Source organism: Anolis sagrei, chromosome 5 (genome assembly GCF_037176765.1).
Source record: "Anolis sagrei isolate rAnoSag1 chromosome 5, rAnoSag1.mat, whole genome shotgun sequence".
Classification (NCBI taxonomy): Eukaryota; Metazoa; Chordata; class Lepidosauria; order Squamata; family Dactyloidae; genus Anolis; species Anolis sagrei.
Window position 1 is genome coordinate 44,576,532 of NC_090025.1, and position 58,415 is coordinate 44,634,946.

At 40.5% G+C, this 58,415-nt stretch overlaps 1 protein-coding gene across 3 annotated transcripts; it reads right to left on the bottom strand.

Annotated features, from left to right (window-relative positions):
• Window positions 1-5,592: 5,592 nt before the first annotated feature.
• Window positions 5,593-57,885, bottom strand: ELF2 (E74 like ETS transcription factor 2). 3 transcript variants are annotated; one of them, XM_060778929.2, is made up of 9 exons: window positions 57,705-57,885; window positions 38,818-39,042; window positions 37,386-37,551; window positions 14,551-14,664; window positions 13,135-13,308; window positions 12,010-12,096; window positions 9,653-9,845; window positions 8,276-8,620; window positions 5,593-7,331 (listed from the first exon to the last, which is right to left on the bottom strand). In XM_060778929.2, the coding sequence occupies exons 2-9, from the start codon at window positions 38,890-38,892 to the stop codon at window positions 6,701-6,703; spliced, it is 1,785 nt and encodes a 594-aa protein (XP_060634912.2). In that variant the 5' UTR covers window positions 38,893-39,042; window positions 57,705-57,885; the 3' UTR covers window positions 5,593-6,700. The 3 variants fall into 3 exon arrangements, with proteins under 3 accessions (XP_060634912.2, XP_060634911.2, XP_060634913.2); XM_060778928.2 differs by having other exon boundaries at window positions 12,010-12,099; window positions 57,705-57,884; XM_060778930.2 differs by lacking the exons at window positions 37,386-37,551; window positions 38,818-39,042; window positions 57,705-57,885 and adding an exon at window positions 27,158-27,327 and having other exon boundaries at window positions 12,010-12,099.
• Between the last annotated feature and the right edge of the window lie 530 nt (window positions 57,886-58,415).

A 58,415-nucleotide genomic window follows, 5' to 3' on the forward strand; every position in this document is an offset into this window, starting at 1 on the left:
CATGTGGTCTTCCTCTTTTCATACTTAAACCTTCCCAAGTATTAGTATTATTCTTCTCATTATATTAACGAAGTTCCTCAATTTCAGATTATAGTTATCTTCGCTTCTAGGAATAGTTCAAGCTTGGTCTGCCCTAGGACTCATTTAGTTAGCTGTCTGACATCCACATTTCAAATGTTTTCTTCCCATCAGCTTTCTTTACTGTACAACTTGCCCAACTTTATGTAGAAATTGGGATTATGACAGCATGGGCAATCCTAATTTTAGCATTCACGTCACGTCGCTTCAGAATCTTGTCTAGTTCCTTGTCCAGTGCTAGGCAAACTTTGAACTAGAGCTCTCCCATGGGACATGCTGGCACCACATTTCTTATCTCCACTGCAGACACATATGTGAAATTCACACTGAACTAAACAGATATGCCATTGCTCAACAAATCATGTGAATCTTGGCCTTCCTGCCCTCTGCATCACCTCATCCTGAGCTGCTCTCCAGTCTAGAGGCTGGATGGCCATCTGTCAGGGGTGCTTTGAATGCGATTTTCCTGCTTCTTGGACTGGATGGCCCACGAGGTCTCTTCCAACTGATTTCTTTTCCTTTCAAGAATCCTTGTTTCCTTAATTTTCTTTCAAGGCTCCCTTTTTCAAACATGCTTTCCTTCACCTTAGACTTCTATTATCTTGTCTGTGATCTGAGTAACTTCATAGCAGTTAAGGCTAGTGCAGAACATCACTGCTTTCCAAGCACCTCCATCACTGACAGGCCATTAAAATGCTTGTTGTCAACACTGACAGCATATCAACATTAACTATATCAACATTAGCAGGGACGGGCTGCTGTGGAGGGTCTGGATGGCAACTGTCATCAGATACTTAGCCCCCTAGGCTGAACCCAGTCATTATCCCACCACAGAAAATGTTCAGTCACTTTTGGTTTCTTACATTTGCTGTTTGGTGCTTTTAGGGTTGCCAGACAGAAAACTGGCGATAGCTCTTTGCACCCTTAAAAGTGATTTGCAAGCAGATTTTTCAGCTGTCATTGCTTGTCCCATAACCAACTGCAATCCCCGTCTGCACATCCATTAAAGGCACAGGAGCCATTTACAGGTTTCTCTCTGGCAACCCTAGTCAGGAACTAAAAGAGGTGGATTAACAATTAAATGGAGAATCATGTTCCTGATGGGAAAACAAGTTGTTAATCCTTAGGTCCAAGGATCATCTGAAAGGCTGCCTATGACCCATGACCTATAAAGCAGCAGCAAAAGACTTTACCACATCTGACCACCACTGGATGCAGCTGGGAGCCTACAACCTTGTTTTTCAAGTTGCTTCCTAACACAAGTATGGGGTGTACAAAGGGCTGGTGAGGACAGTGCATTGCTGGCTGTAAACCAATGGTTCTCAACCTTCCTAAAGCTGCGACCCCTTAATACCATTTCTCATGTTGTGGTGACCCCGAACCATAACATTATTTTCATTGCTACTTCATAACTGTAGTTTTGATACTGTTATGAATAGTAATGTATACATCTGATATGCAGGATGTATTTTCATTCACTGGACCAAATTTAACACAAATATCCAATACACCCAAATTTGGATACTGGTGGTGTTTGGGGGGAGGGATATTTATTTTGTCATTTGGGAATTCGAGCTGCTGGGATTTATAGCTTACCTACAATCAAAAAGCATTCTGAACTCCACCAATGATGGAATTGAACCACATTTGACATACAGAACTCCCATGACCAACAAAAAATACTGGAAAGGTTTGGTGGGCATTGGCCTTGAGTTTTGTTGTTCACCTACATCCAGGGAGCACTGTGGTCTCAAACAATTATGGATTTGGACCAAACTTGGCACGAATACTCAATATGCCCAAATGTGAACACTGGTGGAGTTTGGGGAAAATAGACCTTAACATTTGGGAGTTGTAGTTCCTGGGATTTATATTTCACCTACAATCAAACAGCATTCTGACCCCCACCGACGATAGAATTGGCCCAAACTTCGCACACAGAGTCCCTATGACCAACAGAAAATACTGTTTTCTTATGGTCTTTGGTGACCCCTGTGATACCCTCGCGCTATCCCCCCAGGGGTCCCAACCCCCAAGTTGAGAAACACTTTTGTAAACAGATCCAGACTGCATATGTGTGCCTTGATTCAAATACCTTTACTTAGTTTGAATATAAGAGTTGTGCTTAAAAATAGAATGCCTTTAACAAAGACAACTTGAATTTTAATGAATAAGAGAGGGATTTGACTTCAAATCAAAGGACATGAGGCTCTGCCTTGCCTTGGGCTTTGCTAAATGGATGGCAGCCTGCCAAGCAGTTGTTCCGATGTTTTACTTGGTTAACAGCGACAACCAGGGGGTGGGGAGAAGACTCCATTAATGACATACTGCACCAATGTATTCATTTCCAAGGAAGATTACTTACTCAAGATTAGTACAAATCTTAATCTGTATACTGGGTTTCGAAATCACTTGAATTAAGTTCACAAAGAGAAAATCTGTCCTTGGTAAAACATCACCTAATATATTTAGAACTACTCAAATTCTTACACACCGATTAAAAATAAGGTATCCTGCTTCTTTTGACTCAGTGCTATAGAATTCTGCGAGTTGTAGTTTGGTGAGGCACCAGCATTATTTAAGAGACAATACTAAGGACCTTGTGAAACTACAACTCCAGGATTCCATAGCATTGAGCCATAGCAGTTAGAGTGGAATCAAAGTGCATTAATTCTACAGTGTAAATGCATCTTGAGTGGCAAGATAAGACTCAGGCTGATAAATAACACCTGTGAAATAATCCGTGCCTCAATCCCAGTGCTGTTGGGAGTAAACAACACCCCTGCTTTTTGAAGCTGAAAGTGCTTCTTTTAGGCTTCAATAACTTTTTATTTTGAAGTTTCTTGTTGCACGGAAATGCGACACACATACTCTTCAGTTTCATTTAGCACTTGTAGGCAGCAATGAGATGGGGAGTTTTGGGCAAGAACGTTTTCCTGTTAACATGTTTAGCTGGCAGACTTTCGTAATGCCTGAATTGATTCACAAGCAAACAAGACCATATTGCTCATATCACACCACCATTTCAACAAAAATATGCGAAGTAGTAGAAGAACATGGTTTGGTATCTCACCAGGAGAAAATGTGTGGCTGATTATGGCAATCTCACTGTGTTGTAATGTATGTGATCATTGCATGGCCAGTGCTAGTTAGGAAAATGTATTGCCAAACAGAATTTTCTTCATCAGTGTAGACAAGCCACAGACAATACATTGCAGACTCTTTCCAAAGACTGGCTAATTTATGAAACTAGTTAATAAAGTTAGCTTTATGAACTAGTTTCAAGAATCTGCCAAGTAGCAGAGATATTGGATATGTCAGCTGTGAAAGCTGGCAGCTCTACTCCATACTTTTTCTAAAGCTCTGTTTCAATAATCCAACATAATCCTCTTCCTTTTCTGCCAAAGAGGGAGACCCTGATATGAACTATACTATGGCATCACTGCAATGACTTCCAATAAATTGCAATTATTGTTTCAAAGGTAGTGATCTGAATGTGCAACTTCACCTACCTTAACCAACAAACGACAATAACATGAGTCTTATCAGTTCCTTTCCAAGCAGTATTGCTTAAACTGTCTGGCAGCAGCCCTTCAGGGACTTAGGAAGTCTTAACATTGACAAATAACTTACCTGGCCTTCTGAAATTGAAGTGCTCGGGATTAACTATACACAAAACATGTCTAAACATAAATTCATTCCCAAATTATTATATTCTTCGTAACTATATGACTTTCTTACATGAAAAGCATTTCCGGGCAGGAAAGAGCACAAAATCCTCATATAAATGCTTATTAATCATCCCACATTAGTTTATTGTCCTGCAGACCTGTGAAACTAGTGTTACCGAAGCATGTTTGCTCAACCCATAGATGGGGTTTGTACATCTCCTTGAACACAGAACTAAATTTCCCTTCTAAAATATATGTAAATATGCAATGTCAGGAAAACCTTTATGTGTGGATTCAATGCAAAATCATAAAGATTACATCACATTTCCTTGCATCAGGGAAGAGTGGAATCCCAGATTTGAAATGCATCAACCTCAATCATTCAAAGCCAACCAGTTAGCAGTGCTATTCCACCCCTGCCAGTACAATGCCTTCTACATGTCAGTATGAAAAGATCACGTTTTCTGTATTTATCCTACTCAAAACATTGACGAACCAGACCTGGAGTACAAAGACATATGGCCCTTGCACACAGCCATATAACCTAGAAAATCAAGGCAGAAAAATCCCACAATATCTTCTTTGAACTGTGTTATCTGAGTCCACACTGCCATATATTCCAGTTCAAAGCAGATAATGTGGGTTTTGATTCAGCTGTGTAGTAGGAGGCATTTACCTCCAACAACAGCCAGTATGACATAGTGGTTTGAGTGTTTGACTGGGACACTAGAAGACTAGGGTTGGAAACTACTTGGCCATGGAAACCCCCTCGGACAAGTCACACGCTCTCCACCTCAGAGGAAAACAAGGGGAAACTGGGTTATCTGAAGAAATTCTGCCAAAAAAAATACCATAACAGGTTTGCCTTAGGGCCACCTTAAGTCAGAAATGACTTTAAGGCACACAACAAAATTTGCTTCCACTGAAGCTGGCTGCAAGAGAGAGATAAAAAAATCAAAACACCTTTGTTACCTTTGAAAGTGGTTAACATAGCCCTCTCCACTCTTAAGAAGCTGGCTTAGGGCCTTTCCACACAAGCATATAGCCCAGAATATCAAGGCAGGAAATCCCACAATAGCTGCTTTGACATGGAATATATGACATTGTAGACTCCGATAACCCAATTCAAACCAGATATTGTAGAGTATTCTGCCTTGATATTCTGGGTTATATGACTGTGCGGAAGAGCCCTCGGTTACTATTAACTGGTGGAAAGGGAAGAAATTGATTCAATTGGTTTGTGGTGAGTTTTCTGGGCTGTATGGCCATGTTCCAGAAGCATTCTCTCCTGACATTTCACCCACATCTATGGCAGGCATCCATAGTTGTTGTGAGGTCTGTTGGAAACCAGGCAAATAAAGTTTGCACATTTATGGAATGTCCAAGGTGGGAGGAGAAAGAACCCTTGTCTGCTTGAGGCAAGTGTGAATGCTGCAACTGGCCACCCTGATTAGCATTTAATTGTCTTGTAGCTTCAAAGCCTGGCTGCTTCCTGCCTGGGGGAACCCCTTGCTGGGACGTGCCAACTGTCCCTGATTGTTTCCTGTCAGGAATTCCCCTGTTCTTTAATACTGGTCAATTGGTCAAGCGAAAGGATCTAAGCCCCAGTTGGCAGAATAAACATTGCAGAAACAAGACACTGATCTCTATTGCCTTTCCTACTAGTTTCAACAGCCTAATAAGCAAAGAAAACATTTTGTTCTTCATAACATTTGAAACTCTGTCCTATTTCTCTGCCTGAAACAAGATTTCCACAATAGTGAAAAATGAATCTACAATGTATTGCACCTGGATCAACAGCAGGGGGCATAGTAAGACCTTAAAGAAGAGAAAGAGACTAAGCTTAAATTTCAGGTTTGTATTTCAGTAAAACCTACTTGAATACACTTTGAAACAAGAGTACAACAAAATAGAATATACTTTAAATGTTGAATATACAAACTATTATAGTTCATTCTGAACACTGGTACTTCCCTCTAACTTCAACTAAAAAAAAATGTACAGGCTTTTTAAACTACCTGACATGAGTTCATGCCAAGCGTGACCTTTCAAGTGACAGAGTAGAAGCTGAAGCTGAAATGTATGCACAGATGTCGGGGCTCCGTGGGCAACCCAAGCCTGGTGTAGCAAAAGGCCAAAACAGCCCGATGGCCATTTTGCCCACAATTAAGAAACTGACAGACCTGACTACTGTACAAAATATGTTACATGTAATTCTATAACAATACTGTGCTAGGTATAAGATTTTTAAAAAATTGTTTTAATAAAAAAATGTTTTACACAAACAAGCCATTAGCTTATTTCAAGAAAGGTAACTGAAAATCAGTCTAAGGCTTTCATTTTAAAAATCTGCTTATGCTGTATGATACAAAAAAATCCTTCTAGATCTTCATCTTCTTATGGAAACTCTTTTAATCCTTTCCTTTTATTCACATTCTAGAATACTAAGTAGCAGAGTTTTTTTTCACATAGCACCAGTTGGATCCTGTGAGGACACAGTGGTAATTGCTGCTGGTATGCACACTAAAATGCATCAGATTTGTCATTTGTAACAGTGAGCCTCTTCCTTCCGCCCAAATCATGTACAACCAAGTGACCCGCACAGAACCTGCTTAGTGTTCTATGTCTTAGTGTACCTTGCTCATGCAAGAAGCCTCTTGAGCCCTCTCTCTTTTCAGTCCTTTCCAATTTCCCAACTTCAACAGCTTTGTTAGCTGCCCAGTTTGCAAGAGGCAATTGTGTCAGTATGTGGATGTGGTTCAGTTCCCATTGAAACATGGGACATTATTGAATTTCCAGTAAATTTCTAATATATGCATAACTATTAACAATTTTTCAAAATCGTTTATATCTTCTTGATTGTGTGTTCATTTCCCTGTCTCCCTAAATATGTCAGTTTGCTTCTTTCCCACAAGAGTCTATGCAAATGAATGTTCATAGCTGCTGCTTCTTCATTTCTCGCACGTTACTATTCCCTCTGCTTTCATAGTAACCGGGAGGGCAATGCCGGAGGGCGTACTGACGACAACCACGTGAGTAACTGTCTTGGTTCCATCAGCCGGCTTTTCTTCTTGCACAAGTTGCAGCGTCTTATACTCGCTGCCTTCCTGCTTTAAAGCCATGGTTTCAGATTTGACCTCTGGGCCTTTTATGACAGCACTAATAACTCTGGGAGGAGTATGGCTACCTGCCTGCTGGGCAGGCATGGAGAGTCTCATCATTGGAGTCCCATGGGCTATGGATACTGGGGTAAGTGCTCTCACAGCCAGTGGCGTTCCAACTATGTTAATGCTGCCTGTCCCAGGCAAACCAGTCTTTGCTTGCAACTGGCACTGTGCAAGTTGTGTGGCAGGGATAGTGATTATTTTTGTCGGCTGCATTGTGATCTTCTCTCCATTTTCAGCAGATGCTGGCATCATCGTAGGGATTGTCTGGATTACTACCTTTGGGGTTGCTGCTGTTGTTGGGCTTGTGCTGGTCATCAATGGTGACCCTGTATTTACAGACTGCACTGCAACTGTGGATATTTTCTGTCCCAGAGACGTCATGACAACAGGCACTTGCATGGCCACACGAACAGTCCTATCAAATAGGTGAAGATGAAGACTGTATTAAAACCCAATGAGTAACACATTATAATATTTATTTATATCCCATTTTTATCCCTATAAAAGAGACTCAAAGCGGCTCACAATGAAGCCAAGACAATACAATTAAAACCTTAAAATATACAAACATTAAACATTAAACTAAACATTAACAGTATTAAAAATAATCAGTTAAAACCATTTAAAAGCCTATCCATATATCGTATGTACTCAAGTATAAGCCAACCTGAATAGAAGCCTAGGCACCTAATTTTACCACAAAAATATAATAATGGCAATAATAATAGAATAAAATAATAAATGTAATAATAATAAATAAAGTAACATAACAAATGTAATAACAATAACAAACAGAGAAAAATAAATGTAATAATAATAGAGTAAAATAATTTAAATGTAATAATAATAATTCATAGAGCAAAATAATAAATATAATAAAAATATTAATACAATATTAAATAATCTTGACGAGTATAAGCCGGGGGGGGGGGACATTTTCAGCCTTTAAAAGGGCTGAAAACTCAGCTTATACTCAAGTATATACAGTAGTTAAAATCACTAAAATCACAGCACCCCCTGACTTGATCTTAAAAACTTCCTTCTTTCACAAAGCCCTAGTTAAAACTAAAAGTAATGTCAGCCTTAGAAACTGGAAAGTAATAAGCAACAATACAAGGGAGGACACTCTCCTTTTTTTACAGAGAAGTTGAGAGAATGACATCTGACACAACTCACTTCAAACTCCTGTCTATGCATAATCTGATTCATGGGTTTTACTGAGAACAGTTTATTTGTCTCTGTAACCTAAGTCTGAGCAACTAATTTCAAGAAGACAGAAGCAGCTCCATTAAATGATGCTACCCTGATTCATTCCCCTAATTCAATCAATTCAAGCAGGCAAATTAAGAGAGCACTAACCTGGGAGCAGGTGTTGCTGGGACTGTGGTGGTGGGAGGAGAACAAGATGTGATTTCGTGCCCTGATGACGAGATATTCACCACTCTGGTAACAGGCTTCTCTATTCGGGTGCAGTTCAACTGAGAAGCGTTTTTTCCTGCGCGAGCGGAGGCTGCTGCTTTCAAGAGGTTTTCTGCAGAGAGAGACACTCGTTCCAATGACTTCTCATCCGTGGGGATTGATAACTCCTCAGTGCTGCATTCACTTTTGTCATCAATAACCACAATGTTTTTAGGCATTTCTTTAAACTGGTATACAAGCCTTTGGCCTTCAACCTTTGCCAAAATTCCTCTTTGATAGTAATATCTGCAAGAAAAAAACAAAATGTATTTTATTTATTAATTTAATATATCTATATACCGCCTTACTCATCCCTGTGGGGACTCAGGGGAGTTTAAAACATATTAATGGCAAACATTCAATATCAACATACATGTAGAAAGGGTAAAAATCATAATAAATAAACATTAACAACTATAAATTAAAATCATTAAAACCATTAAACATAAGACATAAACAGCATTTAAACATTAAGGCAAAGCATTAAAACATCTAGTATAAACATTAAAATCACATGATCCAAAAATCGTACACTGTAGCCATTCCAATTGTCATTACACATATTTCCTAATTATTCTTTCCACTGCATTATTTTACTGTTCAAATGCTTGGTCCCACAACCACGTCTTTGTTTTCTTTCTAAAGACCAGGAGGCCTTTTTAACTGTCTATCTTTACTGTCACGAACTGTCTTTGACATTAGTTCTTGTTATGTGCCTTCAAAGTTGGCTCTTATAACAACCATGTTATAGGGTTTTCTTGGCAAGATTTATTCAGAGGTTTACTGTAATAACAACGACAACGAAGGGACGCAGGGAGGATTCCAAATACAAATGGCAAACATTCAGTACCCGAACACAACAACAATACACCCATAGTTACAAAATTTGGCAACCCAACATATAAAAAAGATTATGACTTACGAACTAAAATTAAATAACGCAACCTGTTACATCTGACATAAGACAAAACATCGAACAGAAGCATCAATTTCCCAGTTCCTTGGGGGCAAACAGTTTGATCATTGCTCAAGATTTATATTGAGACTGTTGTCTTAGGCTGAGAATGTGTGACATACTAAAGATAAAACTCCAGCAATAAATTAAATTTCTGAAAAGAATGAGGAAAGTGGCACACCACTGGCTTAGAAAAGTAAGACCGCTTCATCAGATAAAACTCTCTGGAAATGCTGCAATGAAACTGCCCAGCAAGCCTAACATCACAATTATTTTATAAGAAACACACCCATAATTTCCATAATGTCCCCACTACTTTTTACCTCAGCGCTCTTCCCATTGTTTCATAGTTCATGTCAGGTTTGTTCTTGTGCTTTCCCCATAGTTTGGAAACAGCTTTTGAGTCCACAAGTTTAAAGATGCCCTTCTCCCGCTGAGTCCACTTGATATATCGTGGACAAGTGTTTTTGTCCTGAAGGAGATCTAGAAGGAATTCCCATAAGTAGGTGGTATTTCCTGCAAGAAAAACATACCTTTCAGAAAATTCACATACAGGCCTTTAACAAAAAAGTAAAAGATCTCCTTATATGAAAATAATACTGAATTATTATCTTACATAACACTGGGGTTTTTTTATTATAGAAATACAAAAAACAAAAACAAAAACGATTTAATCAAAAGAACCCAAAGTATGCTATGCCAAGGTTTTATATGAACTATAAATTCTTTTCCCCCAGTGTTGGCATTTATTATTGAAATTTCTGAGTTTCAATGTATCTCTCAGTGAGTCCTATATGTAATTCTCTACAGCCCATGGTGAATGGCATGGCAAATACTGAATATTCTTTCAATTTTCTAGTGCATACATAGCAATCTTAATTGATGATTTCAACTAAAAATAAGCTAAAAGTATGCTTGAAAATACAAGCAAAAATTTCAGCAAGAGACTTCTAGAAAGTGCTAGAAATCTTCAGGAAGACACATATTTTTACAGAATCAAACAGAAGTATTGTATTCTCACAGCAAAACATAAGCCACATTCTTATATTAGCAAAAATGAAACTATCCACCTCACTTCAACCAAGACTTCTAATCTCAAAAAAATAAATATTAAAAGCCCAATTTATATTTCAGATTTAAAATTAAATACAGTGTTCCCTCGCTGTTTCGCAGTTCGCTTTCCGCGAACTTGCTGTTTCACGGTTAGGGTTGAAAATTAATATTTTAAATATATTTTTACACATGTTGTGAAATTCAGTAGGGGGCAATCTATCACAAGAATTAGTAACAAAGACAGACTTTTGCTCCCATGATTTGAAATCACATTCTGCAAAGGCATTATAAAGGTCACCTTAAAGAAATCTCAGGTGTACATCCTGAGGTGTACATTCAGGATTAAATAAAACCAGAAACATGTACTTTCAGCAAAAAGATATTACTGGTAAAAAGCTGGTTCCATCTTAGTGTCCCAACTTTAAAATAGTTTGGCATTACTTGAACAGTGGCTATTCATAAATGGGCAACATATTTTTGGGATTTCAAATCCCACGAGTCCTAAATAGCATAGCCAACTGCTTATGAACAGGTAAAATTTAAGAGTTATGGATGGCAAAATACTGGTCAGGCCATAGATACTATCTCAAAAATACCAACTCCTTCAAGTGATACACCATTTTAGCAGCACAAAATGGGGAAAGAACCCTCAATAGGAGGATCAAAATCCTTCCAATTACTGTTTTGTGTATTGCAAATTTCATAAGTGCCCCTCAGTCTACTTTTGCTTTCTGCTTAGAAGTTTCAAGTCAAATATTTCCCAAGATATTATATTCAATGTTACTTGAAAATATGATTCCAAAGCAACACCTGCAGTGGAAACAATTGTTACACATTTTCTTTTAGTATGCTAAGTAGAGGTACCTCCATATAATTAACAGAAGATACCTATGAAAGTGGCCCCCTGGTGGTGAAGCGGGTTAAACCTTTGCATTTACTACCTATGAAAGCAGATTATCTCTTATTTATTTATTTACTATATTTCTACCGTGCTATTCTCACCCAAAGGGAACTCAGAGCAGCTTACAGACACGGCAAAATCCAATGTTGCATTACAATAAGAAAGGTAAAGTGGTGCTCATTTTCATTTCTAAGCCTAAGAACTTTCATTTCTAAGCCGTGGCCTTGGAGGTTGTCCGTAGACACCTCCAAGGTCATGTGGCCACCATGACTGCATGGAGTGCCATTATCCCCCCCCCCCAGAAGCAGTACCTATTAATCTACTCACATTAGCATGTTTTTGAACTGCTAGGTTGGCAGAAGCTGGGGCTAACAGCAGGAGCTCATCCCGTCCCCAGATTCAAATCGCCAACCTGCCAGTCAGCAAGTTCAGCTGCTTGGTGGTGTAACCCACTGCGCCACTGGGGGCTCCACCCACATTACAATATAAATAAACAAATAGACACATAGAGTAATAAAACAGGAAAAGCCTACAAATACAATTAAAACAATTAAAAAACAGATTAAAAATAGTGCCTATGCTAGTACCCAGACAAGTGTTTACATTCAAGTCAGGTCAATGTCCTATACACTGGAAGTTCCAAGAAGACATGTAGTAACTGCCCTTAATATTTAATCACTCAAGTATTAATTATTTATAGTCTTTTAATAATATTATTACTATTACCTTTGCCTTCTCTTGGTTTCTTTTTCATACCCAAGTCTGGAGATGCACTGGAAATAGCTGGTGGCACTTGGGTCTTTGGTTTACGGCCTGCTACAAATAAAGATTTGAAAAATTGAAAAATGTGTAAAGAAATACTACTTTACAACTGAAGTTGTTCTTCAGCTTAGGTTTTCGTCCAACTCCAAAAAGAAACAGGCAATCTCTGATGTATAACTAAGAGGGTGTGATATTATAAATATCTTGTATAAAGTCAGCATTTCATCAAACTATTTAATCCTCAGGAAAATAATGCAATTGCCTAGTTCTATTATTTTCCTGGCAATGACTATAATATAATAATTACTTCCACTGTGTAAACTCACTGTTTGTATAGAGCCCGCATGGACCATATAATTATTTCTATGAAATCCCTTTCATAGAACTAAGTGTGCAAAAAGCAATCCACAATTGAGTTCATCAATCCTATAGTGAAGTCTGTATTATTCCATTTAGAAGTTTATACAACAACTGTCTTCACTTTTTATTAAATCAAAACAGTAAACTATGCCATACTTATAACTAATGATACAGTGTAGTACTTTATCTTTGACGTGTGTGTGTGTGTGTGTGTGTGTGTGTACGTTTGTATGTGCATGTATAGACAGATAGACAAGCAGAGAGAGAAACATACAAATATATGAAAGTGGGTCAAAAAGTAATGCCTCAACCGCGCTTTTATTTCTTTCACAGCTGCTGGACTATCTGTGCATGATATGATAGAGGTAACCTTACTCTACTGATACAACCTTTTTTTTCCGATTCACTGATTAGAACCATGAACCTGAAGCCAAATCATGGGTCACGAAGCAAAACCCTCAATTTTTCCAAAATGGTTTTGATGCCTGGATTAAAAGATGGCACAAATGTGTACAAATTGATTGTGACTATATTGAATGGTAGTTTTGCGTAGAGGACAGTTCAGGCTATGATCGGGAGCAACCTCTGCTTTTATATGTTCATTCATAACATTTTTATGATGAAGGAGGTTACACTTTTTGACCCACCCACATACCTAGTTTTCTCAAAGATGTGCCCTGACAATTATATGTTGTCATTTTATTGGTCTTGAGTGTCTATCTACATTACCTTTCTTTTTTTTCATTGGCTCGTGAATTTCTGGAGAAGTAGAGATAGGCGATGTGTCCATTGGTTCAGACTCCTCTGTAGATATCTCCACTTCTGTTTCCGCAATCACATCAGGTCTCATTGCAGCATGAATGAATTCCGGAGTTGACATACAAGGTGGGACAAGAACTTCCACTAAAAGAAGGAAACAAATAAAGCAAGATTTTAAAAAAAAAAATCAGTTGTGGCAAAAAAAATATCTGGAAATATTACAAAGGGGGTTCAAAACAAACATAAAAGTGTATGTTTTCTAAACAATTATATTTTATATGCATTCCATCCCTTTTGGATTATCAAATCTATCATAGTACAGGAAAACTGATAAGACTATATTTGGGTCTGAAAAAAGGTTTGCTTCCAGAAATTGAATATCTGTATACATCCAACTGGAGCTTGTAATTTTGCACATGACATTCAATACACTTTTTATAACCTTTCTAAATTGAGTATACTAATAAGACACAATTTCAGAATGAAACATTATTTCATTACATGGTTTCAGAGTCAGTTAACCAATCTGAAGTACATTCACATTTCTAGGAGCTGGATTCTACTCTAAAACATGACACACACTCTCTCCTGGGACCTTGGTTTAAAGCAAAGTTCTTTTCTAAATGTTCTGTGTTGCAGAATTTGGCAGCAAATATGGCATGGTGGAATAAACAGAAAAATAAGGGAGATATACACATGGCCACATTTGATTCCCACAAGTTTTACACTGTGTAATTTCTTTGTATTTTGGAATGATACAAAAGTGGAAAGTTGAAACCATGATATCTGAAATACTTGGTGTTATCCATAGCCTTCAACAGGTTTTGCACACCAAGCGATTCAAAAGACTGGAGAGAAACAATGTTAATTACAAATAATTTTGTGAAACAAATTTACAAACTAACAGTATTAGAAAAATAAAACTGTTGATACAGAAAAAATACATCACAACCTTGTAGGTGATTTTATACTGAACTACTCGAGTTATTTATTCAATTCTAAGGCACCATCCATTGTAAGACACACAATAATTTCAGTACCACCAACAGAAGAAAGAAAAAACGTTATTTATATATATAAACACCACCCACGATTCTGTTTTAGAGATGTTTATATGGTGGAAAATGTGCATCTTAAGAGTTAAAGAAATACAGCAGATATATTTTTCACTTGTGGGTAATACAGTGGCAATGAAAATTTCTTGAGCAGCCTTTCTGCACTTGTTTGCTCAAAGAGCAACTGTTATTCATACAGTAACTGTCTATTTGGAACAATGCTTAGAAAGCTATCGTCCCTAAATAAAATGTATTGTTAAAGCTCTAGTCCAGATAAAACATATACACCGTCCCCGAAGACCCTTACAATTTATTTTAAGTATTGACATACCGGGAGTTCGAACATCTCTTAAGCAGGTTGGAGACTCCATATGAAGTAAGGCTTCTGCTGCCTCAATGGTCTTATCTGAACAGTGCACATTGCTGCCATGGACAGAAGCCTCCACTGTACAAAAAATGTAAACATAAATTAATCTATCACACAATCCCATTTCCTGGACACATACAAACCAATACTTTTAACATGACTCAAAACATGCAAGTCAAAAACTGGAACAACGCGTACTACTAGGAGAAATGTCTTTTAACGGGAAAATTAATAGGTGTATATCAGGAGACAAAAAGTCAATGTTTCCCCCTTTTAAACACATCTGTTTATCTAATCAAGTACTACCAAAAATGTAGTCAAGAGATCAGTGTTGGTTTGCAACATATTTATTTATTTATCGTGTCAGAAGCAACCAGACATATGTGTTACATTTTTAACAAAACAAACAAACAAACAGACAAAACACAAAGTTTGCAAGCTTGGTAGTTGATTAAATGTCCTTTGACCAGTATCTAGCCACTTGGAGTGCCTCTGGTGTTGCCGCAAGGAGGTCCTCCATTGTGCATGTAGCAGGGCTCAGGTTGCATTGTAGCAGGTGGTCAGTGGTTTGCCCTTCTCCACACTCGCATGTCGTGGATTCCACTTTGTAGCCCCATTTCTTAAGGTTGGCTCTGCATCTCGAGGTGCCAGAGCGCAGTCTGTTCAGCACCTTCCAAGTTGCCCAGTTTTCTGTGTGCCCAGGGGGGAGTCTCTCATTTGGTATCAGCCATTGGTTGAGGTTCTGGGTTTGAGCCTGCCACTTTTGGACTCTCGCTTGCTGGGGTGTTCCAGCAAGTGTCTCTGTAGATCTTAGAAAACTATTTCTTGATTTAAGTCGTTGACATGCTGGCTGATACCCAAACAAGGGATGAGCTGAAGATGTCACTGCCTTGGTCCTTTCACTATTGGTTGCTACTTCCCGGCGGATGTCAGGTGGTGCAATACGGTTTGCAACAAGCACTCAGGAAAGAAAGACACACTTGTAGACATTGGACTCAAATACAGTAATGGTCCGAGGGGCATGACACTATTTTAAAACAGACATTAGTATCAACGTGTGTGTAGAAACAAGCACCAAAGAGGTAAGAGGTTTACTGCCCCCCTTCTTCATATGCTGTTACATATGCTGGACTAACAACCATCAGGGTTCCTGCTAACTGGGGAAAAGGAGATAAGTGTTCTAAGGTTTGAGGAGTTGCCAAGGGGACACCTGTGGGGGAATTCCATCAGTTAACATATCCTTCTTCTCATTAATCATAAACTGTCTTCTTTTGCAGCAAACAAAATGTTTGGTCATGCAACAACCTAATAGTGAATATAGATCCTAGATACAGTTCTTCATTCCATTCTAGCCATTACCAGTAAAACAAATCTGATAGAAACAGATGATTCTCTTATGATGATGGAGGAGCTTAAATTTAAAAATACATCATGGTCTTAGCTAATGATCAAACAGTGTGGGGCATAATGGTGCCAAACTACAAAATGAGGCAAGATAGTCCAAGATTACAGTACACCCTACTGGGAAAATTAGTTATTTAATTCATGCCAAAAGCATTGCATAGGAATGGTTTTGGGTTGGAAAGATTAGCCGTATACGTTGCCCAGGGAATGCCCAACTGCATTTACTCAGTCTTTGACCCTGACCCCCCTCCCCCCCCTCCCCACCACACACACACACACAAATAGGGCTTTAAAACTGCATGAAATATTACATCTCAAAAGTGAAGTTTGGCCCATCCTGTAGCCATATATGATATGGCTTAAAGAGTCATTAGAAGTATTCTTGAATTTCTGACCATGTATTCAATAACAATTTCAAATGGCCCATGTGAAACATAATCTGTGGAAGCTTAATACCTAACCCATACCTGGTAACAAATATGCATATTAGTAATTAACCAGACTACGTTGGATTTTAAACCTTAAGTTCTTGATTCTAAACACATCACTTTTAGTAATTCTTAATAAAAGACAGCATTTAATAATATAAATACCATGTGTGTATGTGTGACTCCTCATGCATCTTCAAGTCACTTGTCGACCCCCATTAATTTCATATGGTTTTCTTAGGCAAGGATCAGGAAAAGTGCTTCTTGACCCTTCCTATGAAATACACCTAATATTTGTTGGCAGTCTCCCACCCAGGTACTAAGAAGGGCTGATCTTGCAAGATTTAAAAGGATCTGGTGCTTTTAGGACAGGGGTCCTCAAACTTTTTAAGCAGAAGGTCTGGTTCACGGTCCCTCGGACTGTTGTGGGCTGGACTACAGTTTGGGGAGGGGGGGAAATGAATGAATACCTATGCACACTGCATGTATATTATTTCTAGTGAAAAAACTTGAAAGAGCAATGGAATATTTAAAATGAAGAACAATTGTGACCAACATAAACTTATCAGATAGTTAATTAGGATTGTTGTTGTTCTGTGTCTTCAAATCTTTTTACTCAGGGCAACCCTAGGTCTAAAGCTTAAGGTGGGAAAATGGCCTTGAGAGGCCACATTCGGTCCACGGGCCTTAGTTTGGGACCCCTGCTTTAGAGTAAATATGACTGGTCCAAGGTTGAATGAGAACAGCAGAATATGTCAAAGGAAGAGAGAAACAACAGAGAAAAGGAGCTTATTTTCAGAGTGAAAGGAAAACCAGAATTTCAGGGGAAGCACCACTGCACAAATATTTTAGCTTTGATATATGATTTTATTGCTAATTCTTTTAATACGCACAGCTTAACAGGTGGCCAAGTAATAGCTTTTTAAAACTAAGCTCAAACAGGCCCATACGTCCTGTATGACTTTTCCCCATCTTCGTTTCCTTATTTCCCTCTCTCTTTCATCTTCTGCTACCTATACTTTCTCCATCTACTTTTATGACACTTTGGTTTTCCTTTCAATGGGGTGCCTGAATTTCTAAGATGGGATTTTTTTTCTAAGTGAAAATAATTCTAAATTCTGAAAAATACACTTCGCTTGAGATTTTGAAATATACAAATACAAATAGCTTTTTGGCCAATTTAAAAGAGATACAACTGTTTACTTAAGCAACATTAATATGCTAATATTTCTACCGGTTACAAATTGACTCCAGAAATGCGAATAAATTCTGCTGCACAGCCAATTATTACCCTGCTGTTAGCTATTGACAGAGTGTTCATCAGTAATTTCCAGGCTAAATACTCTAATACTATTTTTTTCCATCATTTATCTCTAGTGTTATGCTTAATACATGCGTTTAAGGTTCTTTTGTTAAAAATATGGACTGCTTGACAATAGGAGTTTTTTTTTATTTCCTATTCCAATTAATAGTAGGCCCTGTTACATTTGTAGTAGGATCTTATCCAGGAAACACATTAAGAAAAACATTAGTTTTGGAAACAGACATTAAGACTTTAAGAACAGCTTATCCCTGAATTCATATGCATGTGTGTGTGTGTGTTTATTTATACAGCATGGCCATTTCTCTCTTATTTGAGCTGTGAACATTTTTTTTAAACTTAACATTTAACTAGCTGCTCATTCCATTCAAATCCATTCTCTTGTTCTCTTCCTTCCGCTGTCTGTCAGTCATTCCTTCCTTCCCTCTCTCTCTCCAATAGCTCTTGCCATTTATGGAAATCCACTCAAAGCTAAACCATTCCAGCTAGGCTGCCAGCATCTAAATCTATCTTTAGAATAAGCAGGGTCACCTATCTGCAGTGCCAGGAAGTTAATGAAGATTCAACTGGTGATTATTTGCAGGATCTTATAAAGATCTATCTTGTTACTTCAATACTCTAAACTAAACATGATAAAAATAATAACCTTTTTAAAAAGCTTCTGATGCATAGATCTGATTCATATGTGAGGTTGGCCATCTGACATGTAATAATGTGAAGACCTGTTCACAACAATTCAGTATATGTAGCAGTATGTTTAAACCTACACATTAGTTCGACGACTGAACGAATGAACAACAACAGCAGTATGTTTAAACCTACACATTTCAAACGCCAACCACCAAAACAGATGAAATAATCCCACCCATTTTGTCATTCACAAATGGGGCAGTAAAAGAGTGTATCAGCTCAGTCCTATTTTCTTCCAAACATTTTGGTTTAAGAGCCAAACCATCACCTTGTCCTGGAAAGCAAGTGGGGCCCAGGACACATCTTTCAGTATCAGAGTAATATGATCTCCATAATATGCATTAGTGAGCAGTCAGATTTTACACTAACTGAAATCCACATACTCTTCAATGTCCTGAAAACACACTCAAGTCAAGACAGTATAAGTAAGGCAATGAAAACTGTGCCTTACAAAAGCACTACATTAGCAGCTCTGGGAATTACATGGATTATAAAACATATTATTTTTCCTGCATATAAAAGTGCAGCATCTAAAAATAACACAAATACCAGGAAGATAAATTTGCTTCTATAGGAACAATAAAAAGAATAAAAGAAAATTCAGTTCCATTGAGAATACAAGGTTGAATCTTCTCAGATGTCACCTATTTATTTATTTATTTCATATCAAAAGCATTGCAGACATGAGTATAAAACTGATAAAAATAGAAGGAGCACAAGCAGCTGGATACTTTTTGACCAAAACTGGGCAATGGCAAATGTACTATAGCTTTAAACAATTCTTCCTCTGTACATGAGGCAGGGTATTGTGGTCAAGCATACAGGTGCTGAGTTGTTTGTTGTGCTCCCCAGTTGGACAAGGTGTGGGATTCTTTAAGGTAGTGCCATTTTGCCAAGTTGTTTTTTGATCTCCCCACTCCACTTCTGAGTCTGTTCAGGGACTTCCAAGTTGACCATTCTTGGTTTGCCCATGGAGGAAGACCCTTTTGGGAGACCATCCAATTGGGATTTTCTGGTTTATCTGCTCAGAGGGATGCTATTGCTGTGGCTAGGAAAACATTAAGAGGAGTGGTGATTCTCATGAAGCTTTTCCTTGATTTGAGTCTACTGGGAGGAGGTTGATAGCCATACAGTGGATGGCATTCACAGTGTTCAACCTTGCTTCTCTTAATTAGCAGCAACTACCCATCTCACATCGGGGGTGGGGAATGCCAGCTAGCTAGTAGAGTCTATCAACAGGTGTAGGTTTGAGACATCCTGTGATTATTCTGCATATTTCGTTCAGAGCTTTGTTCACCTGCTTTGCGTGAACAAACTTATGCCAAACAGAGCAGGCATGCTCAGCAGTTGAGTAAGACAATGCCAGGTGTCACTGAGCTAATATGCAACCGAATACATTTATTTCAATAGGAAATAAAGTCCACTAACTTTATTTCAATCTAGGTCAGCTTGTTCATTTTTAAATCCCCCATACTATTTGTTAGCACTTTCTATAAAAGTTCCTAGAGGTCATTTTGGGGCAAAAAAATGCCACAAAAAGATGTTGATTCTTTCAAGAGCCTTGGTAAGAACATGCAACCTAGGAGCCACAGTTTTCCCACCCCTGTTATATAGATAAAAGGGTGGGTAGAACTCTACTTTCAAGAGGTTTTCCATTCCATTCCTCACCACAGGCTATACTGGCTAGTATTAGTAGAAGTTATATTGTTGTCCTACTGGGATAGATACCTTTATCAAAATTTACTAAATGACAAACAGTATCCTTGTCATAACATCAGCAAGTCCGAAAAATGAGTAAATAAAGGGAAGCACAACTTTTAATCTAGAACAACTGTACAGTTCCCTACGAATTACAGATCACCAATGTATATCCAATCAACTATTTATTACATATCAATGGCAGACGTATGCATTGTAAAAAGATCAATGCATCCACTACATTCATAACTAGTTAGAGTTGCAGTAATAAAAAAGAACAGCTGTCGTTTCTTTGATAAATTCCATGCCGTAACATAGCTCAATTGATAGTCAGGAGGCCTGTTCAAATTCTGCTCTCCAGCAGATGGCACTCTTCCCTGTTCTCAGCTGTAACACCTGTCCAGCTATAAAGTGTGTGTACAATTTACAAGCATGGCCATCTACCTTACAGTAATAATCATCTTGCTGCGGCAAAATCTTGAGACAGAAGGAGGAATGGTTAATGAAAACAGAAAAGTGTAACATAAAGAAATTCACATTCTGTTCCCAATATAAGATAAGCCAATTGTCTTAAATGTAGCCACATTCCAGACTATATGGCTGGAAAGGAAAAAACTAAATTTAAGATCATACAACAGAATAAACTAATAAATCCCGTTAGCAATGGGACAAGAAACCAAAACAGAAATACCATGCTTTTCAATTACCTAGACTGAACTTCTGTCTCAACTATGAAATTTAGTAGATGCAACTAAAGCACCTGGATGAATTCTGACAGATGTACTGCCTTTTTTTATGAGATTATGTCTCTAGTCTTCAATTATTGTCATTACTTATGCTTCTTTCTGCCAGTATACAGTGCTTTGGGGCCCTTTCGTGTAGTTGGTATAGAAGCAATTTGTTTAGTCCATGCCACTTTGTACTATTAGTACATTCTTGAACTTTCAAATAAGAACTAATAAAAATTAAAGTTGAACCTACAAATACTTGTACTTTTAAAAGCCCCCTGTATATTTTTTAGATAAATTAACTTTTTCACAGTCATATTTCTATCAGAACTTCAAAGTCCTAAAACAAAATAAGTTTTGAAACCGTTATTATATTAAATGTTTGCTTGCCTGTCTTAAATTACTACAGGAAATTCAGTTCTACTGATCTTCTTTCCTAGGTTGGTAGAACTAGCCTTTGTTCCCTAGCCTACATCCGCTGCCAACAACACCCAGCTTCCTCCAACAATACACAGGTCTTTCCTTTCTATATAATTTTTTACCTCAGGCCCTTTTTCTTAATGATCCCTCATTTCCTCAGCTCTTAACATCCTCTCTCCATTTCCTTCACTTTTTCTTTGAGATTCTATATTCTATCATTTTGTTCTCACATCCTTGCTTCTTTTCCTTCAATAGTATATTGACAGTCTAATGCCCCCTTGATAAGCGTTCTCCAGTCAAAATTAACTATTGCTTTCCTCAATGAAATCTCAGATTTAATTCTGTACACATACATTTTCCCCTCACCAATTAGGGAAGTCTTCCCCAACTTGGGTGACCTCCAGATGTGAGACTAACTGGCTGGAGATGCTGGGGGTAAAAACCAATGTATCTGAAAGGCAACAGGTTAAACTATTTTATCAACTTGAGTGGGTCTTTCTTAGGCAGAAATACTTGGAGGTGTTTTTTGCCACTTCTCCAATGTATATCCTTCAGTACCTTGATGATCTCTCATCAAAGTACTAACCAGGCCTGGCACTACTTAACTTCCAATCTGATTTATTTTGTGTATTTAGACCATGACATCACAGTAATTCAATCAATAGACAGAGTTCACAGGTCAACATAGAATAAATTAAGAGGTACTTAATACATTAAGCATATCATAAGCATATTGATTTTGGTTATATTTTTATCTTAAAAGGACAGAGACACTGTTGGAAGAACATCCTTCCAAACTGCAAAGAATAGGAGATGCAAGAGCTGTGTTTACACTATGTCCTTGTCTTTCCCAAAAATATGGTACCAAAACTAAAAGGGAGCAGACACAAAGTCCCAAAGATCAATGTAAGATGTGCTGAAAGGAAGCCAACACCTTGCTACATACATTTCTCCACTGAGGATCTAAAGCAGGGGTCCTCAAACTAAGGCCCGGGGGCCGAATGCGGCCCTCCAAGGTCATTTACCTGGCCCTTGCTTAAGGTCAACGTAAGTCTGTAACGACTTGAAAGCACACAACAACAACAACAACAACAACAACAACAACAATCATATCTCATCAGCCAAAAGCAGGCCCACACTTCCCATTGAAATACTAATCAATTTATATTTTTAAATGGTTCTTCATTTTAATTATTGTAGTGTTTTAAGTGTTTTTGCACTACAAATAGGATATGTGCAGTGTGCATAGAAATTCATTCATGTTTGTTTTTTTTTTTCAAATTATAATCTGGCCCTCCAACACTTTGAGAGACTGTGACCTGGCCCTCTGTTTAAAAAGTTTGAGGACCCCTGATCTAAAGCAACTAAGTTGGGTCTTGGAAAACCCATTCTCACAAGATCGGAGGAAATGCAGACTTAGCTCCTGGTAATCACAAGACAGAGCATCTCCTGTATGCTGGGGTGCACATCCTTCTCATTCAATTTTCCTTCCTCAGAAAATGATTTGCTACAATAATTGATGGAGGGTAGGGAGAATATCTTATGTGTTTTCTCCAATATTTCCCAGATAATGCCAAATAAGGTGTATAAATTCTGTTCTGAAATGTACAGCAAACCAGTGCAGATGTTGTCTACAAGGGTTTGTTTTAGGGGAAGAGTTGTAACATGAATCATGTGTACTTCTTACTCTATTGTTCTATTGAACTCAAGACCATCTCCATCCAGGCTACAGTATAGACCTGTTTAGTTTTCAGCACAATTGTAGAATGTGTCCTCATACTGTTCTGAGATTGTGTGAAAGGTTAAAAGAGACGCCAAGGGCCATCCAGTTCAACCCCCTTCCATTTAGGAAAATGAAATGGAAGCACTCTCAACAGATGGCCAGCCTCTGCTTAAAAGCCTCAAAAGGAGACTCCACCATACTCCAAGGCAGCATATTGCACTGCTAAACTACCAGGAAGTTCTTCCTAATGTTTAGGTAGAACCTCTATTTGAATCCAATTCTTCATGTCCTAGGCTCCAGAGCAGCAGAAAACAAGCTTGGCCCCTCCTCAATGTGACATCTTTTCAAAATGATAGAAAGTAGCAACTTTGGCACTGATTTCTCAGATAATTTGTTTCAATTCCAGTATCTTCAAAATTGGAGAAACAGAAATGGAAAATCACATATTAAAGAATTGGAGAAAGTATGAAGTTCCATACTTTGTTCTTTTGGACTGTCACTCTGAACTGTAACTAAGTATGCTTCACCATTGTCTATTCTAGGTAGGGGTTGATGTTCAACAATATTTTAAAGGCCACACATTGCCCAATTTATCTTTGAAAGCCTTGGAGACAGAAAGGATGTAAACCGCTGCTGGAGCAGGTTTTGACACGATTGCATTCAACAGAAAACAAGGATAGGGTTACTGACACCTTCATGTCTCCCAGCATTCCCTCCTCTCCACACTACAGAAAAATATAAACAGAAGCTACAATAAATGAAAACATTTTTCAAAATCCCAAACATCTTTGGAATTTAATTTCAACTATAACCTTTACCTTTACCTAACCTTTATCCAAAATGCTTTGAACCAGAAGTACTTGGATTTTTGGTTTCATATATGTGTGTGTGTGTGGGGGGGGGGGGGGAATCTTGGAGATGGAACCCAAATGTAAACACAGAATTCATGTATGTTTCATATACACCTTAAACATACAGTTTGATGGTTGTTTTATACACAGTATTTTAAATCTGTGCACAAAACAGATTTGTGTACTCTGAACTAAGACAACAGTATCACTATCTCAATCCCCATCCTACCCCAAATGTGGGAATCCCCAGTGGCACAATGGGTTAAACTCTCGTGCGAGCCGGATTGCTGACCGATAGAGCAGCGATTCAAATCCGAAGAGAGCAGGTTGAGCTCCTCCTGTCGGCTTCAGTTCCAGCTCCCCATATGGGGTCATGAGAAAAGCCTCCAACAAGGATGCTAAAACATCAAAATCCAGACATCCTTTGGGTAATGTCCTTGCAGATGGCCAATTCTCATACCAGAAGCAACTTGCAGTTTCTCAAATCACTCATGGCACGTTAAAAAGAAAACCTAAATGTGGACAATTCTGGGATATTTTGGAAGTCAAGATAAGCGATGCCCAACCTGTAGCAGGGCTCATTAGAAATACCTTGACTAGCAGCTCAATAGAAATCTGCAGGACAAGAAACCTAAGTGCCAGAAATTGAAATGGTGTCACAAATATACTGAGATTTCCCATGGAGGCTTTTCAAAAGGCCCAAAAGATGGAGAAGGTAGCCCAGAAATACTTTCAGGCCTGAATCAAAGTTCCATTCTACTTCGTAGAATGAATGCAGCGACACTACTTCTACTGCCATGGCTCAATGGTATGGAATCCTGAGATTTGTAGTTTGGTGAGGTTCTAGCAAGGTTAAAGGCCTCATGAAAGTAGAATTCCTAGGATCCCAAAGCACTGATATACAGTAGTCAAACTGTGTCGAAGTACATTAAAACTGCACAGGAAGCAGATTGCGGCAGGACATGAATGAGAATGTCTACCTCAGACACAGGAAAACTTCGGCCTTCCAAGTGTTTAGGACTTCAACTCCCACAATTTCTAACAGCCTTGGGCCTATTCCTTTTCCTCCTGCAGCCTCTTAAGCTGAGTTCAAATGACAGGAAGACAGAACTTTAGGAAGAACTTCTGAACGGTTAAGAGCTATTAAGCAGTGGAATAGGCTGCCCCTGATAGAGTCCCTCGAATACAGAGGCTGGGTGGCCATCTGTCAGGAGTGCTTTGATTGTGAACACACAATGAAAGCACTCCCAACAGATGGCCACCCAGCCTCTTTAGCCTTATTCTGCTAAAGAGGGTCGTAAAATGTAGAGGGGTGACTGAGAGGGAACTTGGGAGATCAAAGCTGACTTTATGGCAGTTGGCACCAACAACAATAGAAAAGATATGTATCACCCTAGGGCAAACGTGGGCCCTCTAAATGTTTTGGACTTCAGCTCCCACCATTCCTAACAGCCTCAGACCCCTTTTCCCCCCTCAGCCAGAAAAGGAAGGGGTCTGAGGCTGTTAGGAATGGTGGGAGCTGAAGTCCAAAACACCTGGAGAGCCCAAGCCTGCCACTACCTGGTCTAACTCCACGCTTAAGCGGGTGAGGGGAGAAAGGAAGGGGGCTGAGGCTGTTAGGAATGGTGGGAGTTAAAGTCTAAAACACCTGGAGGGCCCAAGTCTGCCAATGCCTGGTCTAACTCCACGCTTAAGCGGCTGAGGGGGAAAAGGAAGGGGCCTAAGGCTGTTAGGAATGGTGGGAGTTAAAGACCAAAACACCTGGAGGGCCCAAATCTGCCCATGCCTGGTCTACTCCACGCTTAAAAGGCTGAGGGGGAAAGGAAGGAGCCTGAAGCTGTCAGGAATTGTGAGAGTTGAAATCCAAAACACCTGGAGGGCCCAAGTCTGCCAATGCCTGGTCTAACTCCACGCTTAAGCGGCTGAGGGGGAAAGGAAGGAGCCTGAAGCTGTCAGGAATGGTGGGAGTTAAAGACCAAAACCCCTGGAGGGCCCAAGTCTGCCAATGCCTGGTCTAACTCCACGCTTAAGAGGCTGAGGGGGAAAGGAAGGAGCCTGAAGCTGTCAGGAATTGTGAGAGTTGAAATCCAAAACACCTGGAGGGCCCAAGTCTGCCCATGCCTGGTCTAACTCCACGCTTAAGAGGCTGAGGAGGAAAGGAAGGGGCCTGAGGCTGTCAGGAATTGTGAGAGTTGAAATCCAAAACGCCTGGAGGGCCCAAGTCTGCCCATGCCTGGTCTAACTCCACGCTTAAGCGGCTGAGGGGGAAAGGAAGAGGCCTGAGGCTGTCAGGAATGGTGGGAGTTAAAGTCCAAAACACTTGGCGAGCCCAGGTCTGCCCATGCCTGCTCCACTCCACGCCAAGCCCGCCCTTCCTTCCTCCCTCTGGCCTTCCCTCCGGGCGCGCGCCTATTTCTCTGCCTCCGCCCCGCCCTCACTTCCGTATTTACAATCCTTCCTCTTCCCTCCAATTCAGCGCCTGCCTTGTCAGCGCCCCAGAGAGCTGCCACTCAGCCTCTCCCTCCCTTCCATTGGCGCGCCAAGGCACGGCCCCGCCCAATGAACAGGCCAGCGCGCTCATTTCGAACCTCCTCGGCCGGCGATTGGCCGCGGAGGGACCCTGGCGCCCGCCTCCGCTCCCACCCCGCGCGCGCGCTGGCTGGCTGGCTGAGAACGCTCCTCAGGGAGCTCCGTGCTTCCGCTCCGGGAGAAAGGCGGAAGAGAAGGGGAGAGAGGGAGGAGGGGGAGATCTGAGCGAGAGAAAAAGAATGGGCCGCAGAAATAATTCCGCGTACTAAGAAGCGTCTCCTTCCTTCACTTCCCCCTCGCCCCGACTTCCAGGTTTCCCCTCGTTCCTTTTCAAAGTTTAGGAAGGGGAGGAAAAAAAAGGAAGCGGTCTTTTCCGCCCCTTCAGGCAGCGTGGCTGGGGTTTGGCGGGCGCAACAATCGCCGCCCTTTTCCGGGTTTGGGCTCCAAACGAGCAGGCTGCAAAAAAAAAAAAGAGCAGGGCGGGCGCGAGAAACAAACACACACACATACACACACATTAATATGCATGCATTCCATGCAAAAGAAATGGTCTGAAAAGGCTGCTCTTTGCAGGGGCCACGCGCGCAACACACGCCTCTCGCGCACGCGCACCCGCCAAGGTGACGCTCACTTCCTGGATTCGTCCTCCCCTCCATTAACTCCAACGCGGGAGGAGAGAGGGAGAGAGAACGAGCGGCGTGCGCAACCCACCAGGCAACCAACCCTCCTCTTTCTACGCTCCACGCTTTCCCCTTCTCCCCCACCGCCATTTCGCTTACCGGCTCGGATGAGCAAATCGAGCTGGTTGGTGGGGCCCTCATGCAGGGAAGTCGCCATGTTTATGCCGCTGGAGAGGAGGAGGAGGAGGAGGCGGCGACTTCGCATTGACCTGCAAGGGGCTTCCTCGGCGCTCGGGGGCGCGCACGCAAGACCGCCCCCGTCCTTCTCCCCCCCCCCCCCGCGTGCGTACTTCGTCACCGCTGTGCGCGCGCGCTCCCGGGGAAAGAGGGAAGAAGGAGGGAGGGCAGAACCAACGCGAAAGGGAGAACTCTCTCTCTCCCGCGCGCGCGCTCGCCCCCGCAGCCAATGGAGGCGCAGCGGCAGCGCTTCCTGTCCTCCAGTGGGGCGCACGCGACCCTTCCTTCCTTCCACCCGCTGGCCTCGCAGCAGACAGGAAGTGCCGGGGAGACAGAGAAAGGGGAGAGAGGAAGGCGGCGCTTCCTTTTTCGCCTCCTCGAACCTGTCTTTGTATTTCTAGGCGCAAAGATTAAACATAAAAAATAACCCAAGATGATGGCAAACAGACTGAATGATAACTGGCAAATTAGAGGGAGAAAAGGTGGCTTTGGATTTCTAGGCGCGAAGATGACCGCAGATGCAGACTGCAGCCAGGAAATCAGAAGACATTTACTTCTTGGGAGGAGAGCAATGACCAATCTCGATAAAATAGTTACTTTATTTACTTAGGCGATTCCTTGTCCGAGTAGGATTGTCTTCCAAGATTAGTGTACTTGCAGTGGGTCCGTAGGTGACTGTGGAGCCCTATTCTTGATCTGCATCTTCTCCTGCAGTGAGGGCATCGGTTTCCATGTGACAGGCGGTCTCGGTCAGGGTTGGCTTCACACGTTTCTCTCTTTCGCCTTCAAATTCTGCAGCACTGCTGGTCACAGCTGACCTCCAGCTGGAGCGCTCAAGGGCCAGGGCTTCCCAGTTCTCAGTGTCTATGCCAGTTTTTAAGGTTGGCTTTGAGCCCATCTTTAAATTTCTTTTCCTGCCCACCAACATTCAGTTTTCCATTCTTGAGTTTGGAGTAGAGCAACTGCTTTGGAAGACAGTGGTCGGGCATGACTGGTCCAGTGGAATTGATGGCAGAGGACCATCGCTTCAATGCTGGTGGTCTTTGCTTCTTCCAGCAAGCTGACATTTAAGTTAAGAGTACAGAGATCACATTGGCAACGAAGGTCCGCATAAAGCAATGGTATTCCCTGTAGTAACCTAAGGATGCAAGAGCTGGACAATAAGGAAGGCTGAGCAAAGGATGATAAGACGGGATGCCTGCTATAGATGCAGGCGAAATGTCAGGAGAGAATGCTTCTAGAATATGGCCATACAGTCCGAAAAAACGACAACCCAAAAATAAAACACTTTTGAACTCTGGTGTTGGAGGAAAATTCTGAGAGTGCCTTGGACCACTAGAAGATCCAACCAGTCCATACTCCAGGAAATAAAGTCCGACTGCTCACTGGAGGGAAGGCTATTAGAGGCAAAGATGAAGTACTTTGGCCATATAATGAGAAGACTGGAAAGCTTGGAGAAGATAATGATGCTGGGGGAAAGAATAAGGAAAAAGGAAGAGGGGCCGACCAAGGGCAAGATGGATGAATGTTATCCTTGAAGTGAATGGCCTGACCTTGAAGGAACTGGGGGTGGCCACTTCCAACAGGGAGCTCTGATGTGGACTGGTCCATGAGGTCATGAAGAGTCAGAAGTGACTGAACAAATAACAAAACCTCTGCGAGGAAAAGAGGAGCCGACGCATCCCATGACAGCTCCGTGTGTGTGTGTCATTTCATTCAGAAACAAGCATCGTCTTCATCCTCCTCTTCAGGTGCACAAGCTTCCCACGCAAAAGCCGCTTCCTCTTCTAGTTGTTGAAGTGCCCGTTCGTTGAGGCTCTGGCGTAAAAGCAAGTCCAACGGCTGGCAATACATCCTGGCCAGGTGTTGCTTAGCGCACATCTGCTGCATCTGAACTGTAGCATTCAAGCAATTTGATTCCCCCTTTTTGACACTCCTAGTCCCGCAAAGAAAGCAACTGCTCTCTTTATCCCAAATACATGAAGTTTCACCCACATCTATGACAGGCCAACACTTCCTAACAAAGTACTCCCCCAGGCAGGAAGCAGCAGGCTTTGAAGCTGCAAGGCCATTCAGTGCTAATCAAGGCAGCCAATTGCAACATTCACACATGCCTCAAGCAAACAAGTTCTTTCTTCCACCCTGGACATTCCACAGATATATATAACCCCCCCCCCCCCCACTTGCCTAGTTTCCAACAGACCTCACAAACACTGAAGATGCCTGCCATAGATGTCAGGAGAGAATGCTTCTGGAACATGGCCATACAGCCCAGAAAACTCACAGCAACCCAGTGATTCCTGCCATGAAAGCTTTCAATAATACATGAAGCGACCATTTCACTGCATTCAATTTCTATGAGTGTGTCCACACTTGCATGAATGCAGTTCGACTCCACTTTAACTGTCCTGACTCAATGCTGTGGAGTCATGGGATTTGTAGTTCCACAAGGCCTTTTAACCCAGGAATGGGCAAACTTCGGCCCTCCCGGTGTTTTGGACTTCCAATTCCCACAATTACTAACAGCCAGTAGGCTGTTAGAAATTGTGGGAGTTGAAGTTTGCCCATGCCTGCTTTAAACTCCTCTGCCAAGGAGTGCTGGTGCCTCACTTAATCATTAAAGTGTCAAAACAGCATTGATCTCATACCATAAAAAGAGGCACATTAGAGTAAACACAAATAAACAAATAGTAGCTTTACATTCAGAAGCCTTCATACTGGAGCTTTCTCACTTGAGGCGTCTCACACAGAGGTTTACCTCATACTCCTCAGGATGACACTAGGTTTCGCCCACTAACTCTAACAGGCTTCAGTCTACTCACTCTCCTCAGGATGACACTAGCTTTGGCCCCTCCCAGGCCCATCCCACTCAGTGTGTGCCTGGCCACCCTCCCTCCTGACCCAGCCCTCTCAGTTGGGCCCACAATGCAGCCCCAGGGCAAAAAAGTTTGTCCATGCCTGATACATACACTGCCATATAATGTAGTCTCAACTGTTAATCATTGGGGCTAATAGAATTCTGGGGGGGGGGGGGGGGGACTAGCATGCTACAAATTAAACTGTGTCTGAATTCGACACAGACATATCTGTTCTCAAAGTTCTCCGGATTTCTCTTTGCTATGTATATCTGAGCACTTATATCAGCAAGATAAGAATAGAAATTACTATGATGGCCTCAAGATTTTCCTCCCCCTCTCATCCCAAATGAAGCATTGGCAATGACTCTGAGGAAGGCTCTGGTTGAGCAGGTACAGATTAACTCCTGCTTTTCCCAAATATATATACTTTGAATAAGACAGCTTGTGATGTGGGAGTTTAGCATTTGCAGAAGGAAAAGGAAGTCATATTTACAAATTCCTATATTTAAACAAATCTAATGTGCTCGGTTTTCAAAACCCTGAAACCAAAAAGAAATTTCCTGACAAATGTCATGCGCAGCAACAAAAAAGTGCACTCTTTGTAATTTGGCCAAAAAGGTGTGCACTACAGTTGCTGACTGCTTAAAATACCTTCTTTAAAAGCGTAAGTGTCAGAACACGGAAGTATCCAGCAGTGGGGAAAAAGCCTTGGGGTGCATCTGTACTGGAGAATGGATCCCCTTTAATTGCCTTGGTTCAATGCTATGGAATCATGGAGGCTGTAGTTTGATATGATCTTGAGCCTTCTCTGCTAAAGAATGCTGATGCCTCACCAAAATACAAATCCCAGGATCCCTCAAAAAGGAGCTCCTGAATCAGCTTCCCCTTCTGCAGTACTGAGATTACTGTATTAAAGCAATCTAAGGTGTACCCTAATTTTGACTAGCTAATTTAGCCAAAAAAAGGTGAGCATTAGATTCGAGTAAATAGGTTATGTCATCTTATGGATCGTGGCTACAGTCAATTTGATATGTGTAACCTATTCCTATGTCAACTTGGAACCAAATTTCATTAAATTAATCAAGATCTACTTATTGGGAGAATAAGATCACGGCCTATTTTGCCTTTATAGATGATGAAGGTATTTGTTTCATTAGGTGTTCAAAGTAAGCATGGTATTTCTAGCTCCTTATTTATATGCGTGTATAATCCTATCCAAGAATTTTAAAGCAGCTCTGTGATTTAGTACAAAAGCAACAAATAACTTACATAGAAACAACAATGTTTATATATTCTATTAGTAAAATAAAAAAATACAGAAGAATTTATTTTAAATCTATCTTTACATAACTGACATACAGTCAAAAGTTTGAACTTATTCTAACACTTATTTTCCATAACAGTGGCATAAAGAGTGACATCATTACCTGAAAAAGAAAAACAAAATTTTTATTAGAATAAACAAGTTAGCATTTGCTACTAAAAGGGACCGAGGGTTCTTCCTCCCACCAGTTACTTAAATATGCATAGTATTATAAAGAAGCTATACATACCAGCAATGTTCTGGATCAGGATTTCACTCCCATCAGAAGGTAAATCATGACAACATCCTATGAAATTATTTCTTCATGAAGATCTTCTACCTCCCTGTGGCAACAATATTTTTTTAATTAAAAAGGAACTTTACTTGTGCCACATTGGAGGATTTTCTGATGTGATGTCAAGAATGTGAGAAAAAAGGAATTATTTAATGGTAGTATTTTATCTAAAAAGGCCACATCTCCCATGATCTGAAAATATCAAATCGTCATTAGTGATGACACAATTTATAGACACATGAATAGCAGCATTCACATGAAACACATCGAAGGTAAGACCAGTGTTGGCTTAGCTAAGCAACATTTTCAAAATCGAAAGCTGAAGACTATTTTTATTTCACCTAACAAGGGAAATATCAATTCTAACATTGGTATCTGTGTAGAAAATGCAATGGAGATTTAACAGGCATTACTATCCTATTCTTGGAAAGTAACAGATCCAAAATACTCTGAAATGCATAATTGTCTACATAGGTGGCTGCAGTAGTGATACCTTTACTTTCTTCTGGTTCAATGTACACAACCCTTGTTTCATGCACATTATAGTATTGTATATAAAATTATCTTCAGGCTGCGTGTATAAGATGTATAAGGTAAAGATAAATGTTTCCCCTTGGCATTAAGTCTAGTCATGTCCAACTCTGGGGGGGGGGGGGGGTTGCTCATCTCCATTTCTAAGCCAAAGAGCCAGCGTTGTCTGTAGACGCCTCCAAGATCATGTGGTCAGCATGACCGAATGGAGCACCGTTACTTTTCCGCCGGAGTGGTACCTATTGATCTACTCACATTTTGCATGTTTATGAACTGCTAGGTTGGCTAATAGCAGGAATTCACCTCGCTCCTGGGATTTGAACTGTTGACCTTTCATTCAGGAAGTTCAGCAGCTCAGCGGTTTAACTGGGGGGCTCCATAAGATGTATATGGATCATAAATTAATGTTATGTTTAGACATAAGTCCCATCTCCAAGGTATTTCATTATGTATATATAAACAAATACATGTGTTCCAAAAATCTAAAACATCATTTCAGATAAGGGATACTCAACCTCTAAGAGGTTGGATTTAAAATAAGGGATACTCAACCTCTAAGAGGTTGGATCTAAAGTGTCCCTTCCTCAATAGAAGGAACCCCCAAGGCAAGGGACTGGTCCAGAACATAGTCTCAATGATGAAAGGAAGCTGCAACTTTTGCAGATGCTCCTTTCTTCCTTAAGGCCTTCTCTTTACCTTCCATATTATTCAAGAGGGCATCTATCCCTTCTAGAGCAACTTTTCAAGGGGAAAGAAGAATTGACAAACATCATCTCACTTCCCCACTTCTTTCCATAGAAGTAGTCCATGCATTAAGTTCCATCCACTGGAACTCTCTATTTAACCTACTGGACGCTTTTAAGGAAAACAAAAGTATATAGCTATCTATGAATTATAGCTATAAAAATCAAATAAAGTGGTTTCCTCTCAGTACAAAACCGGTTACATAAACTGGGATCATTACTGTGTGTACAGAGAAAACTTTAATTGCCACATGTGAAAGAGTTTTACAGATACTGACGACTACTAAAAAGATAAAAAGAGCAAATCAAACCTGCACTCTCCTTAGCCAAGATAACTAAACAGAGACTTTGCTCATTATCATGAGTAGCCATAACTCACTAGAAAAGACAACAATGCTTGGTAAAGTAGGAGGCAGTAGGAAAAATAGGAAGGCAACATCAAGAAAGCCAGAGCCTCAGTCTGCAAGAAATGAGCAGGGCTGTTGATGACAGGGTGACTTGGAGGCCTCTCATTCATAGGGTAGCCATATGTTAAAGTCCACTTGATATCAGTTAACACGAGATTTTAAATGTTTGATCATTTACTGTTGGCGTTCTGTGACAGACAAGCTTTTGAGCACTATGCCAATAAAAGCACCTTGTTATACTACACAGTGATGTTGTAAAACACTTTTCCAGGAAAAACGCATAAAAATGTCTTACTTAAATATCGAATCTATTTCTAGAAAGTCAGCCGCAGATGTTACACCCACACTTACCTTCAAAACTGAATCTGATTATTTAAATCATATTTACTGATGAAAAGGAAAAGAAAAGTTAGAAATGTATATGTTAGCTTTGTAGGCCAGGATCCAGTGGGCTAATCCCAGCAAAAACATTTGTTCAGACTCAATGGAATATCTAACTGTTGGGAAAATCGAAATTGGTGTTGTGCTCTATAAGAGTGTGTGGTTTGTTCAAACAATACACGTTATATCCTGTGGTTTCCCAATATATATCCACACCTGAAAAAGAGGATCTGTTATGGGAAACCCTAATATTCTTTGCCAGGGATAAATTTCCCATAGGCCATGTTACCCTATGCTGCCTTGCCAGGGGACATCTGGTAATGTGTATGATGAATGCATGACTGTGGTATTTCATTCTCCTCATTCCCCCACCCCTCTATTTTGATTTCTGGTGTCCCTCCAGGAGTGATATCCCCAGCTGATGAGAAAGTGCTATTTTTGATAAATGTATCTTTTCTTTCCTTCATTCTTGTCATGGTTTCAGCCCTAATTCTTCATATTGTTTCTCCCCACCATCGAGGTTGGGTTTTACTTCCTTCAAGACACTCCATACTCAAAAACACGAAGCTACATGCATCAGTCACATCACTTCATAAATCTGTTCGCCTTTCAGAGAGAGGGGACATTTCACCATCTCATCATCCTGGCATGATGCCTTGCTGCATAATGATATTTTCCTTGCACCTCCTAGATCTAGGCTGAATGGTTAGCCATGTCAGCACAGTGCCTCATGAGTAACCCTGTTTACCCTTCACTTCCTACGTGCAGATAAAATTCTTTGCCAAGCCAGCATTATCTCTTTCCTCCTGGGGACTCCTATAAGAGAAAACTAACCGCTGCTGACTGTACAGTATTTTCTTTTTGGTTTTAACATAGTAGCCACTCTACTTTTGATTTCATGTTTCTACTCCCTTCCAATATATCAATATTATTTCTCAATTGGCAGGGAACAATGAGGAAATCATTCCAAAGATCACTAAAGAACACAGAGTAAACAGGGGAGGATTTGTTATCCCTCAGCGAATGGGGACAGGGACTCACATTATTATAGGAGCATTAGCTAAATTTCCATTCCAGTGCCACAAGAACCTTACAGAGTCATAGAGTCACAGACCCATAGAGTTGGAAGAAACTTTCTGGGCCATACAATCCAACTCCTGCCAAGAAACAGGAAAATCACATTCAAAGCACCCCTGACAGATGGCCATCCAGTATCCGTTTAAAAGCCTCCAAAGTAGGAGCCTCCACCACACTCCAGGGCAGAGCATTCCACTGCTGAACAGCCTTCACAGTTAGGAAGTTCTTCCTAATGTTCCAGTGGAATCTCCTTTCATGTAGTTTGAAGCCATTGTTCCACATCATTGACCCCAGGGCTTGCTCCCTCCTCCCTATCATTTCCCCTCACATGTTTATACATGGCCATCATGTCTCCTCTCAGTCTTCCCTTCTGCAGGCTAAACATGCCCAGCTCTTTAAACCATTCCTCATAGGGCGTGTTCTCCAGACCCTTGATCATTTTAATCATCCTCCTCTGGACACATTCCAGCTTGTCAACATCTCTCTTCAATTGTGGTGCCCAGAATTAGACACAGTGTGATTCTAGGTGCGGTCTGGCCAAGGCAGAATAGAGGGGTAGCATGACTTCTCTGGATCTAGACACCATACTCTTATTTATGCAGGCCACAATCTCATTTGCTTTTTTAGCTGCCGCATCACATTGTTGGTGCATGTTTAACTTGTTGTCCATGAGGACTCCAAGGTATTTTTCATACATACTGCTGTCGAGCCAGCCTCCCCCCCCCCCCCAATTCTGTATCTTTGCATTTCATTTTTTCTACATAAGTGGAGTATCTTGCACTTGTCCCTGTTGAACTTCATTTTGTTAGCTTTGGCCCATCTCTCTAATCTGCTAAGACCATTTTGAATTCTGCTCCTGTCTTCTGGAGTATTAGCTATCCCTCCCAATTTGCTGTTGTCTGCAAACTTGATGATCATGCCTTCTAACCTTTCATATAAGTCATTAATAAAGATGAAATGGATGGTGGAAACTAACACCCATTTGTATTTCCCCTTTCAGCAGGAGTCTCTTTTTGCATTCGGTATCACAATTTTTGGTACTTTCCTCTTGGTATCATGAGCAATCTGCAATGCAGCATAGAGGGGTGGCACTGAAAAATCCAAAGGCTGGCTTGGGCATAAAGTTCTCTGAATCCTGAATCATGGAGTTATAAATTGTTGTATACAGAATCCTATTTTAAGAAACAGGTGTAATAATTGGTTCCTTTAAGTTGCAAAATATTGGTGATTCTTAAAAATGCAGTGGAACTTTTTTGTTCAACAGTAAGCTTTGCTTAGAGGTATCCACAAATCTGCCCTAAATACAAAATATAACCAGGAACTAAACTGGGACTACAGAATTTGTATTATATATGGGAGGCCTTTCCAAAAGAGGAAGGGCAAGGATTGGGCTTGCTGAATTTGGAGGAAATTATTAAGTCATATGTGTCCACCAGTTAAATGTTAGATCTGAAATGTGCTATTTTATCAATATACTATCAGTGGCTACACCACTAATGAGGAACTAAAGTTCCGACAGATCTGTACCTTACTAACACTGATTTATAGTCTCACCATATTCCAGATACAGTGTCTTTGCACCCGAATTGGTAGAATATTCTACCATATCAGAAAAAGGGTACTAGCAGTCATTTCGATGTAGCTGGTCTGAAAGATTCATCCAATCTCTTCAACAAGCTATGCTAACTACAGCTGCTGGAAATGCCATCAACATCTGGAGGGCCACACATTAGTCATTCCTGTTCTATTCAAAGTATATCTGTGGCCAACAAGTCATGCCAAAAGTGGGGATGATTTCAACTTTTGTAACCATTAATTTACTTGTTACTTCTTGGTATATTTATTTGACCAATTTAATTATTGCTACAAATGCCAAAACTTTAATGAAGATGTCTCAAAGAACCCAAAAGAGACAATTTAAAGTAGCCTGTCTTATTGAAATTACCGATTACCCTACCTCACCTTGTTCAAGACAAGCCCATATTTTAATATTAAAAGAGGAAAACACCAAAATAGCTTGAAATGTAACAAGTACTATAACAAATGTAAATATGCTGTCAGCAATATTAATTGTGGAGCTACAGGTATTTATTGTTAAACACCTTCCCTAGTCAAGTGATAGGATATCTCCTAATATGGAATATAAACTGGAGGAATTAAAAATATATATCTCTGAATTTTACGCAGGGAAGGTACAGCTAGCATCTTTGTTCAATGTTATAATTCCCACATTCCTTTGGCTCTTCCCATTAAGCCGAAGGAAAGCAAAAATCAATCTGGAAATAAAAGGTTTGTAAGAGGCAGTGTGGTATCAAGTGGTTTGAGGATTGGACTCTGACTCGGAAGACCAAAGTTCAGCTCGCCATTGGATCTTGAGCAAAACACTGTCTCTCATCCCCTAAGGTAGGCAACTGTCCTCTGAACAAATCTTGCCAAGAAAACCCTATAATAGGGTTGCCATAAGTTGAAACAACCTAAAGGCACAGTACAACACAACAATTAAAATATGGAAACACACCAAATGCTTTTCTTTTTTTTAAAAAAAACAGGTCTACCTGTTCTCACAGTTTCAGTCTCGATTTCTTGTTCTTCTGCAACATCTTGTAGCAGGTATGTTTCATCATCATAGACAAAGATCTGTGCAGCATACCCTTGTTCTAGTCGGGCACTGGGTACAGGTTCTACTATTACAGCTGGATACTCAGAGACAGGCTCATTCTCCTGTAGGAACCCATAAGAAAAAGGGAGAGCAAATTAGTTCAGTTTCCTAATCTGTTCTAAACAATCCCTTTCCCATTCCACTATGTAACTTTATGAGTTTAACAGAATGTTAGAATAAATCTAAATATATCTTAGAATATCACATTAGAAATGCACCATAAGCTCTAGACTATGACTGGAATCCTGGTGTCCACCAGACATGGTTTAATTCTGGCTCCCAGCCAATATATTTCATGGGGTATTGTGTGGTTTTTGGGCATCTTCTGAGGATCTGATCGTCTGAAGATGCCAGCTACAAATCCAGGTGAAAGGGCAGGAGAAAATACTGCCAGAACATGGCCATACAGCCCAAAACCCACAAAACATCCCAGTGATTCCGGCTGTGAAAGCCTTTGACAATAGAATACTGTATGCTTCATGTTTCATGGGAGCTGCAGTATGCCACCATCTGAAGCCTCATGGTTTCTCTATTCCTCAAGATACAAATGCTATTGTATGTGATTAACAAGCAGCATGTCATTATAATTTTCAAGAATTTGAAAACCACCAAGGCACATGATTGCAGGAACAATTAGAACTAGAATGATTATAACCAAACGTCCACAGATTTCATTGTGAAACTTTAACATATACAGTAAGCCCATGTATTATGCAAAGGACCCATTATAGGGCCTTTCATGTAATACGATTTTCACATAATCTGGAACCCTATTTTTTCCTGAAATGAGCTATATCCTTGACTTCCAGTAAAATCACTCTGGAGAACCTAAAAAATACCAATAGAAGAGTTTTCTCTAGGCCTCTAATTCAATTCTATGGTCAACATCCCATAGAATTTCACTAGATACAGTGTCTTGTATTTTTCCCCTCCTACTTTGCTGTTGTACATTTTGTTGTGTCACACAACCAAGAATTGAAATGATGTTGTTACCCCTTGATAATAAAAAGCATACTGTGTCATACAATTTAAATAAATGAAAAGAAGTCACACTTGTTAATTTCATATTTAATTTAGCTAATGGTTATTGTGTGCCTTCAAAGTCTTAATTTAATGAATCAAACATAAAAAGCTTCTGAATAACAGGCTTGAGATATTTCTCCCAGTGATGTTGTAATTTATCATATATCCCTTTCTTTTCTTTCACTTCTTTATTTTAATTTTTCTAAATAGGCAGTAAGAAATACCCTTTTCTCACTTCAAAGCATGCATTCTTGGTCAACATTTTAAAAGACTATATTAAAATAGGTTGTATTTCATTTTCTGACCTCGCAAACGATTTGTACTCCATTGCTGTCAAACTCCAGAACGGAACCTCCACTGTCAACTACTGCTGATGTCATTGTACATTCCTTGGAAGAATTACAAGACTGACAGGAAAGGATGTGTATCTTCTCAACAATAGTAATGCTGAAAGCTGGAGAGACACAAAGTTTCTAAATGAGGCAGAGTATTTCCACAATTCCACTTCTGTGATACTGAGATAAGAAATTCTGAAAGAGAACATGTAAAAAGGGCATTTGTTTACTCAACAATATCTTACAGTACTTCCAGAAGTATTTGCATCCACAATCATTTCATATTTTGAAAAATTAATGGTTTGACATCACATAATACCTTCAACACTTAGTAAGTGGAATAACAGTTCCCTTACATTAACACTGATATACATTTATTTCAGCTTTGTCATCTTCTATTTTATTTAAAACTTGCTTTATTATTTTCGGAGCTATATATTGTTCATTAACGGTTTCTTCATGCTCTGTCAGTCATTTGAAGGAGTGTAAAGGCAAGAAGATAACGTGAGAGTTAGATACAAATATTTAGTATCATTGGGGAGTACCTATAAATTCTGAACCAGCTACTGTTTCATGAATTAGGCAAGCTGATCTATGGGTCCTCTGTAAGGCTTCCATATGGAAGACTGCAATCCCAAGCCATTCTCCCTGCAACTGCATAATCAGCAGAGGAAAGTGCCCACTCTCTGCACTTGAAGTGCTCAGGGGAGAAAAGCAACTGGATGTAAAAAAGCAGATCAAAAGATATCCTTGTTTTGAAGCTGATCCCTCTCCTGGATCCTGTAGTAAAAGAACCAAGTACTTGCTTCCTGCTGCTGCTAAATCGAAAGATAAGCTAATCGTGAATAAGATTTTTGTTCGTTTCTTGATATTTCAGCTGTATCCTTTCTCACAGCACAGCAATCAAGACAGCATACAATGTTTTAAAAGCACAATACGAGTTTTAAAAACTCTTCATACAAATGTTAAGACACAATTCAACTAAATGTACATTCAAAAACGTAACATTGTTATATTTTAAAACCAACATTAAATAAGTTAAAACAGCATTAAGAGATACTTAAAACATAATACAACCACTACAATCTCATTAAAAGCTTTATCCACTGCAAAACACATAAAACCAAATGCTTCCTTAAATAAAAAAGGTCTTTAACTGTCCAAAGAAAGATAGCAGGGAGGAAGCCAAGTAAATCTTCTGGAGAGGGAAGTTCAACAACTTGGAAGCAGCCACTGATAAGGTTCGCTTTCATCCTCACCACATGTTTGAGATGAGGAGCTTCTGGTGGCGCAATAGGTTAAACCATGCATGGGCAAACTTCAGCCCTCCAGGTGTTTTGGACTTCAACTCCCACAATTCCTAACAGCCAGTAAGAGTCCACAACACCTGGCGAGCCGAAATTTTCCCATGCTTAGGTTAAACCCTTGTGCCGGCAGGACTGCCAACCGAAAGGTCGGCAGTTCGAATCCAGGGAGCAGGGTGAGCTCAGTCTGTCAGCTCCAGCTTCCCATGCGGGAACATGAGAGAAGCCTCCCACAGGATGGTAAACCATCAGGGCATTCCCTGGGCAACATCCTTGCAGACAGCCAATTCTCTCACACCAGAAGCAACTTGCAGTTTCTCAAGTAGCTCCTAACACGAAAAAAATCCGAGATTATGGTGGAACCAAGAGAGCCTTCCGCTAAAGATTTTATATCAGGAGCAGGCTCATATAGCACGTATTAGCACATTATCTGATACAATAGCATCTTTGGTGGCCCAAGACACAAAGACATTTCCCACACCATCATTAGCCCACTTTCATGGACAACACTTGCTTGGGGGATTTGAGGGAGGTGTGGAGGTCACTCATTTACTGTTTTCTGCAGATTTCAGGTGTGCTAAATGCAGACTAATTGTAGAAATATATAGGTTTCTGCAATTCTACTCATCAATATACCAGTGACAAGAATAATTATATTTAATTTTTAATATGGTTTGGAAAACACAGCACTTGGCCCTTCAGGATCAATCACCAAAGAAAGAAGATTACCACTGGAAAATGACTGTGTGCATGTAAAATTTCATACCCTACAACAGCTAAGGAATATTCACAATTTGGCTTCACCCAACCTCTTCACTTATTACATCATGAAATGTTTAATCTTCAGCTTTGTTTGTGTATATATATATACATATACACAAACACATACTGTCACCTTTCCCTGTGTTTCTGCTCAGCTGGTTCAGGAACCAGTGTGTTTTGCCCAAGGGAAAAGACAGACCTGAGTTTTAGCCAACTTTTGTACTTTCAAAAATTGCAATAACTCATTCGTTCTTTGTCCCAATATGAGCTGCTAGGTGTAACCAGAAACCAGCATACCTGCCTATAATTTATTTAATCTTCAGTCTCCATCTTGGGATGGATTGAACTGGAGATCTCAGCCACAACATTTAGTCTAATTGTATACTCCAATTTCTTCACTGTTTAGCCTGGTGAATAGTTCTGGAAAGCTTAAAAGCCTGTGCAGTTTTATGGCACAACTTAATAAAGGGATTGCAGGTGGTAATGTACCTCTATAGTAAGTTTTGTCCTTCAACCAAATTTTTCAGGAATCCCAGTGGACATGAGATCTGTCTCCTTTCAGAGATGTTGGTGCATGTGTATGTATTCAAGTAGCCCATCAACTCATGGAATTTCAAAAGGTTTTCTTAGGCAAGAAATACTCAGAGATGGTTTTGACCAGCCCTTCCTCTGAAACATAGTATATCGCACTGGTTTTCTTTGGGAGACGTGGATGGTAGACCGAACACCAGGTGCTGTAGGTATATTCCAGATGAAGGTACACACAAAGCTGCCTCTGAGTGTTTCTTATCTTAGAAATGCCAATGACATTTATGGGGTTGCCATAAGTCAACAAGCAACTTGAAAACATATATACATACACAAGAGCATGTCTGGCTAATTATACTAAGCAGAAGTTTATAGATTGCCATGTACTGGGTTTTTTTCCCTAGTGCTAGCTGGAGTTTTACCAACAAATGGCCTCTGTGACACCAGAAGACACATGTTGGATATCTCTTCTGGCTCCCTCTTACCTCAGTCTGTGCATGGTCCATGTTTAATCAGGCACATCCTGTCAAAATATGAACTTTGCTTCTGTGAGAGTTCTCTTATGTTATTGATAACTGTAATGAACGATGGATTTAATTTGAAGCAATTTGGTCATAGAGGCTTCAGTTTACACACCCCTTAAAAATAATGGTTGTCATCCTGTTCAGTAGGCTGGACTTCTGATCTCATGACTACTGAGGATAGCTTACAACAAAATGTAACCCTAAAATCTATCTTTTCAGCCTGAAAATGCCCCAGCCAGAAGGTTTCCAAGTTGCTGCAAATTAGAAATGACATATTCAGCATTTATTCCATTTGCAGGGCACACTGAGTGAAGCAATTGCAGCGAGACTCCAAAGGGCCTCTTCAGCACCTCGCTACCAGAAGAGGACTGCAGATTTAACTTTCCAGGGCCTTGATCTACAGAATTTCAGAAACCCTTTAGCTGGGTAGGTGTTTTGGGGAAGGAGGATTACATTGTCAGACATAACAATGACAACATAGCACCATTTATCTTTGATAATGCAAAATCTCAGCTAGCATCTTATTAAAGCGTTTTATTTCTTATTTGAAAGACTATTAGTGTTCTGAGATAAATTTTGCAGGAGTTGTACTTTGCATCCTTTCTGCTCATTTTCCTCTATTTAACTTCACTGAATTGGAGGGAAAGTCTGTTTTCCTATTCCCTCATCAAACTAAAAAAATGAATCCACTTTAAATCCGATTGCTCCTTGCTGCAGAATTTTGGGGTTTGTAGTTTAGGGAGGAGCCTTTAACAGCCTCACTAAACTACAAACTCTGAAGGAGCCAGAAACCAGATTTAAAGTGGATTCATTCTCTAGTGTGATGAAGTAGCTCTAAGCATTTTTGGGATGGGATGATAACAAACCTGTTCCTCCAGCTTTTCTTTGTTTTATCATTACATGTTATTGTATTTTATTGCTTTAATTATCTTTATTATTCACACTGATATTTTATATTTTAAAATATTTAAATTCATTACAATGAGTCCATTTTTTCCCAAAAGCTGGAATAATAACTTTCTTCATCTTTGTTCTTACTATGCTTATGAAATATAAAATCCAGAAAGGGGAAACATCTCTGGGTGCTGTGCTCAAAAAGATCACCTTCCAGAAAAAGAATATGAATTGCCTTATGAAAAGTCGTGGTACAGGATGGTAATAATTCACAATATTTTATTCCTTTCACTAATTATGATTCTCTTGAACAGTGAAATCTTTGAACCAATCTGTTTCTACACTGAGTCAGAACAGTCACAGTGGTCAAGACTGAAATTTATCATTTTATCGTCCTCTTAGTTTAAGAGGTGAATTTCAGACATTGGAATCCTCATTTTCATTTCTCTGAATAAGCTAACAAGATTTAAACATTTCTGCCAGAGCATTATTGCTCCAACAGGTCCTCTAGTCCCATCCCCCGCCCACAAAGTATCCAACACTCTTTTATGTGGGTTAAATTTAATTCCAGCCTTGACCTATCAATTCATCTGTTGGGATTCCAAGTCTGTGCTCACCTTGATGTTATTTTTGGGAGATTACTAACATTGCTCCAATCAGATATAAACAAGTATTAAAACATCTTTTGAGGCTGTCACACATGGCTACAACATGCTGTTTAGCCAGTATGTATACCAAATCTAATATAACGGGGGCCCAGAGTTTGCGGCTGGAGAATCTACTTGGAAGAAGCATCTTACCATCTGACCAAACATGGAGCAGAGAGAAAGCTTAAGAGACACGTGTTTGGGAACCTGAAATGGGGAGAGCTGAATGGAAAAAAGAAATAAATGAAGCAGTACAGGACTGAAGAATGGCCTGCCTACCTCAGCTGAGCATATAGTCACACTCATGCTGGACATAGCCAGATGTGGGAAGCTTGGCAGAGGGATCCATGGAAGGCATTCAAATCATGACCTTCTCCAGGACTTCAGGGGGACATAGCCCTGCCCCCATCCTGACTGATGGATTCTTAAGGTCCCTCAACACCCCAAAGCAGATAGGAGAAAGATGCTTCAACAAGATGGGGGGACGGCAATTCATGTTGATAATATATGCTGTTTTGCAGGTGATACACCTCAATGTGACTAAATTCAAACAGCAATCTGCTGTATTTAAGATGTAATTTTGCATACTTACTCAAAATATTCAATTAAATTACTATATGATTAGATTTTGCAGCTGGTGGCAAGCAAAGTTCAGCCACAATTTGTTGGTTCATTAACATATAAGAGGTACTTTTTTAAAAGATGGCAAAGGAGAAGAGGAGGAAAAAAGAGATTCAGAACTACTTTTTTTTTGCCGTGTCAGGAGCGACTTGCATTCAGAACTACTGTATTTGCTAGTAAGCCTCCATTAAAAAAGAAGAGAATGAACTACATATACCAAAAAAGAAAGAAAGAAAGGAAAAATACAAGAAAAGCATGAGAAATCTGAAGTCACCTGGCAAAAGGGGAAAAAAAACCCAGTCTTTTTGAACATTTGCACCAACTCGATGATAATTCTAGCAATGTTTATACTGAAGTGCAAATGTGTCTATCCACCGTAAGCACCAATAGCAAACAAAATGGTAGGAATCAGCAGATGCTTTTCCAGTCATGCTGTGTGCACTCCAGGCAGCTGTCAGATTTGCACACAACCAACAGAGCATCAGAGTGTGTTTCTAGCCCAGAATCAACAGCGTGGCTCTCATCCTTTCCCTTACCGGGCCTCTGGGAGTGCCACATATGCCGTCACCCTAGAGCTGTGCCCACTTTCAAAACAGAAGTCAGTGCCAGATTGTTCTCTGTCTTGCTAACTTTTAACAGCCACAAGAAGTACTTTAAATTGGAGCATCTTAAACTTTTTCTACTTGCAACCCCATTGTGTATGATAAATTTTAATGTGACCCTAGGTATATAGGTATATAAAATAGCTATTGTGACCCTAGGTATATAGGTATATAAAATAGCTATTAAAATCAAACATTTTTCAAGGGTTGCTACACAGACTGATTTTCCTTTTTGTGGAGTATAGCTGAAGCATTTTCTGCAGCACCCACTGTAAACACTGCACATCGTTGCTAGCATATGAGGCATGCTTTTACTATTGCCATTTTTTGTGACCCAACATTAATCTAAGGCAGTGGTTCCCAACCTTTTTTGACCAGGGACCACTCTCCAACATTAGTACCAAAAGGGTTATGAATCAGTTTTTGGTCAACTTTAGATTTGGTCTGGTTATTTGGAGTGCCGATTCAGAAAACTGCATTGAATAGACCACCTCAGCTCTAGTTTCTGATACAGAACATATGCCATCCACTAGTCGCCATCGGCTCGCCCAAAGAAAACCATATTTAATAATCTATATTTAATAATGATATTTTATAAATTATTATTATTATTATTATTATTAATCTAGAGCTGATATGAGTTGTCAGCCTCTCCCCTCCTGTCATCCCCGTTGCCTCAGCACTATAAGTTTCACGAGACCAGTCACTCTCATTGCCATGTGATTTTGAGGCAATGGTGTAGTAATGGTGAAAAATCTTATTTTTCTTCCTACAGACCACTGGTGGTCCACGGATCACAGGTTGGGAACCACTGATCGACAGGGACCCCATTTGGGGTTCAGAAGCCACACTAAAAGAAGCAGTACGTTAAATCAGGCATCCTCAAACTGCAGCCCTCCAGCTGTTTGGGCCTTTAACTCCCAGAATTCCTGGCAATTGAACAAGCTTATTAGGGCTTCTGGGAGTTGGAGGCCCAAACAGCTGGAGGGCTGCAGTTTGAGGATGCCTGCTTTAGATAGTTAGCAGCATCAGTACCACCTTGAATTATTCTCTACAAGAAGAAAAAGGAGGCGGACAAATGATGGCATGGCACTTCCTACTGTTATCCTTACTAATTTAGTTTGTGTCAATCAGATTTTCAAGTGCCACAAGCAACCAGAAAGTACAATAATGATTAAGTGATCATATGAGAACAAGGATAAATTCGACTACAAGTAAAACTTGACATTAATTTTGATAAAGTCTGAGTAGGTGATGTGAAATCAGCAAAGGAATGTGGGAGGTTTGGAGAATAGGTTGATAAAAGTGTCATCCCATGGGCAACTGATCTAAATAATGCAAACTGTAGGATGGTGATCGTTAAGAATTAGAACAAAATCATCACGATCATAATACATTATTGGACTATTTTATACAGTTCTGATCATGAAAAAGGTACTATGGGTTTGAAAAAGGTGCAGAAAAGAGCAGCCAAAAATTACCAAGAGGCCCATGATGAAAGTTTACAACATTTCAAGTTTTTACTTTTAAAAAAGAAGAGGGGAGATGATGTACAGAACTAAGTATGGAAGAGAAAATTGACAGAAAAGGTTCTTTTCTCTCACATAGTACTAAAACACAGGATCATACATCAAGCTATTTCTGGTGGGAAAAAGAGGATAAAAAGAGATGCCCTTCCCGACAGCACATAGTTAAAACCAAGGAATGTACTACCACTAGTGGTTATGGCTGCCAATTTGGCCAGCCTTAAAAGGAGGTTGGGATGGATTCATGGAGGATACAGCTATCCATGGCTACTAACTGCAATGAATAAATATTAACTCCAGCAAGAAAAAGAAACAGCATTTGCTGAGATACATGAGTGGAAAGCTTGTGTTGCAATCATGATCTGTTTCTGGGCTTCCCATGAACAACAAGGCAGGCATCATAGAAACAGAATGCTAGAGTACCGTAAGTACGCAATAGTTTCGTCAAAAAGGGATTTTCTCATGTAGTTGTACAAAGTTGGCACCTCTGTGGCTTAATGTGTATTAGGTTCTAAGAAAAAACATTTCTATTAATTTGTTGCAACAACAGAGAGATGTTAAGGTGAGTGTACCTATCACTGAAAAAGATATGAGCCTTCTTTTAAACTGCTGTTTTACATATTTCAAAGGAAATGTATTCCCAAACACCAACCATTTTTATTAGGCCCCTTCTACACTGCCTTATAAAATCCAGAGTATCTGCTTTAAGATGGATTATATGGCAGTATAGACTCATATAATCCAGTTCAAAGCCAATAATGTGGATGATTTACTTAGATAATCTGGATTATATGGCAGTATAGAAGGGCCTTAGAGGACTAAACCCTGTTCCTTTAATTCTCCAATATAGTTATAGCCAACACTGGTCTCAAAACTTCATTTTTAGGCACATACTTGCTACAGCCAAGAGGTCACAGCTACAGTATATGTAAAATACAGTACTTCCATACCATTTAATTAATGTGAATTCTAAACCATTCAAGCGGTTTCAATTAATCCACTATTTTCTGTATTGAAACCATTTGTGAGCTGCCTGTTCCATGCTGCAGTTGCATAAAATTAACAATATAAGAGATTTGTCAGACTAAAAACAGGGAGGGAAAAACTTGTATTGTTAAAAACAAGGTTGCTAGAGTTCAAATGGAAGTTATGCATTTTGTACCCCATTCCTCCAGAAAGCTAGTAGTAAGCCATTCAAAAGCTTCAGGCAAAATTGTATAAGTTCCCTTTTCAATCACTGCAATACATTTCACTATTCATGCAGTTGTAAGTCAGAGCAAAAATTCAACCTAACAGGATGAACTATGTAAGAATGCAATATGAGATCCATAAACTTCAGCACCTTGAATTGAATTTAAGCACATAGTAATTGCTAGAGGAACACAATCAACTAATTATGTTTATGACATCTCACAGCTAAAACAAGACGTATAACAAGATTTTGCAGTAGCAGAAATGTTGCTGCATAGAATGAGTGCTTGAGGCCAGAAGTTACAAGAGCACAGACTAGTTTTGCAAAGTCCTCTTTGTCCAAGATAGGGCAGTGTTAACCGGTACTGGTAGAAATTGCTTTTAGTAACTACAGCAACAAGTTTACCACAGAAAAGCAGGAATGAATCAACCACAACTAACTCCAAGTCTCTAGTAAGAAGCAGCACTCATTGTTTTGTCTGACATACTACCAAGAAATAATGCATATGTTAAAGCCTTTAAAATCTGAAAAACAAATCAGCTGCATAACAGTGCAATATACAAATTAAGGTACAGAACCTCATAAAAAATAAACACAAAGTCTGAATAAATAGAGATGTTTGCTAAATAAACACACAGAAACTCCATCTCCATAAGTAAATTTGATAGGATTCATAAGGTTATATTGTGTATACATGTTTAGTTTACGACAATCCCAGGAATTTCTCATTGGATATTCTTAAGCAGAAAATAGAGGTGGTTTTGTAATTTCTCTCCTCTGAAATATAGTACCTGGAATTTGGTGGCAGTCTCCCATTCAACTACAAACCAAGACTGACTCTGCTTAGTTTCCAAGATCAAAAAGGAACTTTTGTGTGTGTGTGTATCAGGAGCAACTTGAGAAACTGCAAGTCGCTTCTGGTGTGAAAGAATTGGTCATGTGCAGAGACATTGCCCAGGGGATACCTGGATGTTTTATCATCCTGTGGGAGGCTTCTCTCATGTCCTCGCATGAGAAACTGGAGCTGACAGACAGGAGCTCACCCCATTCTCTGGATTCGAACCACCGACCCTTTGGATACTCAGACCTTTATAATTCACTATACCAATTAAATATTTGGTTTAATTTTCTTCATAAATACAAAAAATTCCAAGTATATACAATATGACCCCTGTACCTGTGGTTTCATATACCACATTATACAAAATGTCCTCTCTCGTTATTTTCTAGTTCCTCCAGTGAGACTCTATGGTATTCTAGAGCCTAAAGTCTTTTTGTTTCACTATTATCCACAATTTAACATTTTCCTAAAAGTCTGGGAACATAGCCACCACAGATGTAGGGGTCATATTGTAATGTCTTATAGATGTATTCAACCCTTTCCCAATGCATCTTCTTCACACTTTGTTGTGTTACCATCTGGAACTAAAATGAATATAACTGGCATTGTTACCACTTAATGTATACTCAACACTGTTAAAATGCAAAATATTTTTGTCTAGCACAAACAACAATATTTTGCAGAAGCATCCTTTGTAGCTGTTGCGGCCACAAATTTTCTCAAACATGCTTCCTCAAAGGAGTCAGCTAACTGATGCCCAAGGGACATATGTAGAGACTTCCATGGCCAAAACAACTATCTACAGACCCACTAAGAAAGTGGTTCTCAACCTGTGGGTCCCCAGGTGTTTTGGTCTACAACTCCCAGAAATCCCACCCAGTTTACCAGGTGTTAGGATTTCTGGGAGTTGAAGGCCAAAACATCTGGGGACCCACAGGTTGAAAACCACTGCACTAAGAAAATCCAACAAACGCTACGTTCAGCAAAGGACAAGAGGGATTAGCTCACCTCTGCATGAGTCTACCATGCAGCTGTGGACAAGTCTACATCGGGACCACCAAACACAGCATTGCCCAGATGCAAATCAAGGAACATGAAAGGCACTGCAGACCAATTCAACCAGAGAAGTCACCAATAGCACAGCACTTGATGAACCAACCTGGACACAGCATATAATCTGAGGACACAGAAATGTTGTTCCACTCTAACAATTACCATGTCAGACTACACAAAAAGCCACTGAAATCCACAGGCATGTGGACAATTACAATAGAACGGAGGAAACCATGAAAATGAACAAAATATGGCTACCAGTATTTTAAAAAACTCTAAAATCACAACAGTAAATAAAGAACAACACTCAAAAACACGGGAATTGCCACACACCAGTGCTATTCAGATTCTTGTTTATAAAACAGTCCTGTGTCAATTAGGTGTCATTTTCCTGCAGAAAAATCGGACTTTTCTCCTGTTCCTCTTACAGCCTGAAACATGTTTTCTGTACAATTTGCCTCCATCCATTTGGCTCTGAATCTTGATCTGTTTCCCAATCCTTGCTAAGAAAAAAAATATCCCCATAACACCACACAACTATCCCTACAACATCACACAATCCCTAGGGCAGTGGTTCTCAACCTGTGGGTCCTCAGGTGTTTTTGGCCGACAACTCCCAGAAATCTCAGCCAGTTTACCAGCTGTTAGGATTTCTGGGAGTTGAAGGCCAAAACATCTGGGGGAAACACAGGTTGAGAACCACTGCCCTAGGGCTTCTATTCCAAGGAAATGAGTCTGGTAACTTTCCACCACACGTGACATATGCAGGAAGGCCAACAAGTTTGCTGTCATTAGACCAAAGAGAACTTTTCCACATGTTTGCTAAGTCTCTCAAATGTCAAACTCCAAATGGGTTTTGATACAGGTTTGTTTCACCAATGACTTTCTTCTCACCACCTTCCATAAACACTAGCTCTGTGGAGCATCCAAATGGTCAATCTCCCATGGATAGTTTCTCCAGCCTTGTCTACAGATATCTCCAGATCTTTCAGAGTTATCATTTGTATCTTGGTTGCTTCTCTGACCAAGACCCTCTTTACCTAGCACTGAACTTTGGTGGACAGTCTTCTCTACACTGAGTCAAGACTGAGCCACATTCTTTCCGTTTTGTAATACAATGGACTCTAGGTATCTGCTGGGCTTTAGTTCCAGGGCCACAGTTGATACCAAAATCTGTGGGTGCCAAAGTCCCAAACAGTGGCAAAGTAAAATAGTGTACCTTGAATAAATTGGAAAAATCAACATTTGCCTTTTGACAAATTTATATTATTTGTTACTTGTATAGGTTATTTAAGTTCTTACTTCCTGTTATTTTGTCTTTTATTAAGTTTAGAGTTAGGTTGCTTTTATATTGTTCAGTATGATTTATCCTGATGTAATTTGTCTGAATGTTTTTCTCCCTTTTTGGCATTTAATGTTTGCCATACATGTTTGAAAACATCCTAAGTCCCTATGGGGAGGATAAGGTGGTCTATAAATAAAGTTATTATTATTATTTATTATTAGAAACACAACAAGATGAGTCCACAGCAGACACTCTGCTGGCTGTTGAATTGGATCACATGTCGAACACTTCCCAAGTGTCTAGGTGCAGATCCCAGTAAGGTGGCCTTCTGCAGCTGGCAGATGGTAATTTTGTCAGCGCCAATTGTGTTTAAGTGCAGGCCAAGGTCTTTAGGCACTGCACCCAGTGTGCCGATCACCACTGGGGCCACCTTTACTGGTTTGTGCCAGAGTCTTTGCAGTTCGATTTTTAAATCATTATTATTTGATAATGGAGATTTAATCTTATTTTAAGTCAAACCATTTTAATATAGTTATATAACTAATCAACTATGAATGAATTCGAAAGGTAAGCTGATATAAATAGATAGATAGATAGAGATCATAAACAGCCCACTATCATCACAAGATCAAGTCACACACAAAATTTTAATGCATGTATATACAGTATTGTCTAGAAAAATTAATATGAAGCACACTGAACCATTTATATCCAAGAAAACTTCTGTTTTCACTCCTAAATATAGGAATCACAAGCAAACGATCATTACTCTCAGCAATATAGATGATTGGTCATTTGGGAGTCATAGATGGTTTATAAAATAGTGGCATCATCACCATTTCAATTTTATTGTTCAGCTTTAAGAACACAGTAAAATTGCACTGCTTCACATCTAAAAGCTGAGCAATGCTAGCCATTCCAACTGAAAGTTGCATCTGCTAAAACATTTCCCTTTTACACAGCTGGGTTCTTTAAACTAAAAAGGTAAAGGTAGTCCCCTGACATTAAGTCCAGTCATGTCTGACTCTGGGGTGTGGTGCTCATCTCCATTTCTAAGCCGAAGAGCCAGCGTTGTCCGTAGACACCTCCAAGGTCATGTGGCCGGCATGACTGCATGGAGCGCCGTTACCTTCCCGCCGGAGCGGTACCTATTGATCTACTCACATTTGCATGTTTTCGAACTGCTAGGTTGGCAGAAGCTAGGGCTGACAGCGGAAGCTCACGCCGCTCCCCGGAATCGAACCTGCGACCTTTCGATCAACAAGCTCAGCAGTTCAGTGCTTTAAACCACTGCACCACCGGGGGCTCTTTAAACTACACATGTCTTAATGTCCTTCTTTCGATCTAGTCATTAGAGAAAAAGAAAAAAAAAGCAGGCACAGGCAATAAATAATGCAAAGTTGCTCTCATGTCACCAATTAAAGGAGACTCCTGGAGCTGATAAGGATGAGCATGCTAGCACAAATATTTGATGTAGTGGCATGCCATCGAGGCTAGAGATTATCTGGCAACCCTATGAATGAAAGCCCTCTAAGAAGTTAACCATCCTGTTCAACTTCTATACAGGGCCATGACTTCCTTTGTTGTGTCAATTCGCTTGTGCCGAGATCTTCCTCTTTTCCTATTACCCTTCACTTTAATGAGCATCATATTATTTCCCACTAAGCCATTTCTCCTCCTAATAATTCAATTGAATTATTCTGACTTCTAGTGAGAGTTCAAGATTCATTTCCTCTGACTCATTTGTTTGTTTGTTTTTGCAATCTGTGGTTTGTGTAAATCTTTTCCAAATTAATAAAAAAAATCAAAAGAATTACAGAAAGTATAGAAACTATTCGCTAATGTTAGGTAGGATCCAATAAGTTGCATACAACACTAACGGCGATATCACCTGTGCTTGATGAAGCAGATAGTGGCAACTGAAACCTACTAAAGTGCCAGTAAAACACTTCAATTTTAAAGTTTAATAATGTCAGCATGCATTAAAATTAAAGTATAATAATCTGACTAACATCTTTTGTGAGCCAACCTGAGTCCTCTTGGGGAGATGGTGGTGGGGTATATTATTATTAACATCATATCTATACACATAATAGAAGTGAAAATGTGTATGTGGCGGAGGTGCCCACTTACACAGACAGGCTCTCACCTCCACAAACAGCTTTAACCCACAGTGCTGAGAACACACCAAAAGCCCTCCAAGGACATTTCAGTTTATAGCCGGCACCATGAACTTATCTCCCAACCCTGCCAATGTCCTTCCCAAACACCATACTGCAAACCGCCCAAGTGAAGGCTTTCATTTGGGGACAATTTCATCCTAGATATTTTGTTTTTCCTCCAGAATGGACATTCCAGGGTTCCGTTCTCTCTCCATGGATGTGGAATTTGCATGATCCCACACCCACTGCCGCTCCTTTAACCCTTTCCTACCCTTTCCTATTGCAAACAGCAAACAGAAATTGATCAGCAACTAAACAAGAGGGAATGATTCACCATGATTTATAGAAGTCACAGTTAACCTACATCCAGCGAGCACTGTGAACCCAACCAACGAGCGCTATGAACCTAACCAACGATGCATCTGCACCAAACTTGCCATGGATAATGGAATTTGCAGTACCTTCACTCACTTCCAGAGACAACTGCGACCCCCCACAAATGACAGACCAAGACCAAACTTAGCATACAGCTCCACCCATGACCCACTTTACATCTTGATATGGTTTGGGGGAGGATGGACCACGGAGAATGGGATGTACAGTACCTTCACCCGATTCATTTCCCACAGGCCACTATACCCCCACGAATGAGAGGCCTGGACCAGACTTGGCACACAGACTCACCGTGACCAACAGAACATACTGAAGACTTTGGAGGAAATTGACTTTGATGTGGCTACCTGCATCCAGAGAAACTGTAACCCCCACTGACAATGTACTGGGTCCAAACTTGGCGCAGAGAAGCCCCATGACCAACTGAACATACTGCAGGGATTTGTGAGAATGGATCTTGATTTTGGGAGTTGTAGTTCACCTGCATCCAGAGAAACATTGGCCCCCACCAACAATGGACTGGGACCACATTTGGCACAGAGAAACCCCATGACCAACTGAACATACTGCAGGGGTTTGGGGAAATGGACCTTGATTTTGAGAGTTGTAGTTCACCCTTATCCAGAAAGCATGAACCCAGCCGATGTCAGATCTTGACCAAAGTTTGCATACAGACCCAACATGGCCCACTGTGCATACAGGTGGGGTTTGAGGGTGATTGTCGCTGGCATCTGGGAGTTATAGCTCACATGTATCAAGAGAGCACTGAATGTAGCCAGCATCTGATCTGGACCAAACCTGGCACACAGGCCCAACATGGCCAACTCTGAATACTGGTGGGGTTTTGGGTGAATGATCCACGATTTTGGGAACTGCAGTTCACGCACATCCTTATGTATTTTCTAATGGTAGCATTCATAAAAAAAAACAACAGGAAAGACTGACTTTTTCTAAGAAATAGAGCTACAGATTACCAAACTGATGTTACTTAACACCCCAAGACAAACTATGCCTTTTTCAAATAACCCGGGCATAGTCAGGTCCCCAAATTAGTAGTAATAATAATAATAATTACAGGTGTCAGCAAACCACATTCAAATAAACTTTCATTTTCTCAGAACATGCAGGAGCGCTGTATCTGGTACTTCTTTTAAGGCATCAACTGGACAAATACACACACATATATAATAGACAACATTGTAGAAACTTCAACAAGCAAAATTTACCTTATCCAAATACTCCACTACAAAATTAAAATCGTATAGATCGATGTCATCATAAGCCATCTCAGTAAAACTACCACTTAAGCATTTTTATGCTTCAGCCATATAAAGTGTCCATAGGTCTTAGTATACTGGTTGCTGAAAAATTGCAATATATTTGTTTATTTACTTTATTTTTATCCTGCCTTCCTCTTGATAACAGGGACTTGTCATAAACCTTGTTTCAAAAAAAATTCTCTTTCTTTCCTCACTGAAGACAGCCCCAGCATTTTAAGATGCAATACAGTAGTCCGTGTCATTATGACTTTGTTGTCTTTCTCCCTTGCAGTTAATATCAACAATATAGACAAGCATGTTACTCCCTTTAAAAGCAAACACAACAATGTATGACAGCTGAAGAAAGCTGAAAAGCTTACCCAGGCCAACTTTCCTTCCATTTCCAGAAAATGAGTTATTCCTTAGAGTTACAAGATCAATGAGAAGAAGTGGGAATCCCCTTTTTGATCCCATGAGGCTCACACCAGGGAGCAGACTCACAACCATCAAGCACAGCAACCGCATAATCTAACCGGACCCATATCCAAAAGCCAAAGAGAGCAAGCCAGGACACATTTGCAGCCCTCCTGCCTTAAAAGACAGTCACGTGCAGAGGCCAGTGATCCATATCCGTTCTTAGGAGAGGTGGAAAATATTTGTAAACCACAGCAAGGACAAGGGGTTTTTGTTGTTTTGTATGTTTTGAAGGTGGGGCTGGAAGAGGGGAGGACGCTCTCTCTTTCTCAACCAAGAAGGAAGGCACTAGGTTAACCAAACCGATGCTCCTACCAGGATCTCCCTTTGAAACGCTTGACTGGGGAAAGGAGGCAATATATGTGTACGTGTTTGTGTGTACATACAGACACAGACACACACAGAGGAAACTGAAAGTAAAGGCTTGCTGTTGGAAGTAGCATACACGCATATGTGCGCATACACCCACACACACACAAATTGAAACTAAAGGCCTGCTGAGGAAAGCACTATACATACATATGTGTTAGTGTATTATATGGCATATTTGAATATACATATACACACATACACAAAAGCAGAAGATAAAGTCTTGCTGGTGGAAGAAACATATGTGTGTACATATAAAATATGTGTATACACAAACAAAGCTAGAAGTAAGTACTTGTTAGGGGAGGCAATATATATACATTTGTGTGTGTATACTGAAAACTGAAAGACTGTGGGAGGCAAAGTAGATGAGTGATAAGGGAAGCAATGTACATGTATGCGTGTACATGTACACACAGACACAGAGACACACAACTGAAAGGAGAGGCTTTTTGAAGGAGGCAACATATATACTACATACATGTTTGTGTGTATAATTAAAATGTCTGTGGGTAAAAACACAAAATGAAAGGAAAAACTTGATGGGGAGACAATATATGTGTATATACTGGTATCTATCTATCTATGTGGACACATACACAAAACTGAAAATAAAGACTTGATGGAGGAAGCAAGATTCATATGTTTGTGTATGTATGTGTGTGTGCCTGTATTTATAAACAGACACACAAACATCTACACAAAACGGAAAGTACATTAAATGCATGTATGTTTGTCTGTGTCCAGAAACACAACTGAGGGCAGAAGATTCCTGAAGAAGGGAACGTATTATGATGTGTGTGTGTGTGTGTGTGTGTGTGTGTATATATATATATATATCTCCACACATATCCATTCACCCACACAAAACTGAAAGGAAAGACTTGTGGGGGAGACAACATATGTCTGTACATACATATACATATATATCTGTGTGGACACATATACAAAACTGAAAGTAAAGATTTGCTGGAGAAACACAAACATTCATGTTTTTGTATGTATGTATGTATGTATGTGCCTGTATGCATATACAGGCACAAACACATCCACAAAAAACAGAAGGTACATTAAATACATGTATATTTGTATCCACATACACAACTGAAAGCAGTAGCTTTCTGAGGGAAGTCATATATAATTATACATGTTTGTGTGTGTGTGTGTATATATGTATGTATCTCTTTCTATCTGTGTGGACACACATACATATACATCCACCCACACAAAACTAAAAGTAAAGGCTGTGTACGTGTTTGTGTGTACAATATATAATGATACATATGTGTGTGTGCCTGTATATGTATAAGCAGACATGCACACATCCACACAAAAGCACATTAAATACATGTATGTGTGTTTCTTTCCACATACACAACGGAAAGCAGAAGTTCCCTGAAGGAGGCAATGTATCATGTATGTGTATGTATATGTGTATGTGTATATATACACAGACACAGATATATATCTTTGTGTTTCTGTCCACATACACAAGGGAAAGCAGAAGCTCCCTGAAGGAGGCAACATATCATGTATGTGTATGTTTGTGTATATGTGTGTGTGTGTGTGTGTGTGCGTGTATACACATATACACAGAGACACACACACAAATATATCTTTTCACACATATCTGTCTTTGCACACATATCTATCCACCCACACAAAACTGAAAGTAAAGGCTTGGGGGGGGGGGGTAGAGGGCTGCTGGGAAAGCGAGGCCAATTGACAGGCCAAAGGGAGAATCCGCTTCCCTTCCCAGCAGCTTCGTTTGCGACCCCCCCCCCCCCCATTCACACCTCCCTTCCCTTCCCAGGATCAACAACAAAAGCCCAACCATCACCGATATCGGGGGGGGGGGGGGGGGGGCTGAGAGAAAGAGAGAGAGAAAGAGAGAGAGAATGGAGGAGAGACTTTTCTGTCATTCGCACAGATCTCCCCCTCCCTCCCCCCCTCTTGGGCGCAGCCACCCTCCAACCCCACCGAGAGGGGGCTGTTGCCAAAAGAGAAGGGGGCTTCCCAGCCTGCCAGGCCCGAAGAACAGCGCCTGGAGGGAGAATAATCTCCTGGGGTGGCTTTCCCTCCGTACAAACACACAGAGAGGGAGAGAGAGGGAGGGAGAGCTGTGTTGCACAATCGGGAGGGAGGCGATATGGTCTCGCGATTGGGACTCAGAGAGAGGGAGGGGGAGGGGGGCTTCCCAGGGACACACAGCTGCCTATTATATAAACCCACTCTGAGGAGAGAGACACACAGAGAGAGAGAGAGAACATCCAAGCCCCTCTGGGACTTTTCTCGATGGGGTTTTTTTTAAGGAGGAGGAGGGGGGGGATCAAGAGACCAATGCCGCCCCCTTCCTCAAGACGCCTGAGGATGAGGGATATTTGAGGGGGGGGAGGGGGGTCCTGGGAAACGAAGCCTTACCTTGTTTATGTGTCAAAAGGGAAAGCGGCGTCACGTCTTCGCTCAGGCCGAAGGGAGGAGGAGGAGGAGGAGGAAAACAGCCGGCAGCAGGAGAGAGAGAGAGAGAGAGAGAAGGAGGAGGATGGCGCGAGGGCGCAGAGAACAGGGAGGGAAGGCCCGCGCGGGGGGGGGGGGAGGAGGAGGAGGAGGCTCCTTCACTCTCTCGCTCACTCGCTGGCTGGCTGCCCTTCTCTCCTCCTTCCGCCCCTCCCTCCGCGGCTCCTCTCTCGCTTGTTCGTTGGTCCAAGGACCGCCCAGCCGCCGTTCCCTCTGCCCGCCCCCCTCCCTCCCTCCATGCGCGAGGGGAGCAGCGCGAGACCGACCGCCCTTCCCTCAGCCTGCCTTCCCTCCCTCCGCCTCCGCACACCCTCGCGCGCGCCTTCCTCCCCCCCCCCCCCCCCGCCCTGCACGCCTGGAAGAAGCAGCAGCAAGTCTGACTTATTATTAATGAAATGATATAGTTATTATTGTTGTTGTGCAGGTACAGCTGTACCAGGAGCTCCTATTTTGTTTGCTTTGCATTGAATGTTTGTTGTAGTCCTGGGTTTCAGGGACTCTGCAGATAGGTGGCTTCTTTTGGCTGCAATCATAGGGCAAGCCAGCTGTCAATTATAGTTAGGTTCCCTGGCATCAGCCCTTGCTTGAGTTGCTGGGTTTGAGCCAGCACCTCAA

Bases quoted from the DNA above. Each gene is read 5' to 3' on its own strand.
- ELF2 (XM_060778928.2), bottom strand. From the start codon at position 38,892: ATGACATCAGCAGTAGTTGACAGTGGAGGTTCCGTTCTGGAGTTTGAC. The intron at 37,552-38,817 runs GTCAGAAAATGA...GGGTTCCTACAG, and splicing joins GAGTACAAATCGTTTGCGAG to GAGAATGAGCCTGTCTCTGA. The intron at 7,332-8,275 runs GTTAGTGCTCTC...CCTATTTGATAG, and splicing joins CCAGCAACACCTGCTCCCAG to GACTGTTCGTGTGGCCATGC.